The 72,089-nt window shown below is 43.3% G+C and overlaps 2 protein-coding genes and 1 pseudogene across 2 annotated transcripts in view; 1 reads left to right on the forward strand and 2 right to left on the reverse strand.

Moving 5' to 3' along the window:
- The first annotated feature begins 26,323 nt into the window (after positions 1-26,323).
- On the forward strand, positions 26,324-30,236 carry LOC121157592 (mammaglobin-A-like). Its single transcript, XM_040981879.1, has 3 exons — positions 26,324-26,415; positions 29,045-29,232; positions 30,198-30,236. The coding sequence occupies exons 1-3, from the start codon at positions 26,361-26,363 to the stop codon at positions 30,234-30,236; spliced, it is 282 nt and encodes a 93-aa protein (XP_040837813.1). The 5' UTR covers positions 26,324-26,360.
- A 25,078-nt stretch (positions 30,237-55,314) lies between these two features.
- Positions 55,315-56,061, reverse strand: LOC121157570 (annotated as a pseudogene).
- Positions 56,062-67,885: 11,824 nt separating this feature from the next.
- LOC121157651 (inner centromere protein) overlaps positions 67,886-72,089 on the reverse strand; it is a 23,569-nt gene continuing 19,365 nt past the window's right edge. The window contains exons 18-19 of the mRNA XM_040981976.1: positions 69,865-70,015; positions 67,886-69,148 (exon numbers count right to left, since the gene is read on the reverse strand). Coding sequence (XP_040837910.1) covers positions 68,934-69,148; positions 69,865-70,015 — 366 coding nt within the window. The 3' untranslated portion in view covers positions 67,886-68,933. The remainder of the gene's footprint in view (positions 69,149-69,864; positions 70,016-72,089) is intronic.

Consider the following 72,089-nt stretch of genomic DNA (forward strand, 5'->3'; position numbering starts at 1 on the left):
AAACCCCATCAGCAGCCTGAAATCCACTAGCAAGCATGTGGGAAGGGACTTTCACTGGAAGTTCGGGAGGTGAACCCAAACACAGAACTCTCCATCCTGCTGGTCGTTTTGATCTGACCAGGAGCAGAGACAGAGCAGCAGATCTCAGATGAGAAGTGCAAGAACAGGGTGGATTTCACAGCCCAGTCAACCCCCAGGAGCTGGATTGGGCACCATTTTGCGTATGGAGGCAAAGGCAAGGGAAAGAACTGAGCATAAGCTAAACTGGGAGTGAACTCATTTCTGACTCAGTGAACTGAATCAACATGGCATTCTACGGATTCCACCCAGGGCAGGTCTGCGTAGCCCTCGGATCTGATGGCCAGCAAATCAAGAACTGTAGTGGTGGTACAGCAGGCACCATTTTGCGCACCGTGGCAATAGTTTTAGGACTGCAGGACATAGTGAACTATACATGTGCTGAGCTCAGGAGGAACTCACTGAGATCAGCGAATTTCACTGGTCCCACAGGAAAATAATGCCAACTGTGGCATTGTACTGGTGAAAATAGGCCTGTGTGGCACTCAGACATAACATCCAACAGGTTCCGACAAGATCAGCACCACCAACAACCTAATTATATAGGACACCTAGTGTCTCTCTAATCCTGCGACCTGCTGCAACTGAAAGTGGGAGAAAGGTTGCAAAGACAATGGTGCAGTCTCAGCACGGTATCATAGGAGGTAGAGATTGGTGAGCCAGGAGCTGGGGCTGTGGAGACCACGGTGGATATCTGACATAAGAACCAAGACCTGGAACTCGCTGAAGGTTGTGGCACAAGTGGCTGCAAGCAAAATGTTGTGTACCAACTGCCATAATTAAAATCACATTGTAGACCTGTGGGTGACACAGCTTAGAAACCTGACCCAAGGAGAAGACTGCTAACCAGAAGTACAATGAGCAAGAGCAAAAGAAGAGACAAAGGCACAATGAATATTACTGAAAAACCCTTGCAAGGGAGCAAAAGCCTTTGCTAACCTCAGAGGTAACTGAGGAAGACATTGAGAAATGGGGGATACAGAATCCATAAGACTCATTTTGAAGATTCTGATCCACAAATGGAAACACATACCAGAGTTCAAAGAATTTAAGGAGGCAATAAAAGAAATCAAGGCTGATATGGCAGAAATTAAGAACACAGTAGAGCAAATTAAAAGTACAGTGGAGAGTCTCCAAAAGAGAATGAAGCAAGCAGAAGAAAGAATCTCAGAATTGGAAAATATTTCCTGTCACCAGGGGGAAGCAAACATAAAGCTGGAAGCAGAGCTGGATCAGGCCAAAAAAAGTATTCAAGAACTGAAAGACACTATTAAGAGGCCAAATATAAGAGTTATGGGAGTCCCAGAAAGTGCAGAAAGAGAAGCCGAGTTTGCAAATGTATTTAATGAAATAATCAAGGAAAATTTCCCTAATCTAGAGAAAGAATTGGGAAAACAAGATCCAGGAGGGGCACAGAACTCCCAACAGGTTTGATTAAAAGCTATCTTCACCAAGACACACTATCATCAAGCTCTCTTCAATTGAACATAAGGAAAAGATCCTTAAATGTGCATGTGAAAAACAATCAATTGACATATAAAGGAAGGCCAATTAAGCTCACAGGAGATCTCTCACAAGAAACTCTACAGGCAAGAAGAGAATGGAGTGACATATTCCAGATTCTAAAAGAAAAAAATTTTCAACCCAGGATAACATACCCATCAAAGCTTTCTTTCATCTTTGAAAATGAAATAAAATTCTTCCACAGTAAAGAAAATTTAAAAGAATTTGCCTCTTCCAAACCTGCCCTACAAATGATACTTAAGATGCTCTCTTGACAGAGAAGAGGAATAGTACCCAAAAAACCAAAGGCAAATATTAAGAACATCTCAGGAACATAACAAGAAAAGACTAAACCAGTGACCAACCCATTCCTAAAATGACAGGACCAAACTACCACCCATACATATTAACCCTGAAAGTAATTGGCTTAAGCTCAATCAAACATCATAGATTACTAGACTGGATTAAAACACAAAACCCATCTATTTGTTGTCTAGAAGAGACACATTTCACCAACAAAGATCAGTGTAAACTATATCTCATGAATTTTTGTGCTTTTGTCTTTTTAGTTTCATCTCTTCAAAACAGTTTATTCTGATTAAGCTTTTCAATGACTCATAGATCACTCAGTAGCATCATTTTCTGCATGAAGGTTCTTGAGTTTCTTTTTCATTTCTTCAGCTACATGTTAGTCATTTAGGAGCATGTTATTTAATTTCATGGAGTTGTTAATTTCTTTTCTCTTCCTGATGTTGATTTTGTTTTCTGGCTTTTCATTGAAGGGGATGTATAATAGCTGTGTAATGGAGACTGTCATATCTAGCAACATGTTATTTTACTTTATGGCATTGTAAATTTCCATTTTTCTTTCTGTTGTTGATTTGTGTTGTGACTTGTCATTTGAGGGGATGTACAGTAACTGTAAAAGGGAGACTAACACATCCAGATGTGAAGATACAGTGTAGTATGCATTTCTGCTTCCAGACAAAGATGGACTTACAATGAAAGTGTTTACTATATCTTGACAATAGGATGCTGAACTCTGCCACTGTCCATGCCCACAATGATGGACATATGACTTAGTATGAAGAAATATAAATAAGAGATGATATAGAGAACCTAGATGGGGGTTGGGGGAAAGTAGATAAAAGAAATCCCAAGAGCCTACTCAACTGTATCATAAATGATAATATTAATAAAGAAATAAATAAAGGAAAAAAAGAAAAAATAAATGTCTACAATAATGCCCCCTTATGTTTGTTACCTTTCAGGAGTTTCCTTTCCCTGAGTGTAGAGGCAGTGTGAATTGAGTAGTATAACTGATTGTTTAGGGTATTTGGTGCTCAACAGTGGGCAGTGATGAGATTTGGACTCACAGATGTGCCCTTAGATTCCTGAGGCAAATGCATAACCATGCCCTTCCCTCGACTCCTCCATTCAATCACATCTCCATTCCTTGCTGCTCTCATGAGCAGGGAATCTAGACATGAGCCTGAACTGTTTCTTTCAGAGATGATTTCACTGTCAGCAGTAATTGTCACCCAGTTATCATGTGAGGAGCTGTATCCATCAGAAAACACTACTACAAAACCCAGCAGTGTCTCAAAGTGCCACTATTTCTGCTAACTGAATGTTACAACGGAACCACCAAATCTGTTTTCGCATTGCCTTAGAACACCCGAGCTCCTCTTTCCTCAGAAAAGCATGTGTTCAACCTCCAGCTGAGCCTGTCTCTTCCCACATTGCAAATCTATCCTGCAACCAAACACAAATATCTAAATTTGTATTTTCACTGTTTTGATGTTTTTTCATTTATAGTAACAGGTCAAGGAAAGCAAAGAAAGCAGTGTCCTGAAGTTCAGAGACAGAAGGGGAAAGCAATGGATGACAGAAAACTCCATCCAGCTTGCTTGTGAACACTCAGGAGGTAATAACAACAGGGAAAACAACAAGCACTCAAATTTTTTAAAATAAAATTACATAAAATGAATGAGAGAGTTCAGAGAAATAAGTCAAATCCTAATTATCCATGAATCTAATATCTGCTGTGTGGATTAGTTGTAACATTGTTTTTTTGCCAAAAATCAGTTGAAGCATGGATTTGTCCAAAACAGAGTTATTTGCTAAGCTGTCAGAGTGAAAAAAACGTACATATGTAGGCATGTTCATATAATTTTCCAAAGTGTATCCTGCCAATATCCTTGTCTGGGACAAATGGGACTCCACCTAATGCCTCGTCCTCATGAACATGACCCAGTATCTGCTGGGTCTGGTGAAAATTGTGATGATCTTCATTCATTTGAATAAAAAAAATGTACTCTACACCAGCTGCAAATGCTTCCATTCAGGAGTGATGCTTTCTCCAATGGCCACATTTGTTCAGGAAATCTTATCATGGTCTTTCTTTGGGGGCATCTATCTTTTTTTGTGGCTTTAATTTGTATTTTCTTTTTTCTTAAATTGATTACATTGTATTATGTGACACAGTTTTATAGGTACTGGGTTCCCCCCAACCCCTCCCCAACTCTCCCCCCATGGTGGATTCCTCCCCCTTGTTGTGTGACCACAGTTCAAGTTCAGTTGAGATTCCTTTATTGCAAGCATATACCAAGCATAGAGTCCAGCATCTTATCGTCCAGATAAGTTCAATGGCTTCTTGGGGAGACTTTCTCTGGTCTGAAGATAGAGCCAACAGAGTAATATCCTGATCAATTAAAAGCCCCAACATAACATCAGCAACAATATATAATGTTATGGAATTAATTGACATAGTAAACAATATGTTAAAATTAAATGCAATTCTTAGGAACATCCTGTGACTACTTCAATGACATTTCAATAATTGAGGTGCAAAACAGTTTTAGCAGGGGTGTGCAGAGAATTATTCAATACCTTGGTGAGGAGTATTCAATCTTTGTGTCCTACCTAGTAAGGTATGTTTGAGTCCATGCTGACCAAGCTTTCCTTGTTGTTCTCTGCCTATCCTAATTTGTGTGTGTGTGTGTGTGTGTGTGTGTGTGTGTGTGTGTGTGTGTGTGTGTGTGTGTGTGTTTGGGGGGGGTGCTCTGGAGCGACCCTAATGGTCATTGCAGAGAGGGTGGGGACCCAAAGTTGGAACTTAGTAAGGACCAGAGAAAGCTTCTCTCCCTAGTTCCAAAGAAAGTTTACTATTCTTCTGATTCTGAGGACCACTCAGGGTTCCTGGCTGTTGTTCCGATGACCTTGGATCCTACGAGGAAGGGTTTGGGCTTCTTCCATCCTGTATGGTAGGTCCAAAGGGGAGGTGCAGGGGATGTCTTCTGAGTTCTTGGCCTCCAAAGGCATTCCAGTTCCCATGATCTCTTTGGCAGTTGGGATGTATTCCTTGGTGCCCGTACTGATAGTCAGTCCTTGGTGGGGATCCGGGAGTCTTCAGGGTTGGGATACAAGCCTCCTCCTGTCCTCCTGCTCCACTCCCCACCCCCCCGCCCCGCTCTGTGCATCTGACCTCCTGTTCAGAGGTTGTCAGTATCACTCTTGATTCCCCCTGTAAGTCTTTGTAGTTTTACTATTGTATAATGCTGTTTTGAATCTGTTGTCTATATATTACCTGATATGTTCCTGATAGGTTACACTGCATGGCTTACTCACACATTCAAAGGAGATGGAAGATTTCTTTGCTCTCCTGGGGGGCATCTATTTTAACTGGCCATGTACAAAAGTCATTGCAAACCAGAATTCGTGGAAATTTTAAAAATGTCCATATAACATGAAAATTTGTATTGTGGGTCCAACAATTTTCTTTTCCAAAATGTGACTTTGTCTCCGGTTTCCAGAAGAGCATAAGGTACAAGAGAAATCTGCTGTCCTTTTTACTGACTACATACTTAGAGAAAGCAATGGAGATGATCATGCCCAGAGGCACCACAAAATATTTGTTCAAGCATCAGGCATCGAGAGGCCTTACCTGGGCCACTGGTACAGGGTGGACACTCTATCAGGGTGCCTTTGCACACCAACATGTGTCCCCACTCCAGTGCAGGACATGTTACACTGCTCTCACTTGCACAGACCAGAGCATTTAATCCTCATGTCCCTTATGACCCTGGTAAAGTGATACATACCATGCCTCTGCTGACATGCCAGCCATGTTCTGCCTGTAAGGACCTTGACCCAATAAACTAGTGTGATATACCCAGAGTCACTGGTGAACCAGCTCTAAGAGACCTGCATCTCATTCATAAACACAGTTTTGCAAACTTTCTGACCAAGTCACTTGACAACCCACACCTTTCTTTCACATTGATCTCCCCTGATGGAAATACGCAAACACTGCACTACAACGCCAGGTGTCCTACCTCCAGAGACTGCTCTCAACTCTATATTTTCCTCTTATTCTATTCTCAGCGACCTCACATGTCATCTCTGATTCAGCCTTATGGTCTTGATTCCCTTAGCTGAACCATGTGGACAACAGCTTGGTTTCTATACAATCCCAGTTTTCTGCTTAAGCACTTTGCTCCCTATGGACTCCTACCCACCAACATCTGACTCCATCACTCTGAATTAACACATTTTATATATTCCTGACTCTGCATTTTGTCCCCCTTTCTTGTCCCTTGCATTTCCCATGATCCCATTTGCAGGGCCTTGTGGATGTGCATTGGCAACTGTCTTCTAGTATCTCTGGTGCCATGATTGGTGACCCTTGAAACACTATTCATGAACAAAACAACCATACACTTCCTACCTTCATACCTTCTATGATGTGATATCAGCATTGTTCAATAAATAATTGTGTAATTAACTTACTTTCAGGAGCAGATTTTGATGTTTCTCAAAAAATGTCGAGGTGATAATGACGAGGTCTATTCCTTTAAACTTGAAGTTTCAATAAAGACCGACATTTATGGACATACTATAGAGCAGTGGTTATCAAAACAGCCTGGTACTGGCACAAAGACAGAAAGGAAGATCAATGGAATAGAATAGAAGCACCAAAAGAGAACCCACACAAATACAGCCAATTAATCTTTGACAAAAAGACCAATGACAGTTCAAGCAAGTGGGAAGGCCTCTTTAGTAAATGTTGTTGGGACAACTGGCTGATAGCCTGTAGAAACAAAAAGATAGACCCACATCTATCACCATACACTAAGATCCAATCTACATGGATAAAAGACCTAAACCTACATCCAGAAACCTTCAAACTCTTGCAAGAAAATGTAGGAAATACCCTGCAAGACCTAGGAGTAGGTCCCGACTTTCTAAGAAGGACACCAAAAGCAATAGCAGTTGAGAACAGAATAAACAAATGGGACCTCATCAAACTAAGAAGCCTCTGTACAGCAAGGGAAACAATCAACAAAGTAAAAAAGCAACCCACAGAGTGGGAGAAGATCTTTGCACACTATATAGGTGATAGGGGGCTAATTTCCAGGATATACAAAGAACTTCAAAACAACCAAAAAACCAAAACAAACAAGCCACTCAAGAAATGGGCACGGGAAATGGGCAAACATTTCACAAAGGAACAAGTCCAAATGGCAAACAAACATATGAAAAAATGTTCCAGCTCCCTAGCAATAAGGGAAATCCAAATTAAAACATCGATGAGGTACCACCTAACACCAGTAAGATTGGCCCACATAAACAAGAACACCAACGACGCTTGCTGGCGAGGATGCGGGGAAAAGGGAACCCTACTCCACTGCTGGTGGAGCTGCAAATTGGTACAGCCTTTATGGAAATCAGTCTGGAGAACACTCAAACAACTCAAAATCTGCATACCATATGACCCAGCAATAGCACTCCTAGGAATATATCCAAAGCACCTGTTTTACGACAAACCAACATGCATCCCTATGTTCATTGCAGCACAATCAGTAATTGCAAAAACATGGAAGCAACCAAAATGCCCATCAGCAGAAGATTGGATAAGAAAGCTTTGGTTCATCTACTCCATGGAATACTACTCAGCTATTAAAAAAAACAAAATGCAGTTCTTTGTGGCTAAATGGGCACAACTGGAAACTATAATGCTAAGGGAAATGAGCGAATCCCAAAAGATTAGATACCACATGTTTGCCTTGATTTAACCTGTAATTTTTTGTTTGGTTGTTTGTTATTTTTTGAACCTGTCATTGATACTGTCTCAACCCAGATGTTTCGTAGAATGGAACTTGCATTATTTTTAACATATTTTTTACCCAATACTATGTCAATTAATTCCATAATGTTGTATATTGATACTGAGGCCTTGTTGGGGCTTTTAACTGACCGGATCTTTACTCTGTTAGACCTATCTTCAGACCAGAGAAGGTCTCCCCAAGAGGCCACTGAACTTATCTGGACAATAAGACGCTGAACTTTATGCTAGGCATGTGTTTGCAAGGAATGAATCTCAACTGAACTTGAACTATGGTTATGCAACAAGGTGGAGGAATCCACCATGGGGGGAGGGGTATGGGAGGGGTGGGGGGAATCCCCAGCGCCTATAAAACTGTACTACATAATACAATGTAAGCAACAATAAAAAAAAAAAAAAAGACCGACACTAAAACTAGACATCTGCGTGAGATGGTGGGCACTGACAACTCTCCTGGATGACTTTGGGGCCAGAGAGTCAGGAAGCAAATGACCTTTTACAATGACATGAACCCGGATCTCACTGAAGACCTGATCCTGAGAACTAGAGTTGGAAGGAGGGCCAGGGACACGTGCCTGCCCTTGGCTAGCTCACCTGGGCTTCTGCACCAAAACTTTGAGCATTATGCAACTTGCCAATTATGTCTGGGTAAATATTTGATCCATTTACAAAATGATGGTTCATTTGGATTGTTGTGTCTGTGCCTGAATGTATGAAGAGTCCAGTAGCACGTTGCTGACTCTGTTGTCCATGTGTCTCATGCAGGCCCATGCCAGGGTGCTCAAGACTCCTGTAGGGCATCACTTCTTCCTTCTCCTACACTACCCTTCATAGTCCAAGTCAGCTCTCATATTCTGAACTAAGCCAGGAACCTTCTTCAGGTCTCCCATGCTGGTACACCGTCCCAGGCTTTAGCCATCCCCCATTGCTTTCCCAGCCTATAACATGGAGCTAGAAGGAAATTGGTCAGCTTGGACACAAACTGGTGCTCATATTGGATAGCAGTCCTTAAAGACAGAAGATTAGCCAGTGGAACTACAGCACTGGTCCTGAATTTGCCTTTTTATATCTGACCTATTTGATGAAGCATGAAGATCTCCCATTCATCCATTTTGTTCCAAAGTGTCGGGAATTCATTCTTTCTTCTGGCTCAGTTATATTTTATTACTTACATTTACTGAATTTCCCTTGGTCATCAGTTAACGAACATCAAAATTGAATCCATATCTTGGCAATTGTTATTTTGGTAGCAATAAAGCATGGAAGTTCCAATATCTCTTGCATATACTTCCTCTGTTTCTTTTGGATATTCCTAGACATGGAATATCTGGATCATCAAAACTGTCATACAGATCAATGAACAGAGTAGAAACCCCAGACATAAAGCTGTGTACCCACAGCTAATGCACCTCGGCAGATGTACTTAGAACATTCCCTCGAGAAAGGACACTCTGTTTAATACGTTCTGTGTGGAAAAATGGATTTCTACAGGCAGAGGTATTTGGGGCAGGAATAATGTCCCTGCCTTACGTCATCTACAAAAACTAGCTCAAAATAGGTCCAGGATCTTTTGAAAAACTTAACCTTTCTTGTTGCATAACCATAGTTCAAGTTCAGTTGAGATTCATTGCTTGCAAACACATGCCTAGCATAAAGTTCAGCGTCTTATTGTCCAGATAAGTTCAGTGGCCTCTTGGGGAGACCTTCTATGGTCTGAAGATAGGTCTAACAGAGTAAAGATCCAGTCAGTTAAAAGCCCCAACAAGGCCTCAGTATCATTATACAACATTATGGAATTAATTGACATAGTATTGGGTAAACAATATGTTAAAAATAATGCAAGTTCCATTCTTCGAAACATCTGGGTTGAGACAGTATCAATGACAGGTTCAAAAAATAACAAACAACCAAACAAAAAATTACAGGTTAAATCAAGGCAAACATGTGGTATCTAATCTTTTGGGATTCGCTCATTTCCCTTAGCATTATAGTTTCCAGTTGTGCCCATTTAGCCACAAAGAACTGCATTTTGTTTAAAAAAAAAAAAGAAAGAAAAACTTAACCTTTCAACTATCTAGTGGAAAACAATTAAGGAAGCACTCCAAGTAATTGATACAGAAAATGGGATCCCTAACAGATCAGACTTACATGCCAAATAGACAAATAGGATTAAATGCACTGAAGAGGCATCTGCACAGCAAATAATCAAAATCAAAGAGACAACAGAGAGAATGAGAGCAACTTTTTTTGAGTACTTTAATTTTTTTTAATAGAATAGCTGTCAGAGCATTCTGATTCCCTCATGATTACCACTCCGATTAATCCTGAGATTTTACAGATATTCCGTCAGAGAACCCAAATTTACACTTTCTTATATATAACTATTTAAAATTTTTAATAGTGAATGGAGTATGAATCAAGTGAAATTTGGTGACATCAATTAGGAAACACTTTTATAACATTATTTGGAAACAAAATATATAATTTTATCTGAATTAATATCACCATAGCCTTATTAAACTTTGCAGTCACATTATATTGTTTCACAATTGATACAGGTACTAATAAAATTTTTTCGGTGCTATTAACTGTATACAAGTTTCCATTTGTCAATCAATGATTACATTTCCCTTACTTAGTGCACTATCCCGGGATTCATCCTCTTAGAAAAAGCAACTGTCATATGGAAACACAAGTTCAGCTGTATCTCTTATGCAAAGATATACAACTAGTTTAGAAGCACATCTATGAAAATAACTGAAGATTTGATGTTTTTTCTTGCTTTAATAATTATTTTAGATAGTATATATGGAGAAAAAGTTAATCAATATATCCCAACAGAATATTATGGTAAGAAATGTTCAACAATGTTGACGATCTATACTGCAGCTGCAGGTATAAGACATAGCTGCAGTACATCAGGAGGAGAAAAAAAATAATCACCTTATGTAAAGGCAAAGGAAGATGGAATACATAAAACTTAAAAATGACTTTGGCTCTTAAAGACCTTCTACTGACTCTGAAATGACCAGATTAAAAACAATAACAACAGATTAGAGCAGCAAGCCACAACTTCTCCGCCTTCAACATTTTGAAATAGGCAACAGTGTTTCCCACAATCCCCACCTCAGCTACCATCTTTCTGTTCTTCTGGCTTTTGGTCACAGCACAAGGCTTGCCGATTGCATAGGTTCAACTTTTCTCATGATGATCTCAACCTTTCTAGCAGTCACCATTATACAACTGCTTTAACTCTACCATAATCCACAATTTCACATTTTGATAAAATACCTTCACGTTTTCAAATACAGTGAGTCTGCTTGATGACACACTCTTTCCTTTTGCAAGTGAGTTTTCAGCATGTGCTGAAATGGTGGCTTCACCCCTGTCTAGAGCCAGTCATGTCTACACAGAGCAGCGTTTTTCTTATCGTCCCTTCTATGTGTTTGTCTGTGTGTGTTCCTCCTGTGCTAACACTGCATTAGAGTCAGGAACAACTCCAATATCCCATCCTTTCCAGAAAAACGATTATTATAGAATGATACGCAGATTCTTTTCTAGACTATGGACCCTGGTACAGACATATTTAAGCACCTTTTGTTTTCACTTGAGGTCACTATCTTAATTTTATTCCTCTCTTCTTTCTTTCTCCCATGACTCTCTGGTGATAGTTTATCAACTGCTTGTTTTAGGGAGGTGGCTATTTTTTAATTCCAAATTTATTATTCATCTGATATTTTTTTTATCTCTTTAGGAGCTTCAATGATGTGCTCCTGCAATTTCCTTTTGGAATCTGACAATTCTTTCCTATCTGTAATCTTGATTCCAGGCGTCACTGACCCAAGCGTAATGACCCTTTAAATTTCACTGACCTGATTCATGTCTTTTTTATCTTAGTCTAGCTAAGGATTTGTGCATTTGATCTTTTCAAAACATGCTTTTTCAGTTCTCATGATCATTGTCTTTTTCTTCTATTTCATTTTTCTCTGCCCAATCTTTGAAACATCCTACCTTGTGCTACTTTTCAGTATTACTTGTTCTTATTTTTGTAGATCCTAAATACATTCTCAATTGAGTCCTAAATTTAGATAATATTTTGGCTCTTTCTTCCTTGGTTATGTGGGCATGTATGAACATGAACTTGTCTGAGTACTGCTTTCCTTGGAGGCTGCAGTATTTGTATTGTGTGTTTTTATTCAACATGTTTCTAGAGATGTTCTAGTATTACTTTATTTTATCACTTCTGTAATTTTCGGTTTTTTAATAATTGATTTTATTTATAATGATGTGCACATAGTTAAGAGGGGTGCATGCCCATGTGAACCATTCACTAGGGTGGGAAGAGTTGAGAAATGGGGGAAATGATTGAGACAACTGCCTCCAATCTCCATCTCTCTTCGTGTATCTTAGGAAAGTGGAGAGATGACAGGAAAAGGTCACTCCCAGCAGCCCAAGCACATCAACACCTGCAAATAGCGGACAGCCACTTGATATCAACCCAGGGTCTCTGATGTGGAGCATGTTGCAAGGATACCGTTGAAGTGATCATGATAGTTGTGAGATGCTGTTGATTATGTTGCTGCAAGGTTGAGGAAATTCTTCCAACACGTATTTCCTGACCTAATTCATCTTGCAGTCTCCATTTGTCCTGATAGTTCCCCCATGCGGCCACTCCAAGATACAGATCTCACAGGTGCCAATAGCTGTTAGGCCTTTGCTGGCACAGTCTGTCCCCTGGTGTCAGCCATAGTATGTGTTGTTGAATGTGGAAGGCCGGCCTGCCTCACAGCCTATTCTTGGGTGTGCTTGGTGGTGCTACAGCTTGGACCTGCCCATCTTGTTTCCAACCCCAGTTCCAATAAGTGTTGGTGAGTTCTGTGGTTATGCTTAGCACAGCCTATCACTACCCACAGCCCCTGTGCAAATCAATGGCTATGGCAATTCCACAGTTTAAAGTCACAATCCCTCATAAAATCTGTTCCCAGACCCAGTTCTCTGACATGTCATGCCCAGTCTAACATGTTCCACACTCTGCCCTGACACTCACTGGTGTGTATTTGCTCAACCCCTACCAGGTAGCCCCATAGCCATGGCTTTATGTGCTTTGGTAAGAGGTAGTTGAAACGCAGTAGCCCAGCTCATTTGCACAGTGTATTGGTTTGACCTCAAAAGGTGTTTCTATTTCCATCCTCTAAACCACTTTTCTCAGACCCTTGTTTACCTGCAAGTGTAGTCACCTGTTTGGTGAAAGTCCCTCTGAATTTGATCCTTAAAAGTGACATGTTCCCTGAGAAGTCCTCCATCTCACACATCTCAAGATCCACTTCCTTGTTAATCCACAGCACTGAAGCCCACGAGCATGCAAATTCCAAGTCCGGTCGTCTGGTAGTATGCTGTGCCAACCATTGGTGCTGCTTCTGACCCAAGGACAAGCAGGCTCACACATGTGTCCCCCAAACCTGTCTGCTGTGTATTGGAAGTCTGATGCTCACATATCTTAAAGACTTATCTTTATTGACTTAGAAGGGCAAATTTTGAGAGGGAAAGAGAAACAAAAAAAACAATCTTCGACCCACTGGTTCACTCCACAATGGCTACGAGGCCCAAAACTGAGTTGATCCTAAGTCAGGACCAAAACTCCTTCTGGGTCTCCCATGAAGATGCAGGGTGCCAGGCAAGGACTTTAGCTAAGAGGCTACAGCACAGGGATCTCAAACGTGACTCTTTGAATGAAATGGACAAGTACTGTAGCATGTGGCTTGTTTTTTTATTTTCTAAGCACAAATTTGTCAGTAACCATATTCAAGATGCCTGACAGCTATGAGCTGCTTATCTCCCAGTAGTGTAGCTCTTGCCTAGGTACAATTCAACCTATGCAGTTGCCTACAGCTGGGGTCTAGCTTTTTCTACTAAGATTTTATTCAAGACAGTTAATTTGCATTTATTTTTTATTTTTCCAGCCTCCATTCTCTTACTGTTCCTAGATTGATTTCACCATCTGGAAAAGATACTCATCATTATTTCACCTGCTTTAATGTGATCTAACACTTCTCATGTGGCCTAACATGTGGTCACTGCTGAGGAACAGTCCTTATGTTGGTGAAGACTTTTGTCGTGCCATTCCTCAAAGCAATATCTGCATATGTCAGTCAAGTCCACTTAATCACAGTGCTGTTCAAGTTCACTGTTTCCCTACTGACCCTCTAACTGATCACACAAATACACAATCACACAAATACAAGACAAGTGAGATGCAGTAAAATCATTTATTCCAGCAAGACGTTGAAACCCCTACAGATTAAGGAAACTCAGGCGGTCCCTGAAAGATGGTGGGACACCAGATCACAAACTTGCTTGCATCTCATATGCCACATTTAGCCAAGACTTTTCCCTGAAAAGGAAAATGATGGAGAAAATGGAAGACCAGTTATATTGATCATGGGGACAGCAATGGAAATATTTTGACACACAGCAATTTGGAAGCAGGAAAAGGAAGAATGATCTGTGTGGGAAATGAGAGCACGGTCCTGATGCAGTTATAACAAACCATGCTTTTGGCAGCTGCCCCTGTAAGCTGAACTCTGAGGGAGTGGCTCAAGTCTCTTTGGAGATGGGAGGGTGAAGGGATGAACCAAGCAGCTGAGCAGAACTTTTCTGGGATAACCCCAATTCTGTGGAGTCCACATCACCTGTTACTATATTCAAAAATGCCCAGCCTCCCTGGGTGGAAATTCTGCCTTATGACACATGCACTTCTCTGCACTAAGACTCCAATTGCTATGAGCCTTTGATGTTGTACTTGATAAGCAAAACCAAAAGTGGAAGGGCAGGGAGATCTTTTGTCAACATTTGATTTCTCTATTAAGACATCTGTAAGTGTTCCAACTTCACGTGGCCAGCAAGAGCTGCTGCATTAGCCTCTGATCTCAGGCCATGATAAGCAAGACTCTTCAGTCAAGGGAAAGGAAAATGTATTCAAAGAGATCGACATGCTCTCCTGAGTGCTGAAGACAACTACTGCTGTACGCTACGAGACACATAGCTCCATTGACTTCCCCATTCTCTGTCCATATGTGAACTCTCCCGCCCCTGCAAGACTCTCCTTGAGAGACCACCATGATGACACACGGTGTTTGTAGAAGTCACCATTTGGAAGACCCTGGGGCATGAGGACAGCCTTGTTTTTCCCTTAATTGTCCCTGATTCTCTACCATGTTTTGCCTCTTTTGGGATGTAGAGGGCCATGTGGAATTCCAGGACAGTCCCCAGTGAAGCAAGGACATTCCCAAGTCCGGTCATCTGGTAGTATGCTGTGCCAACCATTGGTGCTGCTTCTGACCCAAGGACAAGCAGGCTCACACATGTGTCCCCCAAACCTGTCTGCTGTGTATTGGAAGTCTGATGCTCACATATCTTAAAGACTTATCTTTATTGACTTAGAAGGGCAAATTTAGAGAGAGAAAGAGAAACAAAACAATCTTCGACCCACTGGTTCACTCCACAATGGCTATGAGGCCCAAAACTGAGCTGATCCTAAGTCAGGACCAAAACTCCTTCTGGGTATTCCATGAAGATGCAGGGTGCCGGGCAAGGACTTTAGCTAAGAGGCTACAGCACAGGGATCTCAAACGTGACTCTGAATAAAATGGACAAGTACTATAGCATGTGGCTTCTTTTTTTATTTTCTAAGCACAAGTTTGTCAGTAACCATATTCAGGATACCTGACAGCTATGAGCTGCTTATCTCCCAGTAGTGTAGCTCTTGCCTAGGTACAATTCAACCTATGCAGTTGCCTAGAGCTGGGGTCTAGCTTTTTCTACTAAGATTTTATTCAAGACAGTTAATTTGCATTTATTTTTTATTTTTCCAGCCTCCATTCTCTTACTGTTCCTAGATTGATTTCACCATCTGGAAAAGATACTCATCATTATTTCACCTGCTTTAATGTGATCTAACACTTCTCATGTGGCCTAACATGTGGTCACTGCTCAGGAACAGTCCTTATGTTGGTGAAGACTTTTGTCGTGCCATTCCTCAAAGCAATGTCTGCATATGTCAGTCAAGTCCACTTAATCACAGTGCTGTTCAAGTTCATTGTTTCCCTACTGACCCTCTAACTGATCACACAAATACACAATCACACAAATACAAGACAAGTGAGATGCAGTAAAATCATTTATTCCAGCAAGACGTTGAAACCTCTACAGATTGAGTGAAACTCAGGTGGTCCCTGAAAGATGGTGGGACACCAGATCACAAACTTGCTTGCATCTCATATGCCACATTTAGCCAAGACTTTTCCCTGAAAAGGAAAACGATGGAGAAAATGGAAGACCAGTTATATTGATCATGGGGACAGCAATGGAAATATTTTGACACACAGCAATTTGGAAGCAGGAAAAGGAAGAATGATCTGTGTGGGAAATGAGAGCACGGTCCTGATGCAGTTATAACAAACCATGCTTTTGGCAGCTGCCCCTGTAAGCTGAACTCTGAGGGAGTGGCTCAAGTCTCTTTGGAGATGGGAGGGTGAAGGGATGAACCGAGCAGCTGAGCAGAACTTTTCTGGATTATCTCAAGACTGTGGATTCCACATCACCTGTTACTATATTCAAAAATGCCCAGCCTCCCTGGGTAGAAATTCTGCCTTATGACACATGCACTTCTCTGCACTAAGACTCCAATTGCTATGAGCCTTTGATGTTGTACTTGATAAGCAAAACCAAAAGTGGAAGGGCAGGGAGATCTTTTGTCAACATTTGATTTCTCTATTAAGACATCTGTAAGTGTTCCAACTTCACGTGGCCAGCAAGAGCTGCTGCATTAGCCTCTGATCTCAGCAATGATAAGCAAGACTCTTCAGTCAAGGGAAAGGAAAATGTATTCAAAGAGATCGACATGCTCTCCTGAGTGCTGAAGACAACTACTGCTGTACGCTACGAGACACATAGCTCCATTGACTTCCCCATTCTGTGTCCATATGTGAACTCCCCCGCCCCTGCAAGACTCTCCATGAGAGACCACCATGATGACACACGGTGTTTGTAGAAGTCACCATTTGGAAGACCCTGGAGCATGAGGGCAGCCTTGTTTTTCCCTTAATTGTTCCTGATTCTCTACCATGTTTTGCCTCTTTTGGGATGTAGAGGGCCATGTGGAATTCCAGGACAGTCCCCAGTGAAGCAAGGACATTCCCAAGATGTTGTGGACACGAGTCCAATTCAGCAAGTATTCATGTAGCATCCACCTGCTGAACTGGGCTTCCCAACAAGCAGTGAGCAGTCAGCCAGCTGCCCCACAACAAGTGCTGTGTGCTCCCATACAGCAGTAAGCTGACCTCATTTCTGGCTGTGAGAATGAGCAAAAACTCCCATTCACAGAGGCAAAAAAAAAAAATGATTACCAGGATTTTTGTAATGCGCAGTCTGTTGTCAAGGGCTATCTGGTCCGTGCATTTCTTCACTGTCAACTTTGCAGCAATAGCTTCCGTAGGAGCATCAAATTTGGCAAGCTTTAATTTGAATAAGGCCTCAGGACCCAGGAGGAAATTTGACATGTCATCAGAAACGGCCGGACAGACCAATGCATTGGCTGAAACAAGAGAGTAGAAATACAGGATATGTCACAAGTCCTTTTTCCCATGACTCCAAGGCCTCAGTAGACAGAATAACCACAGTCTGAGGTGTTCATGCTGTTATTGTGTTAAGAACAAAACACTGCTGTAGGCATCTCTTCTCCCTACACAGGGAGCACTCCCAGGGAAGCAGTTAAGTGTACCTTGACTATATAATAGTAGATTTTCTTCACTTCTCTGTACTACAATGATGACAAGATGCACTTAAGTAGCAGAAGGCTAAACTTGTAGCAAATATCAAAGGAGTAAACTACTGAAGAATATGGGGAAAAACAGTTGGAAGGGAAACTGAGCAGGAAGAACGGGCAGAATCAGGGGAACATTTCTACCTACAAAAATGTATCATGAAAAATGAGTTAAAAAGCAAGAGACTGTGCTTTGGGTCCTCCATGATGTCATGTCAGCATCACAAAGCCAATGGCACTTTTCTGATCACTCCTGTAGTTTTAAATATTTAAGTTTCACTCACTGCTCCTCCAAAGTTTTCTGGTTTGACAAAATTCAACTTCCTGAAACTTTTAAAAAATATCTAAATCTGTTGAGAAGAGTTTTCCAAATCAAAAATTAATTCAAATAAGGGATAGGGGTAGTATGAGCAGATTTGGAGTGCAAATCCGGACAAGAGCAAGTAAAATTGTTACAATGTTTATAGGTGAAAATTCTGATACTTGGGCATGGTACCATAGCATAGTGGCTAAAGTCCTCATCTTGCAAGTGTCCCTCATCCTTTATGGGTGCTGGTTCTAATGCAGGCGGCACTGCTTCCCATCTATCTCCCTGCTTGTGTCCTGGGAAAGCAGTAGAGGACGGCCTGAAGATTTGGGACCCTGCACCAGTGTGGGAGACCCGGAAGAAGTTCCTAGTTCCTGGCTTCATATTGGCTCATCTTCAGCCATTACGATCACATTGGGAATGAAACAATCGGTGGAAGAACTTCCTCTCTCTCTCCTCCTCTCTGTTTATCTGTCTGTCTAATAAAGATAAGTTAGTCTTTTTAAAAAGGAAGGGAAACAAAGAAAAAAGAAAGGAAAGGAAAGGAAAGGAAAGGAAAGGAAAGGAAAGGAAAGGAAAGGAAAGGAAAGGAAAGGAAAGGAAAGGAAAGGAAAGGAAAGGAAAGGAAAGGAAAGGAAAGGAAAGGAAAGGAAAGGAAAGGAAAGGGAAGGGAAGGTAAGAGAAGAGAAGAGAAAAGAAAAAAAAAAGAAAAGAAAAGAAAAACCAAAAAGCTAATTCAAGGAAATTTAACAATGCTTTTGGATATAGAATGGAGTTAAGAGATCAACATGATAGAAATAATCAGCTTTCCCACACACTAGAAGCTAATACAATAAAAGGTGATGGGCATCTTTTTGCTGGAGTGATGGCCTGCAGAATGTGGGACAGCAACCACATCTCACACCTGACCCATTGGGGAACTGCTGGAGGACCTGGACGAACCACTTTCTTATGGTCTTCCATGGATTGTACAACAACCTTTTCCGAGGAAGTAGCCTTACCACAATGTGACAGGATATCTAGTCAGACAATAGGAAATTAGGGGCTCAATTGACAAAGTCTCTGAAAACCATCTGAAACTACAAACCCTGCCTTGCTCACTACAGCCAGCTCCTTCCCATAACATCCAACTAAACACTACTGAAAAGAACAATCTCAAGATGAAGCATTAGGCACAGGTGGAAGAGCTGGTCAGTAGCAGAGACTAGGTTCACATGCAGCCTTCCCATGAGATTTCACTCCTTCAGAAACACAGACTGAAATCAAGCCAGGATGTGCCAGACAGAATTCCTAACATTTGCCTGCCATGATTCTTCACCAAATTTCCCATGTACAAGGAAACTGATGCAAAAGAACTTGGGGCTTTGTGGTGGCTACTGCAATAAACTAAACTAAACTGAGTGTTTGGATTTTGGTCCATTCCAGAGCACAACAAACCCAAACAGGTTTGCCCGGATTCAGAGAAGGGTACTCACCAAGGGCTGGATTAGATTCCTCACTAATGATACTCACCCTCATAACAGCAAAGGGCCAGAGTGACCAGCAGGAAAATGATGGGCAGCCTCATGGTGGCTTAGTTGGCTGTGAGTGCTCAGACTCAAGGCTGTGAGAGATGGAGACTCTACTGCAGCTCCCTGGGAAGCCTCCAGGACCCAGGGCTATTTGTACCCAGAGAGCTTTATGGATCCTACCCATGTGACAGGTGGCAGGTTCCAGCTCACAGGCCTGGCTTCCAGTCTTCCTTGTCATGGTTGGGCTGATCTTATCCATCACGGTCAAGATCCACAAATGTTTGCATAATCACAGAGGAGTGGCCCTGCATCAACTTGCCCCTGTCCTGTGGAGGAGCATGAGCGTATTGGAGTCTCTTTGATTTTGAGCTTGGGATGAGTATATTTTTGTTGTTGTGTTCACCACAGAGGCACAGTGGATAGTCCCAGTCAGAGAACAAGGTGAGGGAACAGAAGATATGCTTCCCCTTTGACACAACAGATATTAAGATCCAATATTGACCTCTCTGACTGTCAGCAATGAATATGAGTTTGGGTTGTGGATTGATCACATCTGAACAAAACTGACCAACACATTAACCTTATCATTTGCTATTCTGTAAAATGAAAAACTTTTCTCCCCTGCTCCTGCCAACACTAATGGCACAGACTGCTTCTGTCTCTCAGTGAAGTTGTCACCGCTTGCCTGATTCAAATTTCCTGTCCACTAAGAACATCTTCCTGTAGCAACAGCCATTCACATATCATGTGATGGCTAACCAGCTCTCTCTCTCTCCCCAGCAAGTATGGCAGGTGTCACAAGCCAGAGGAGCAACAGAGAAGGTGAGAGTCCAGTTGTTTATGGGCTCATGATGGGAAGTGATGGGAATGAGGGAACTGATGAGACCACGACTTCTGCTTCCAACTTAGTCTTACTCCCTGGGTCCATTTATTCTTCACAGACAGCAAAGATGCCCCATGCTAATGCACTACACTCTCCACCTGCCATTGTAGTGTTAACCTTTCATGTTTTGTGTGGATTGGAACCATTTTACATCATTAGGCATTATCTGTTTAGTCAGAGGCTATTATAGAGGTTCCAGAGTTGTGGAAGAATAAGGTAAGCCACCATCTGCAATTCAGGATCTGAGTTGGGCATCTGTACAAGACCCATTGCTCCATTTGCAACTCCTTAGCTCCCTGACAATGGCCTGGGGAGGCAGTGGAGGATGGCCGGATTGCTTGTTGTATCTGCATCAACATGGAAGGCCTGGAAGAAGCTCCAGGCTCCTAGATTTTCAATTGTTGCATTTCCAAATCAGTGCAAGCATTTGGGGCAGAAGCAAGTTGCAATCTCTACTCCTCTCATTGTCTCTGTCTCTCCCTTTGTCTGTGTAGCCCTGACTTTCAAAGAAGCCAATATTTATATAAAACCATGCATGTGAGGAATTACATATTCCTGAGGAGAATTGCCAATTCTTGGTGGAAATCCTAGGAGCTTGAAGAAAAGATTCTCCATTTTCCAATGTGTGAATACTTTTATTCAGCAGGTGCAGTGTTGTCCAGTCACCTGTACCCTTTACAACTTTGTGGTGATTGTGTTGAGCAGTATAACTGAGTTCCACATGAAAAGGCCTTTGCTAATGAAGGAGACTTTCTAAGTTGTGCCATCAGTGGCACTTTGGCAGGGTGTAAGAGTGTCCAGGTAAATGGCACTGGTAGGTCTCACGTTGGTCAAAGAGAGCAGGAGTTCTTGGGAGCTGCTCTGCCTTCTTCATCAAGAAGTGGAAGGTGCACTGAAGCTCACAGAGACCTCAATTCACATCCATGTTCATAGGCTCTTGTATCTCAGGACTAAGGCATGATTTACCCAGTTTGATCACCTAATACTAGTTCTTATCTAATAGAATTGGTAGTTGATTAACTGTGTATGTTTACTGGATTTTTAGTTTATTTTTCTCATTCCTTTTTAATAATGATTCTACACTAAAAACACCAAATGCTGGTGAACAGCAAAATTTGCCATTCATTGCCAGTGGAAATGGAAGACAGAACACCCACTTTGCAATAGTGGCAGTTTCTTACACAAGTAAATATGCTCTCACCACACATCCATCAATCATGTTCCTTACTATTTGCTCAATTTGAGGTGAAAACGTGTGTCCACACAAACCTGTACGTGGATGCTTGCTATCACGTCAGTCATGACTGCCAAAACTAGGAACTCAATAAGGTGTCCTCCAGGAGTGCATTGGGTAAGCAAAGGGCATTTCAGTCAAGTTCATGTTATTTGTTACCAACAATGTTGCTCTATCGAGCCGTGAAAACATGTGGAAGAAGCACAAATGTATATTTCTAAGGAAAAAATCCAATTGATACCAGACCCGTCTTTGTCTCTTTCTAGCTGTAAATCTGCCAACTTCCAAGGTTTTAGTGGAGAAGCCCAGGTGAGCTAGCCAAGGGCAGGCACGTGTCCCTGGCCCTCCTTCCAAATCTAGTGCTCAGGATCAGGTCTTCAGTGAGATCCGGGTTCATGTCATGGTAAAAGGTCATTTGCTTCCTGACTCTGGCCCCAAAGCCATCCAGGAGAGTTGTCAGTGCCCACCATCTCACGCAGATGTCTAGTTTTAGTCTCAGGTTAGATGTCGGTCTTTAGTGAAACTTCAAGTTTAAAGGAATAGACCTCGTCATTATCACCTCGACATTCTTTGAGAAACACCAAAATCTGCTCCTGAAAGTTAATTACACAATTATTTATTGAACAATGCTGATATTACATCATAGAAGGTAAGAAGGTTACAGTTGTGTCTTCCATGAATAGTGTTTCAGGGGTCACCAATCATGGCACCAGAGATACTAGAAGACAGTTGCCAATGCACATGCACAAGGCCCTGCAAATGGGATCATGGGAAATGCAAGGGACAAGAAAGGGGGACAAAATGCAGAGTCAGGAATATATAAGATGTGTTAATTCAGAGTGATGGAGTCAGATGTTGGTGGGTGGGAGTCCATAGGGAGCAAAGTGCTTAAGCAGAAAACTGGGATTGTATAGAAACCAAGCTGTTGCCCACGTGGTTCAGCTAAGGGAATCAAGGCTATAAGGCTGAATCAGAGATGACACGTGAGGTCACTGAGAATGGAGTAAAAGGTAAATAGAGATTTGTGAGTAGGGGATCCACAGGGGCTCAGGTCACCTGTCCCATCCCTGGGACCTATCTGTAAAGTGGGTGCTGGGCTTTTGATCCCCAGTCGTGTGAGATCCAGCAAGGCTTGGGTCACCTTCCTTGGGTCGTTGGAACATGTCCTACTCAATGGAAAAGGCATAGCGGTGGACACAGGCCCTGTTGTAAAAGGAGAATACGGCAGCTCAGTTGGTGCTATAGCAGAAGAAAAGAACTAAGTGGACAACTACTCCAACTTTGAAAGCAAAATATCCAAACAACTTCGACAGACCCTCAGAATATGTACACATTGAGATTCTGGGTTGAGATGAGGTGGCACTTCCTCATCCCTGAGTATTGGGAAATGTGGGAAGTCAAGTGTAGTTTCCCCCTTTTGCCTCTTCCCTATCCTCAGAATCAACAAGAAGAAACAGCAAAGTTGCAAGCAATGAGTACACTCCATTTTCCCTAAACCCCGTCCCCCCAGACACTCACCTCACAGTCAGGCCCCAGGATCTGGGCCAGGCAACCCACCCCACCGGTTCTTCCTCCCTGGGGATTTGTAATAAAATGTAAATGTTGCTTATATAGTTCTTTTACTGCATTTCTTCGGGAATAAACAAGTAAAAATGTTCCATGTAGACACAATTATTCTTTCAAAGAATTTTTTGACCAGTTAAAGGAAGCTCCTGTTATAAGAAATCACTTGGTGATTTGAACATCAGGCATCAGACTGCCAGCCAAGAGGTCTTCCCAAGCATGAACCATCCCAAGTTTTCTGTTCTGTGTAAGACACACTGTATCTCAATTAAAGCTTTGCAAAACATCAAACAGACCAGATTTACCACCAGAAGTATGAATTGGATTTCTAGCAACCCCAATAAGTAGAACTAGTTTTACAAAAGTAAGTGAGACAGGTCCCGGAGCGGTGTCGCAGTGGTTAAGGTCCTCGCCTTGCACGGCCGGGATCCCATATGGGCGCTGGTTCTATCCCGGCTGCCCCGCTTCCCTTCCAGCTCCATGCCTGTGGCCCGGGAAAGCAGTCGAGGACGGCCCAAGGCTTTGGGACCCTGCACCCACGTGGGAGACCCAGAAGAGGCTCCTGGCTTTGGATCAGCATAGCATCGGCCGTTGAACTCACTTGGGGAGTGAATCATCAGATGGAAGATCTTCCTCTCTGTCTCTCCTCTCTCTGTTTATCCGGCTTTCCAATAAAAAAAATAATAAAAATAAATCTTAAAAAAAAATAAGTGAGACAAAAAAAGAAATATGAGATATGCTATTCCTAAATATACATGCTAAGACATATACTTGTGGTTAAAATAAATTAAACCCTTGAAGATCATCTAAGCATGCAAATATCTCCTTTTCCACTGTTTTTTGCAAATGCATGAGTCCCTGAGGAAAGGTGGCTTTTGCACAATGCTACTATTTCATTTTCTTCATGGCAATGCCAAAAATCCAGGACTTGAGGCCTATGCAAATGCACTATGACGACATTTTATTTTCCTCTAAATTATACCCTCATATATCATAATATTTTTAATCTACACATACTTCCTGCAATGCTTTCTGCAAGCAGGTGGCCAGGAAGGAGGACAGCAGACTTACTGATCTTCATCTGTAGACCAAAGACAAAGTCACACTTTGGGAATGGAAAATGTTGGACCAACAATAGAAACATGTTGCATTTTGGTGACTTCTTTTTATTTCCAGAATTACTGGTTTGCAATGACTCTTGTGTGGGTCAAGTGACTGCCAACTGATGCCCCCAAGGAAAGACTGTGACTAGATTTCCTGAACAAATGTGGCCATTGGAGATACCATAGCTCCTTGAATGCAGGCATTTGCAGCAGATGTAGAATTTTTTTTTCCAAGTGAACTAGGAGCATCAGAATTTTCACTGGACCCAGCAGATATTGGTGCACATCCATGAGGGTTGGAGCACCAGGAAGAGCCCCATTTGTTGCAGACAAGGACATTGGCTGGGAGTGTTTTGGAATTAGCATCAAAGGGATGAAAAACTGCTTAAACAAACTCACATATATACGTGTGTTTCTGTCTGACAGCTGAGTAAATAATTGTGTTCTTGGCACCCTAGGCTTCCACTGCGTGATGGAACAAAAAAGTTACAATTAATCCAGACAGCAAATAACATATTCATGGATAATTAAGATCTGACTCACTTCCCTGGCTCTCTCATTTTATGTCAATTTTTAAAATACCTGAGTCAGCACTTTTTCCCCCCCATTCTTATTATCCTCTCAGGGTTCCAAACTAAGCCGGTCTGAGTTTGCTATCATCCATTGCTTTCTCTGTCCTTCTGAACCACAATTGCCTTCCTTGACAGTATGATTCCAAATCAAGAAATAATCAATATGGCTGAAATAAAGCTTCTATAGTTGTATTTGGTTGCAGAATGAATGGATTTGCAAAATGGGAAAAGACAGGTTCAGCTAGAGACTGAACACATGCTTGCATTTTCTATGGCAATAAGAAAGCGAGTACTTCCAGTCCAGTGTATTTGAAGGTGGTGCCTTTGACTGAGACCTGCCTCACACCATTCAAGGTGCTTGTAAATATTGTGATTTCATTGTAATATCCTGGTCAGGTGACAAAGAGGCCACTCTGATGTTTCAAGTTACTATTGGGTTTTGCAGTAGATTTATCTGATGGGTTCAGCTTCTGAGATGAAACCTGGGTGGCAATTCTTCCTGCCAGTGAAATCTCTAAGATTCAGAAAATCTTGAAAACAGTTCTTTTTGTGAAAATGTGATATATGATTTTGATTTTTGTGTTGTCATCAATATTTTCTCTCTGCACACCACTTAGTTTTTGCCCTCCAGATCTGTCCCTGGATATTGCCACCTATCCATTTACAGACCTGCCGTTTACTGTCAGGTTGTTCATTCCTTTTTTTACTGCCAAGGGAGGGCCACAAGTCAAGGATCTGGGCGAACTTGTGCCTGCATAACAGAAGCATGGGGCCTAGTGCTTTGGCAAGGCTCTCTGTTCATGAGAGCAACAAGGAATAGAGATCGGATTGAATGGACTTATCCAGGAGAGTGCATGACCAGACATTGCCTCCAGAATCTAAGGTGCACAATCTATGGGAGTCCAAACTAATCAATGCCATATACTTTAAACAATCAGTTACTCTTCTCACTTCACACTGCCTCTACAATCAGTGTAAGGAAATCCCTGAAAAGATAATAAACATGAAAGAAACATTAATGTAGAAATTTATGAGAGTGAATTTAAAGTTAATTCTAAAACAAAACCAAACCCTAAGCTTTATTGAGGTTTGTTGTTAACAACGTTTCCCCAAACTAAAAGCAGTTTACTGGAATTGTTCGCAGGCTTGACAGGTCTGCCTATCAATGTAGATCGTGGTATTTCATTAGACCTACTTAAAAAACAACACAGTGCACAGAAAGTAAACGTGTATGCTCTTAACAACCTTGAAGATGGAGAACAAGAGGAACAAGAACAGGAGGTGGTAGAGGAGGTGGCCAAAGTACTAATAAACTTCAAGGATGACAACACAGCTCACAGTGCAGAGTTTGCACCATATTTTGCAAGCATATTCCATGTAACATTTTTGAAGTTTTATGGTTGTGTGCCACACCGATGCTGGGTCCAAAAATCTGTCTCCTTATTTTCTGTGATGGATCACAAGTTGTCTTGGTTGCTGTCCACTGTTGATTCTTGATGCAATGCTGCCAGCTGGATCCTGTGACACATTTCCTCATTCATGGGATGGATTAGGGTATCTATCTGGGGAATAAATACAGCCACTGTGAATCGCCACTCTCACAGTGAATTTCTCCATCTCGCTCACTTACCAGTGCACAGCCAAACACAGCTGCTCAACATGAAGCTGGTCGTGGTCCTCATGCTGGCTGCCCTCCCTCTTTACTGCTATGCAGGTGAGTTCTGTGCACGGACGATTGCCTTGGGAATAGTCACTGGCACCAGGCCTACTGAAGATGACTTCCACATCTCTAATCCCCAGGAGGCTTTGCTAGATGCTTAGCATTTATTCCAGACTCTCAGAGATGCTTCTCTCTTTGCATTGTTTTGCATTCTAGGTTCACGTGGTGTTTGATTTTAAAGCAGGGTGGCTACTAAGTTCACAACTTCTGTGATAACCAGGGTGGATTTCAAGGGGAGACAATTGGGATTCTATATTTCAGTCGGTAGAGGAGAGAGAAGAATAAAGATCTTTCTTCCATATCAGATGGGTTTTCTGTAGGGTGCAATGATGAGACTCCCTACTGTGGAGCAAATCAGAAACCTTGGAGAGAAGGCAGAGGCCAGCGTGGGAGATGGGATCAGGCCTTTGTATTCCTTTAGAGGCATTTTATACCTTGATTATCCTTGTCTTCCTGTTGTATCTATAATTTCTGATTTACGGAGTAGGATTCATTGTAATAGCTTATGGTAAAGTAGAAAAGCAGATTATTCATGCAGTTGTGGCGTTGGTTTGTTCTAAGGGGAGTCAGAAGTGCAGGCTCTGAGTAACAGGTTTTGCTTGTTCAATGTGAGCTGTGTCCATGAGTGACATATTGGACTGATGTGCTGCAGTTTGTGGAAACAAAAGATCCATAGTTATTTTGGGTGTGTGTCTCTGAGTTGAGTGTCAGCAGTCAGTGTCAGTCTCTGTCGTGAACATGAGAGACAGGGCCTTGGTGGCCAGGAAGTCCAGGTGGCTGTCCTTCTCCTTCTGGCAAGTCTGAGTGATTTAAGGGCTGGTGGAACCAGTGATGCTGTTCTCGGGATATAGGGTAAGGATGGACCATTCTTCAGTCCCTGCTAGCAGTGTGCACCTGGTGCGGTGGCTTCTAATACCCACATTTCTCCTTCTAACGACTCGGAGATGAGTAGTGAAACCTATCCCAACCCTACCCATGGCTATACCCAAAAGTGGATTCCAGTGCCACTACTAAAGTTAGAATGGATTGTTACAGAAGTCCTCATATTCCTGCTGATTTTTAATGAACTGCTGCGTGTGTTGACCCCTAGTAACTAAGTTGCGTTCCTCAAGCTCACATTGAATGCATGAGCAAAAGTGGAATGCAGGAACCCCAAAACTCCCATAGTTATAGGATGAATCGTATATGTCACAGATTGCCCTGACCTGACTCTGATGATGATAGTAGAACAGAGGTGTGCTGTCCGATGTTGTGCTGATAATTGTGGTGTTCTGAGAGAGTAGTGGAAGGGCAGGAAGCCATGTATATTTTTGCCTTCTCTTATGATTATTTTTGTAATCACATTGCTTTATGTGACACAGTTTCATAGGTTCTTGGATTCTCAGAAGCCCTCCTAGTACCATCCCCATTCCTCATGGTGGATTCCTCCACCTTGTTGCAGCACTACAGTTCAAATTCAGTCAAGATTCTTTCATTGCAAGCATATACCAAGCACAGAGTCCATCATCTTATTGTCCCGATAAATTCAATGGTTTCTTGGGGAGACCATCTCTGGTCTGAAGACAGAGATGGAAAAATATCATCCTGATCAATTGAAAGCCAGAGCATAACATCAAGAAGATTTTACAGCATTATGGAATTATTTGACAGTGCATTGAGTAACCAATAGTTTTAAAAAATGCAAGTTCTTAACTTCATTCTGTGACTACTTCATTGACATTTCGATTTTTACTTTATCAAGAATGGGCTTCTATACTCCTTAAAAGGGCTATAAAGTACTATTCAGCTGTCTCTTGTGTATTTTCATTTTAGTATTTAGCAGTTTATAGCGTTGAAACATAATTCTGCTGACCTTGGCAGATTTTAGGAGAGTCTAAACTGGCTTAAAACTCTAACAAGGCATATGTCAACAGTGGAGGTGCAGAACAGTTTTAGGAGGGGTGTGCAGAGCAAGCTTCAATACCATAGTGAGGAGTAACTAATGTTTGTGTCCTACCAAGTGTGATCCAGCTTGACTTTTTTTAGACCCAATTCAGTTCCCCAGACTAAAGAAAAAGTCAATGGCTGATCATGGAATTTCTCTCAGCTAAAACTGTGAGCAACATGGTGCTCATCATTTGTTCCTACATTGATATGGTATTGGGCCATCTTACAGCTGGCACTGGATGTGCCATGTTGATGGCTTCCATGGTTTCTTCTCTGTTCTTGACCATCATAACTTCACATGGTGTTTCTCTTTTAACTTCCTTGCTGAACTTTTCCATTCATCAAGTGCAACACTGGAAATGAGTCCTCTATCCCACAGCAGCTCAAGGTAGTGTGGCTATCCCTCTTGGATTTCTTCGACGACATCTCATTTCTTGAGATTCCTAATTGAATGAGTTTGCATGGGATTTTGTTCTGTGTGGAGCTGTGATGGAGAAGAAACAGACAAGCTTGGTGTAAAAGGTGCCCAGGGTCCAAGTTTATTCTCCCAACGCTGAGAACTCTAGAACAGAGCCTTTAAGTTTTCCAGATCCTTGTCTCTGGGTTGGATGTGAGAAAATGATGAACATTGCAGCCATTCCCACCAAATGAATTCTTGTCTCTGAGAACAAGCCTGTTTTCTCCTGATGCCTTGCAGGTTCTGGCTGCCAATTGCTGGAAGATTTGGTGGGAAAGACACTTGATTCCTCTGTGTCTACAGATGACTACAGAGAAGTTCTGAAAGATTACATCAATACACCACTGGACGAACTAGCCGTAAATGAACTCAAAGAGTGTTTTCTCAGCCAGTCCAATGAGACACTGGCCAATTTTGGGGTGATGATGGTAAGCTGGTTTCTTCTTGTTGGCTTTCAAGTCAATTTCTTGGCAAGAATAGGCGAAAAGCTTCTTCCTGATAAAGGCAGTCACTCTAAGCTTCATGTAATTAAACGATGTAGTGAGTCTACTGTCTCTGTCCTCAAGTGATCTTCAAGGTCCCAAGGCTGATTTGTCCTTATGGGAATCCTAGGTGAATAACACAGGCAAAAGGTAGAAATGCTCAGAAAATGGTATCTGCTCCTGGGTTCTACAAAACACATAGGCTGATGCACACACCAGGTGATGAGCACTCAGCTGACTGGAAACACACAGGACCACACACAAACACACACACACACTCACACACACTCACACACACTCACACACACACAGATGCATTTGAGCATTAGCCTGGTAATATTACTGGCAGTCTTGTTTGGGAGGTAATGTATAAGTAGCATTATCTCTTTGATATCAATGAACAATCCCTGATGTTAGAACTTTTCAGGAGATAATCTGAGTCTGCTTACAACACTTGGATGTTTTCAATAGTTGAAAAATGTAGAAAAAGTAAGTAGAAAAACCTTGATTGTGAATATTTCACTTTGAAAAGCGTTGAGACTCTTTTTTGTTTATTATCTTGTGGGTGATGACTCCCTTTTGAAATAAAACATGAAGGTTTTGTTATTAGTATCTTCTAGGTTCTGGTTTTGTAGATTGAAGTGTTCCCCTTCCACCTTCCTTTCTCTCTCCCCATGTCCCACCTTCCTCCTTACTTTCTCCTTTTTCACAAAAGTATACCATGTAATAATGGTTACAAGTTTAACATTCTGATATCTGAGTTTTCATGTCATTGTAGGTGTAAGCAAATGTATAAAATGTAGTATGTCATTGTCAAGGTATAGGAAACTGATACAGTGGGAGTCCTCATTTGTTCAGGGGTAGTGATATGTATGACAATGTCTAAGCACCATCTCTGTTTTATTTTCCAGGAGTCCATTTACAATAGTTACTTGTGTAAGCTGTTTTAATTTCCTGCAAGATCGCTGACCCAGAGAACAACACACTGTGTTTGGAAAATGCTGATGCTATGACTTACGCTTGTGATTTCTTTTCCTATTGTGCCTGTTCACCTAGAAACTGCAAGACAATTGTTGAAACCTCAAGTGCATTTTGATTTCAATAAACTGCAGAAAGCTTAGGTTGTTGTTGTTTTTCATGACAGTGTAAAATTGGAGGCTACTGGAGTTCACAAATCTCACACAGTTGTGGAGACATGCCCTTGAGCCCATGAGTAGTCGCTGAAGGACACAGAAGTGCAGGAGTGGAGGCTATGCCAAGCAGCCTCTCTCTCACAGTGGGTCTCTAAGGGCTGGGTGCTCTCTAGAACTTTGCTTCTCTTTTGTGCATGCCATCATCATCACATATGTGACCATCTGAAGCCTTCAGCCTTACTGGTTCTAAAGTTGGATGTGTGCAGAACTGCGTGGCCACCACAGTCTCTAAGCCCATTCAATCTCTCCATAATGACCCATAGTTCGTGAAAAGGAGAGAATTGTGGAAGGGTTCCCTGGTACTCATCTTGCTCTTTCTCTTTGTCAGCTTAGTTTCTGAAACACTGAGTCAGAAGGCAAGGCAAGGGCAGTGTGGGAGATTAGAGTAAGGTGTGTGCAGAAGAAACACATGCTTCTGGCTGCAGTGCCAGCACAGGCAAATGGGCTTAGGCAAACACTGAATCACACAGCAGGAGAAGTTGTGTCTGAATAGCACCAGTGCTCAAAGATGAAGGGAAGAATGTGGGAATGTTTGGTGTAATGGAGGTTTTAAAAATGTAATAACCCTGAAGAGTCAAGAATCCTGATGCAGTGAAACTGATGTTTCCAAGGGTCCTAAAAGAGAGGGACGTGAGCAGTCTGATTGAGCCCCAGAGGAAAAGACCCATGGGGAACACTGTGGGAAATGCTGCAGTCCCGCCAGGACTGAGAAAAATGTGCTCGGCAGTAAAATATCGTGAAATATTGGGATCAGCCACCTGAGAATGGCAAAGGGGGATCCCTGGACTGCAGAGACTCAAGCGAAACTTCGGTGAGTTGCTAACAAGGTGATAAAACGCCCTTAGCAAGACGCAAAATCAGGCAAGTGAAAAAGGGAAGCGAGCCATGGAGAATTGTTAAAGCAGGGAATTGCTTGCCCTTAGCAGTAGGTGAAACTGGGCAAGTGGTCAAGAGGTGATCCTGGGTGAAACGCAAACAAAGAGATACTTGCCCCCTAGAAGGAGGCAAAAAGGAGCTAATGAAATCAGGCTAGTGCATTTCAATGTGTCACTAGCATAGGGAAGGGCACATCCTTAGCAGAAAGAACTTGAAAAACAAAATGATGAAAGGTGCCTGAACTGTTGGCTCGGATCTAAACAGTCTTGGAACTGGGCAGACCAGCCAGAGGTAAAAAAAAAAAAAAAAAAAAAAAGAAAGAAATCAAGGTCAGCAAGACCTCAGGTCACACACTAGGTGGCCACAGAGGTCAAGGGAGTGAAACAGGCAAGACCTTATATCACATAGACATGTGTCAAAGTCACAGCAAAATAAATGAGTCAGAGAAAGAAGCCTGTGCCACCCTAAAAACTCACCAAAAGGCTTGGTCAATTGCAGAGATGACAGATGAAGAAATTGAAGACATACCACACAAGGCGTTCAGAAAAATAACTAGGAAACTCTTCAGAGACAATGAAAAATGATGGGAGGAACTTAAGGAATTCAAAAACCACATGAACACAGAAACAAAATTAGTCAAAAAGGAGATCTTTGACTTGAAGCACAGAGTTGAGAGCTTATCCAACAGAATTATTGTAGCAGAAGATAGGATATCCGAGTTGGAAGATTCCCATAATGAAAGGAGGCAGATCATTAACCAACTGGAGACACAACTGCACAAGGCATCCAAGGCAATCCAAGAAATGAATGACACCATGAAGAAATCAAACATCAGAATTATGGGGCTCCCAGAAGGAGTAGAAAGAGAAACAGGCATACAACCGGTGCACAACAAAATTATACAGGAGAACTTCCAAAACGCCTGGAACATGAACCTAGTCCAAATCCAGGAAGGCCAGAAAATGCCCCACAATATTGACCCAAAAACAGCTTCTCCCAGACACATGGCAATCAAGCTCCCCTCCAACAAACACAAAGAAAGAATCCTGAGGCTAGCACGAAGCAAAGACAAGCTTACATTTAGAGGCAGGTCCAACAGAATCATCACTGACTTCTCAGAACAGATGCTCAGGCAAGAAGGGAATGGAATAAAATCGTTCAAATACTGAAACAGAACAACAGTCAACCAAGAATATTGTACCCAGCAAAGATCTCATTTGTATTTGAGAATGAAATTAAATACTTCCACAGCAAAGAGAAATTAGAAGAATATGCCAGCAGAAAACCAGCTCTACAAAATCTCCTCAGAAATGTGCTACTCCCAGAGACAAAGCAAAAACCACAAGCAAGGATGGAAGGGGGAAGACCACCACATTAAAGCTCATGCTAGGAAAGACACTCATATACTAACAACCTCAAAGACACACACACATATCAGGACAAAATTGTAATCTCTCAATATTAACCCTTAACACAAATGGCCTTAATTCATCATTCAAAACAGACTGAATTAACAAACAGGACCCAAATATCACTTGCCTACAAGAGATGCATCTAACCAGAAAAGACGCTAAGAAACTGAAAGTGAAGGGATGGAAAAAGATATTTCACACCAATGGACGAGAAAATAAGGCTGATGTAGCAATCCTAATTTCAGACAATATAGACTTCAACGTGACAAGCATCAAAAAGGACAGGGAAGGGCAATATATATTGTGGAAAGGCAAGATCCATCAGGAAAAAATTATCATTCTTAACATTTATGCTCCAAGTCCAGATGCACACAGCTATGTGAAACAATTACTTATAGACTTAAAGGGAGATATAGATGAACATACGATAATCCCGGGAGATCTGAATACTCCATTAACACCAATAGATAGATCAATGAGATAAAAGCTCAAGAGAGAGGCTACAGAGCTCACACAAACAATAGAACAACTGGACTGGTAGATATCTATAGAATATTCATCCAAAGGCTGCAGAATATACATTTTTTTCAGTAATACATGGCAGCTGCTCCTGGATAGATCACGTGATAGAACACAAAGCATGTCTAACTTCAAAAATTTTGGAGTCATACCATGTTATCGGGGTCTCCTATCCCATGGAAGAAATTACCCAACACTTGAGAGAGTCTCCGAGGCGCTTTATTCAGACCTTCTGTTAAAACCGTTATGTCCGTTAATTCCGTTACACTCAAGCCCCAATCCGCCAAGCCCCCAGCTGATACGTCAGTCCTGTCCAATCAGCTTAAAGATCACCAAGGCATACTAATCAGGGCAAAGGGCCAATCACAGGGCAGGAAATGGTCAGTGTCTCCAACAGCTCCCCCTTCTTCTTTATTAAGCAAGGGACCATGCCTGTCTTAGGTTGGTGAAGCCGTATTGAATATTTACCTGTCTCTGGCTATCAGTCCAGCATGCCTAGCCAGACTTCTGGGGGTTCTCTGTTGTGAAGGGCAAGCACAGCTTGCACTAGCAGCCACTGTTACTGCTGCTGGTGCTGTGCTTGAAGATGAAGCATCCACAGACCCCAAAGAATGATAATTAATAAGATAAGGCCCAGGCCTACTATACTGACCCATTGGAATGCAAAGGAAAGATCCTTTAGTATCCAATTTGTCCATTGCTTTACTGTGGCAATCTCTACTTTGGTGCTATTTATGGCTATAATTTGGCATCTTAGTTCCTAAGTCAAATTATCAAATCGTGTGGACCAGCTTCCATTAGAGGATAGCATAGCAGATAACTCTCTGGACAAATTCAATGCTCGGGAACCATTGGTGACAATAGAGGGAGTGACACACTTTCCAGTAGACTAAGCACAAAGCAGGTCCCCATATGATGGAGCAATTGTTCCACTGCCTCCTGCAAAAGATCCACTCTCTGATTAACAAGTAAAATGCCTCTTTTAAACTGTATGATGAATAAGAACCTGAAGATCACTTTCTTCCACCTGAACGGGCATGGGAATAAGTTGTGGAAAGTTGTGTGCAAAATACCCAGACATTCCAAGACTGAGCAGAAACTGATTGAACAGGGTTACCATATGTATAGTTATACCCCACAAAGGCAGAATTTGAACAGGTAGGAAATAAATTGGTCACAGCAAGACCAGGTGCTACTCTTCTGGGAGTCACAGTACTTTCACAGCCAGTCCATTCTGGGGGCCATTTCCAAGGCCCTAGACAGCGAATGAACATCAGGCTGGTCAGCATCCACCATGTCCACAGGTTCATCTTGCTCTGGCTTTCTTATCACTCGCATCAAATATTGTGGCACCCACACTGGTCCATCAGAATCCTGCGGAAAAACACAAACCGCTCCTCGCATCCGTCGTAAGACAGGATGTGGGCCCACCCATTGTTTTGTTAAAACATCCTTCCACATCACCCAATCTTTGTAGGGGCCTGCGCCAATAGCATGGCATTTGGCAGCAGAATGGCCATCCAAATCCAAAATTAAAAAAATTAAAAATATAAGTAACTAAAGCCAATTGATGTTTAGGACTATTGGAATATAGGGTGGCTCCTACTTCCCCTTTTTGTTTTATTAATAATGCTTTGAGAGTTGCATGGGCACGCTCTACCACAGCCTGGCCCATGGGATTATATGAGATACAAGTGTTTAATCGCAAATTCAGAACAAAACTTATCAAATGCTTTGGCAATACAGGTAGGTTCATTATTAATCTTATAACATTGGGGGATGCCTCAGGCTGCAAAAGCCTGAAGGCAATGAGATACAAAATGTTAAACCTTTTCCCCTGTATGGCCTGGGGCATAAAGAACCCCAGAGCAGGTATCAATAGAGACATGAACAAAAGAAAGGCGGCCAAAACTGGGAACATGGGTAACATCCATCTGCCATATATGATTAGGCATAAGACCACCGGGATTAACCCCAAAGCAAGGCTGGGATAAAAAGGGGACACAATTTTGTCATTGTCTAATAATAGAAAAATATGGTCGGATCCAATTAATATGCCCCAATACCTGCTGGAAATCATTAAGGTCTTTAAACCATCCATTCTGATTTTTTTTTTCATCTCCATAAAACTTTCTCACCTTCCTGTATAAGTTCTCTGAATTTATCAGTGCCATCTGCCAGGCAAGACTTAATTGATGTCCAGAACCTGACCATTCCTGGAAGAAGGGTCTCCTGCCGTTCTGCCCTAGCTAAGTCACTGCCTAAGTGCTCCCATTGTGGCAGGATCAAAAGGCTGTCCTCCAGAAACCATGGGGCAATCCTCTGCAGAGTTTGCAAAAACGACAGTATTGTCAGCAGTTTCTGCAATAAAGGCTGCATGTGCACTGAAGAAGTTAAATTGCCCATATTTCTAACACCTCTGATCATTGCTAACCTGCAAATGTGACTGATCATTAAATCGCGAAATTGACTGATTGTTAACCGCGAACTTGAATGGGCGCTAGACCGCGAACCTGAATGGGCGGTAAGCCACAAACCAGAATGGGCAGTAAATCGTGAACCTGAATGGTCGCTAGAATGCGAACTTGATGTGAACGTCCACGCCTACTGCGGCTTCCTGAGCAAAAAGCTCAGTTGTAACCTAATTCCCGCTATAAGCGGCTCCCTGAGCAATCTGCTCAGCTTACCTTCCTGGTATTCACCAGCTGACTTCTGTCCGAGTCACAGCGCCAGTTATCGGGGTTTCCCGGCCCGTGGAAGAAATTATCTGACACTTGAGAGAGTCTCCGAGGTGCTTTATTCAGACCTTCTGTTAAAACCGTTATGTCCGTTAATTCCGTTACACTCAAGCCCCAACCCGCCAAGCCTCCAGCTGATATGTCAGTCCTATCCAATCAGCTTAAAGATCACCAAGGCATACCAATCGGGGCAAAGGGCCAACCACAGGGCAGGAAATTGTCAGTGCCCCCAACACCGTGTACCTTCTTAGACCACCATGGAATGAAACTGGAAATCAGCAATTCAAAATGCCCCAGGAATATGTAAACTCTTGGAGGTTGAACAATATGCTATTAAACAAGCAATGGGTTAGAGATGAAATCAAGGATGAGATAAAAAAAATTTATGGCAACCAATGAAAACTCAGATACAACAGTCAAAATCTTGTGGGACCCTGCCAAAGCAGTGTTACATGGTAAGCTTATTGCAATTAGTGCTCATGTCAAGGCACAAGAAAGCAATCAAATACAGGAATTAAACACACACCTCCAAAAATGGGAAGAACAACAGCAAAATGACCCCACAAACAAGAGGAAACAAGAAATTATCAAAACAAGAGAACAACTAAATCAAATAGAAATCAAAAAGACTATACACAAACTCAATGAATCAAAAAGCTGGTTTCTTGAGAAGATAAATAAAATAGACACCCCACTGGCCCAATTAACAAAGAGAAAGCAAGAATGAGCGGCATCAAAGATGACACAGGCAACATAACGACAGACACTGCAACCATTAAGAAAATAATCAGAAATTATTACAAAGAACTGTACTCCAACAAATCAGATAACCACTTGGAAATGGAAAGGTTCCTAGACTCCCACCACTTACCAAAACTCACCTCAGAAGCAACAGAAGACCTGAATAAACCCATAGCAAAGCAGAGATAGAGTCAGTGATTAAAGGACTCCCAACAAAGAAAAGCCCAGGCCCAGGTGGCTTTACCACAGAATTCTACAAAACATTCCAAGCAGAGCTAGCCCCAATCCTCTACAAATTCTTCGAAACAATAGAAATGAAAGCAACCCTTCCAAACTCATTCTACGAAGCCAATATCACTTTAATCCCAAAGCCTGATAGAGTATTAACAGAGAAGGAGAACTACAGACCAATCTCCCTGATGAACATCGATGCCAAGATTCTCAATAAAATCCTAGCCAATAGAATTCAAAAAACATCAGACAGATCATTCATCCAGACCAAGTAGGATTCATCTAGGGAATACAGGGATGGTTCAACATGCGGAAATCCATAAATGTGATACACCACATCCAAAAACTGAAGAACGGAATCCACCTAATAGTATCAATAGATGCAGAAAAAGTCTTCGACAAAATCCAACATCACTTTATGTTAAATACCCTAACCAGAGTAGGCATAGATGGAACAATCCACAACATAATCAAAGCAATATATGAAAAACCCAACAACAGCATCATACTAAATGGAGGAAAACTGGATCCCTTTCCACTGAGATCTGGAACAAGACAAGGGTCTTGTTTTTAATGCAGTCTACTAATCTATGACATTTGATTGAGCTTATGCCATTTACATTCAGGGTTAATATGAATGGCTGGTAATTTGGTTCTCTTATTTAGCAATGGGGTGTTCATTGATTTAGTCTTCTGCTGTCATTATCCTAAGATGTTTTTCTTGTTCGCATTTGGTTTTTGTTGGTGCTATTCCTCTTCTCTGTTAAGAGACCATCTTGAAGTATCATTTGTGGGGTAGGTCTAGAAGAGATATATTCTTTTAATTTTTCTTGACTATGGAAGAATTTTATTTCATTTTCAGAGACAAAAGAAAGCTTTGCTGAGTATGTTATGCTGAATCAACAATTTTTTGCCTTTAGAATTTGGAATATGTTGCTCCATTCTCTTCTTGCCTGTAGAGTTTCCTGTGAGACATCGCCTGTGGCTTTAATTGGCATTCCTTTATGTCAGTTGATTTTTTTTTCACGAGGACATATAAGGATCTTTTCCTTATGTTTGATTGAAGAGAGCTTGATGATCATGTGTCATGGTGAAGATCACTTTTGGTCAACCCTACTGGGAGTTCTGTGTCCCTCCTGAATGTTGTTTCCCAATTCTTTCTCCCGATTAGGAAAATTTTCCCTTATTATTTCAGTAAATACATTTGTAAACCTAGCTTTTCTTTCTGCACCTTCTGGGACTCCCATAACTCCTATATTTGGCCTTTTCATAGTGTTTTTCAATTCTTGAGTACTCCTTTTAGCCTAATCCAGCTCTGTTTTCCAGCGTTTTGTTTGCTTCCCTCTGGTGACAGGAAATATTTCCCAATTCTGAGAATCTTTTTTTTTTGCCTCCTTCATTCTATTTCGACACTCTCCACTGTACTTTTAATTAGCTCCACTGTATTCTTCATTTCCAATTTATCAGCTTTCATTTTATCCATTTCCAGTGTGACATGTTCCTTAAATTTTTGCAATGCCTGCTTTATGTTCTTCTCGTTGTTTATAAAAAGCTTTATAACAAGTGTTTTGAATTCTGTAAGTCCCATTTTCTCGATGTCTTCCTCTGTGAACTCTGAGGTTTGGCAATGGGTTTTGCTCCTTTGCAGGGGAGTAATAATTATGTGCCTCTGTCTCTTCTTTTGCTCTTGTTCATTGTACTTCTGGTTATCAGATTCTTCTCCATGGAACAGCTTTCTACGCTGTGTCACCCACAGGTCTACAGTTTGATTTTACTTATTGCAGTTCCAGGTCTGGGTTCTTATGTTAGATTTCCACCATGGTCTCTGTAGCCCCAACTCCTGGCTCACTCTCCATGTCCTGTGATACTGTGCTGAGGCTGAGCCATTGTATGTACAACCTTTCTCCCATTTCTGGTTGGAGTAGATCCCAGGATTAGGGAGACAACAAATGTCCTATATAGCTAGGTTGTTGGTGAGGGTGATCTTGCAGGAACCTGTTGACTGTTAGGTCTGAGGGCCACACAGACCTTCTTTGACTGGTTGAATGCCATAGTGAGTACTATTTTCCTGTGGGACCAGTGCAATGCACTGAGCTCAGTGAATTCAGCACATGCACAGTTCACTGTTGTCTCTGAAGTCTTAAATTCTTTGCCACTTTGTAAACAATGGTGCCTGATGTGCCACTACTAGAGTTCTTAATATGCTGGCCATCAAGTCTGAGGGCTATCCAGACTTGTCTTGGGTGGAACCTGTAGGATGCCTTGTTACAGTTCACTGAGTTAGAAATGAGTTCACTCCCAGCTCTGTGCATACACAGTCCTTCCCCATAGCTCTTGCTCCTTAAATGAAATGGTGCCAGATTCAGCTCTAGGAGGTGGACTAGACTATGAAATCCACCCTGGACCTGCACTGCCCATCTGGAACCTTCTGCTCTGTCTGTGCTACTGGTCAAATCAAACAGATCAGCAGGATGGGCAGTTCTTTGTCTGGCTTCACCTCTGGAGCTCCCAGTAAATGTCCCTTCCTACCTGGTTGCCAGTGGAGTTCAGATCACCATTTGGTGAATGCCACTGGATTATCAGTCACTGCAACACCACACTGTTGTTTTTGCTGCTTTCCTGTGTCTGTCAGTCTCCAGGCACTCCCCTGCTGTTGTTTTGTCCTCTCCTATTTCCTGGAATGTGCTCTCTCTGCTTCACACTGGCTAATATTTATCCATCTGTTAAACGTGTCCTTACCCTATCCATACATTTTTTCTTGCAGCCTAAGCTGACAATGCCATGTAAATGGGTCACTGCAAAATGCAGCAGTTCAAGTTTTTGCCAATCAAAATAAGAAACAAACCACTATGATCTCACTTCTATTAACTTTTCATGGTTTACAGCAAAGTATTTTTGCTTCTGTGTTTGAGAGTTAGAAAATCTTCTTTATTTTCATAACATACAGGAGCAACAAGTTATACTATCGAGTAAAAGTAAAAACTGGGACTCTTGAATTAGCCCAAAGTGGCCTTTAATAATTTTGACTGTGCCAAAACTGTACCACTGCCATCTATTGCAATAAAATCCATCTGCTATCATCTGCAAATGTTGATATAACAGTCTCTGTATGGGAATCTGTTGTTACACAAATACAATGATGTGTTCAATGGTTTGGAAGGTTCAACCTCTATGTTGACTTTCCTTTCCTTTCTTTCTTCTTGTACAATTGTTCCACAGTTAACAAGCAGGCTATTTTGAGGCACTTTGTTGTAAGGTTTGAGCTTTTGCTGTACAGGTGTAATGTTTTCCAGGAATGAAATGTGATTTTCTCCTGAGTTAATGTTTGCTGCAGCTCCAAACTCTTTGGTCTTTGGGAGGAATGATCACAATGCTATCATGCTGGTGCCATTGCAGCAGACCAGCTCCAATCTCTCTCTCTCTCTCTCTCTCTCTCTCTTTCTCTCTCTCTCTCTCTCTCTCTCTCTCTCTCTGTAAGAATTAATTACTTTTAGAAACTGAGATTTACAAAGAGAAGGAGCGACAGAGAAAAGGATCTTCCATCTGCTGGTTCATTCCCAATTAGCCACAATAGCTGAAATTCCAGCTGAAAGTAGCCAGGAGTCAGAAACTTACTCTGGATCTCCAATGCAGGTGCAGAGTCCTTAGGCTTTGGGCCGTCCTCCCCTTTCCTCTCAGGACACAGTGAGGGAGTTGGATGGGAAGTGGAGCTGCCAGAACATGAACAGGTGCCCATATGGGATCCCAGTGGATGCAAGAAAGATCTTTAGCCCTTAAGCTATCATGCAGGTCTGGATACTAATTCTTTTAGCAGCCAGGACTTGAGCCTGTGCTCTTCTGGGATGCTAGTGCCACAGATTTTGGATTGGTCCAGTGTGCCACTAGGTCAGCCACTGGCTTTCTTTATTAAAAAATGGAGGAAAAAATTCTGACAGATTAGTCAGTGTTTCCATATCATGAATGTATTATGAATTGTCTGCATTGTTCGTGACACATCATCTTTTCATCATTTAGCTGGAGCATAATTTGCCAAGAATAAAGTGACCCAGGGAGTGGGCAGAGATTGGAAGGGTATGTAGTTAAGTGTCTGTTTTCACACAGTTTGCCACTGGTGGCATTAGTCATTCTAAAACCAAGTGGAGAAATTTGACAAAGAAATAAAAAGAACTACCCTTACCTGGAATTTATTGTTCCTGCTCTAGTCCCTATGAACCTGCCCCATTCCTGCTGGATCAGAGGCATCTTCAGAGTTTCCTTCTTTCTTGTGACAAGTGCTGTGTAGCAAGCACATTTATCCATCTTTAAAAGGTTGTGTTGGGGCTCGACCATATCATATGAAGTTAAGCCTCCACTTGCAGTGCCAGCATCCCTATAGGCACCAAGTTGTGTCCTGTCTACTCAGTTTCCAATGCAGCTCCCTGATAATGGCCTGGAAGATCAATGGAGGATGGTCCAAGTCCTTAGGGCCCTGAGTTCATGTGGGAAACCCAGGGGACGTTCATAGCTCCTAACGTCAGATCCTTGTGGGGTCCTTGGAGAGTTGAGAAGCCAGTGGAAGATGACTCTGCCTGTCTCTCATTCTTTCTAATTCTGCATTTCAAATAAAAAGAAATCTTTCTTAAGTAATTCTGGCACTGGCTAGATGCTATCTAAATGCCAGCTTAGGTGTTTTTATTTCACTTTAATACAATAAATTCCTGTATAATTAATGGAGTAATTCTTTTTTAAATAAGTTCTTTTCTTCCTTTCTTTTCAATTTTTATTTTTCATAACACAGTTCCATAGGCTCAGGAGTTTTCCCATCCACCCTCACTAGTCCCCTGCCCCACCACTGTTGTTCCCTGCACTGTTGCAATACTCTAGTCCTTCAGCGAAAGTCTCATGTCCATCATTCTGCTATTTAAGTGTATCATGATATTGTAGGCATAGACTATGATAGAAAGTTCAGCATCCTACTGTGAAGAAATATTTAACAGTTTTATTGGGGTCCATCTTTTATTTAGGAATAGAGAGGCATATTGCAAAATATCTTCACTTCTTGGCATACTAGTCTCCATTATACAGTTCTTCTATATGAAGACATGTACATATATGTTTACCTATATAAGTATTGATCTTGCTTATTTCATGAAGGTTGTCTTGTATTGGAGAGAACATATATTTTTCCTTTTGGGATTAGACAAAATATTTCTATGTCATTAATAGAAATATTAAAACAAACCTTAAATAGTCACTACTACCACTAAAGCCCACTGAAATCTACTTCTACCTCACATTTTTTCGCTTTTCATTGTTTTCATTGTTAATGTGTATAAAATGAGTATATTTCACATTTTTCATGAGACAGATGTAGAAGTTCTACCCTACCCCTTTTACCTCCCCATTTCTTGCTTTATTACTTTTTCCCAATTGATTCCAATAGTGCATTCATCCATGTCACAGTAGCAAGCTCGATATTCCCATATATCAAAGTATGACATAGAGAAAAAATGTAAGGGGAAAAATGATTACATATAATAAAATTAAAGTAGAAATAAAATGAAAATTCTGCTATTACTCCTGAGTATAGACACTTGCTGTATACCTTGACTGATTCCCAGCATGCTAACCTCACAAAACAGAGATTACACAGTGTCTCTTTTAAATGCAATGGTGAATGGCAAAAAAGAGTCACAACGCCATGAACAAATAAACCAATGCTTCCCTACAAAGAATAAAAAAAAAAAAAAAACACAGAAATCCAACTATATTGATCTCTGAAATAGCTTATGAAGACTTTGAGAGACTACCGGATAAACAATTTCAAATTATAGAAAGCTTTTTCAGAAAAAAAAAAAATAGAACCATCAATGAGACAAAGGAGGACAACAAAGAAAAATTGGGCTGTGACCTCCATGGAATATTCCTGTGCAAGGTGCCCCAATTCACCCGGCAGTAGCAGTTGACTTCACTGGTCTTGCTGCAGCTGATGGCTACGGGGCCAGTTTCACCACACCTATAGCTCTTCACCTTGGGGTAATTCTTGGTGCTCATCAGCATGGCCACAGTCACGAGCCAGGTGTTGTAGCAGTTGCAGCAGCACTGCTTCTGCTCTCTCTTGGGCCCTTTGCAGTCCTTGGTAACGTGGCCACCTCTACCACAGTTATAGCAGGCATCCTCCTGAAGATCACATTCCTTGGCAAGATGTCCAGATTCACCACAGTGGTAAGAGATGTCTCTATCTGAGGAAAGACCGCCTCTGCCATGGCTTCTCATTGGTGGTTGTATCACTTTCTCTGAATCCTCTTCATTGAGTAAAGGTTCCTCCCGGCCCAGTGAGCATTACTTGCCATGCAAAAAGAGGAAAGATGAAAACTATTGTCTGCACATAACTACAAAAGAAGTTTATGTTTAGTTTGGTACAGGTGTTGTGTACATTGCTTTGTTAAGGAGCCCCCTTTCTGGGTCACCTGTGATAGGGATTGATGAATGAGATGAGTGCAGTCCGACCAGTACACCCCCTGCTGGGCTTGCCACGTGGGAGGTAACCAGTTCTGGAAGTGTCTATGAATCCATAAATAACATTAATTTTAAAAACAATGATGGCTTTGCATTGTCTGACCTCAGTAACTATTAAATAACATCAAGTAACATCTGTATCAGGCCATCATAGAACACACAGTTGAGTGGGAATAAATAAAATAAAGGCAAAAATGCATGTTGGTGGCTATGCACGAGAAATCAAGATAAAAGACTAAACAAACAACTGCATCACACGGTTGATGGTGGACAGGGAGCGAGTGATGACATGGGTATAGAACACATGTTTCCAAAGGATAATCCTGAAGCCCAGAGTAAACATCGATACTCAGGTTGGCATGACTTGGAGCTGCTCAGGGTTGTAGAGAAATGCATAAACAACAGAAATCAAGATTTTTTTGGTATACTACATCACTTAGACAACTAACTGTTGTAATCAGGTTTTAAAATTCATATAGAAAAAGCAACTGAAGTCCTAGAAAATAGAAATGCAATGTTAAACTATTCCTTTAGCTGGAGGAAAAAAGGAGAAAATACATATTTTATACTTATTTCTATATGCAAAACTTGTTAAAACAGCAAAAAACAGATTCTAGGTATCAAGATTTTTAAGAAGCACAATACAGAAGTGATGAAAGCATTGAAACAGAGTCAAGTTTCGCTTACTAAATGGCCACAACAGCCAGAGCTGAGCTGACCCAAAACCAGGAGCCAGGAGCCAGGAGCCAGAGCTTTTTCCGACTCTCCCACATGTGTGCAGGATCTCAAGGCATTGAGCGATACTCTACTGCTTTCCGAGGCCACAGCAGGGAACAGGGCAAGAACTGGGATCGTGAGTTTTACACGTCTTACAATCTATGTCTTTACTGGGCCTCTCCACATGGTGACAGTTGGTGAGGAGGTTTATAGTTGTATAGAGAAGTGAAGGCCTGAAATCTGCCACGTGGTCAAGCCGCATGGGCATCACAGCTAAACTATGTGAGCACAAGAAGCAAAAAGGGAGGTATCACTTGGTATCTGATTTCTACTTTTCAATATTTATTTATCTATTTGAAAAGCAAAGTGATAGAAAGAGCCATGTACAGACAGAGAAATCATCATTCCTAAGGCATATGCCTAACAATAGGAATGGCATAGGCAGGAGTGGGCCAAAGCCAAGGACCTAGAACTCCATCCTGGTCTCCCATGTGGATACAGGGACCGAGAAACTTGGACCATCTTCCACAGGTTTCCCAGGTGCATTATCAGAGAGCTGGAGGAGAAGATGAGCAGGTGGAACACCAATTAGCATTTAGACAGAGGATGCTGTGGTAGCTCAGGGTGGCTTAATCAACTGTGCCACAATGATGGCCCCTACTTTCTATTTTAATATTTTAGTGTGTATATCACAAACTAGTTTGGGAACTGTCAGCTACATTGGCAGGCATCATTCGTGTCTATTATTCCATTCTCAGCAAGAAATAGAAGTGAAGGGAGAGTTACGACAACTTCCATTCCTGGCAACATTCACCCTAGTTCCTTAGTCCTTGAGAAGTACTTTGATTCAGACATCATTCCTACTTCCCCAAGATGTGACATTCACCTAAGGCACATGCATGTGTTAGAAGCACAGCAGAATGGTGCCTTTCTGCCCACACAGGTGGCACTCTCTGCTCTTCTTCCTTCCACAGCCATGCCTGCCCCTTCTGCCCAGTATTCATGGGCCAGATCGAGGAAGCACAAACGGTAGGCCACAGGGAGCATGTGACATAAAAATGGTGATGGCAAGACAACTGTTTGCATGACCCAGTATCAGAGCTTGCTGCCTCAGAGACTCAGAGCAGGTCACCTGTGTGATGGTGGCAAGAAGGGAGGAAAACCCACTGACTGAAACTCGGCACAATGGGCTTCCATTTATTGCACACATTGTTAACCTAACCATGAGAGGCCGTGGGCAGTGAGACTGAGAACAGTGGAACTCTGCCTCTGCCATCAAGGGCCAACACTGCAGAGGGATGCCTCTCAAGGAACTGCTTATACCTGTGGTGTGCAGGCTCAAGGACTGCAGCAGAAGATGGTGCATGGGGCCAGCAGGGTCCCTACATGAATATACATGCTGTGGCTCCACACAGAAATGCTGTGTAGGTGAGAGGATTTTAATCCCACTAGGAAAGGAGTGAGGTGGCCACAAAATGTATAATCTGACCAGGGGCAGAAAGCCACAGAAATATTAAATATAGGAGGCTTCGGCAAAGAATGCTTTACACAAAAGCATGTGTACAAATTGTAGTTAAAAGTAAGTATGTTCTGGTGCAAAAATTACTTTCATTTGCAGGCAACTGAGTGTGTCTTTAAGAAGTTTGTGCAAGGCTCGTGCATGGAATTATTCACCAAATTACACTTATATTTTAATTTAGAAAACAAGATTTTTTTTAATTGGAAGGCAGAGTTATAGAAAGAGAGGAGAGAGACACAGAGACACAGAGATAGAGAGAAATCTCCCGTCTGATAGTTCCCTCCCCAAGAGACCACAGGACCTGAGCTGGACTAGGATGAATCGAGAGCCTGGAGCTTCTCTGAGATTCCCTATGTGGCTGCAGGGGCAAGAGCACTTGATTCATCCTGCATTGTTTATCGTAGGTGCATTACCTCTGAGCAGAATCACAGTGGATCAGCTAGCATAGGAACTGGTACCATTTGGAATGCCAGGATTGTAAGAGGTGGCTTAACATATGGCACTGCAATGCAAGGTCCAAACTGCTGCAGTAATACATTACTACCACATTTCTATTTCAATAATTTATGCATCTTCAATGAAAAAATATGAAAAAAGTGAAAAAAAGGTGAATCCAGGACAAGTTTCAAATGTTAAATTCCTCTTCAACTATAGGCTCTACAACCACACAAACAATCAATACTTAAAAGCATTTTTCTTTTTTTAAGGCTTATATTATTTTTATTGCTAAGTCATACATCCAGACAGGTTAGAGCAAGAGAGGTAGATCCTCTATCCGATGATTCACTTTCCAAGGATTTGCAATGGCGGGAGCTCTGCCCATACGAAGGCAGGGGCCCAAAGTCTCCTCCAGGACTCCCATGTGGGTCCAGGGTCCCAAGGCTTTGGGCCTTTCTGAACTGTTTCCCAGGCCACAAGCTTGGAGATGGATGGTGAGGGGAGCTGCTGGGATTACAACTGGCACCCATATGGGATCTCAACACATTCAAGGGGAGGACTTTAGCCACTAGGCCACACCACCAGCTGAGCATATTTCTTTAATATAAGCATCTTTAATTCTTCTAGCTAAAGATTTTCAAAGTGACTAAAACAGTCACATTTTCTATGCTCCAAAGAAATTGCAAAGACAGGCTAGCCTTTGAGATCATGGTAACTATATTTATTGCCATGGCAGTTTCAGCTCTTACTCCCATCACTTGTATTAATATTTAAATATTTATCACCCCTTTCCAAGAGGGTATGCTACATGTCTGGGCCAGATACTGATGCAATGGTGAAGTAGCCAATAAGGTGTCCAGAAATGGACTGGGTTTAATTGTGCTCCTGTGTGTAAATTGTCAAAGGCCTACTCACCAAGACATTACCAGTAACATTAACTCTCAAGCTCATAATGGTTGCAAAACCATCTCACAGGAGCAAGAAACAATGCCTCAATAGATTACAGAATTGTTAGTGGGGTGCTTGAGTGTCCATACAAACAGTGGGTGAAATTGCATTAAGGTTGTCAAGAGACATCCTCTGGGCGCAGCCAAACAGCTGGACGCTCCCCTGGGCCCTGCCAAACAGGGGAGCTTTCTCTTCACATCTTCGCGTCATCCACACATACTGCATGGACCCCAGCAGAAGGCAGGTACCTAAATGCTCACTCTGACCCCTCTGCCTGATGGACAGTCAACCATGCACGCTTTCGTTGTGCATCAGCCAAGTCTGACCAAACCCCAAGCCCCTTCCACCACCTCCTGCTCCTTCAGTTCTTTCCACCACCAGCTTACAACCGAGTTGAACATTTCTGCATTTAAGTGCAGAAAGACAAACTGGATTTACAAATATATTTAATGCAGTAATAAAGGAAATTTTCCCAATCTAGAGAAAGAATTGGGAAACAAGGTCTAGGAGGGGCACAGAACTCCCAACAGACTTGATCAAAAGCAATCCTAACCAAGACACATGATCATCAAGCTCTCTTCAATTGAACAAAAGGAAAAGATCCTTAAATGTGCACGTAAAAAAAATCAGTTGACCTATAATGGAATGCCAGTTAAACTCACAGGAGATCTCTCACAGGAAACTCTACAGGCCAGAAGAGAATGGAGTGACATATTCCAGATTCTAAAAGCAAAAAAAAAATTGTCTGCCTAAGATAACGTATCCAGCAAAGCTTTCCTTTGTCTTTGAAAATGAAATAAAATTCTTCCACAGTCAAGAAAAGTTAAAAGAATTTGCCTCTTTCAAACCTGCGCTACAAATGATACTTCAAGATATCCTCTTGACAGAAAAGAGGAATAGCACCAACCAAAACCAAAGGCAAATGGGAAGAACATCGCAGTAAAATGATAACAGAAAGTTAAACCAATGAGCAACCCATTCCTAAAATAAGAGAACCAAAGTACCACCCATACATATTAACCCTGAATGTAAATGGATTAAGCTAAATCAAATGTCATAGATTAGTAGACTCATTAAAAAACAAAACCGATTTATTATCTAGAAGACACAGAATTCAAAAACAAAATCAGCTGAAACTATATCACATGGGTTTTGATGTTTTCTGTTATTTTCATCTCTTCAAAACACGTTCTTCTGATTAAATTCTCCAGTGACTCAAAGATCATACAGTAGCATCATTTTCTTCAAGAAGGTTGTTGATTTTCATTTCTTCACCTACACATTAGTCATTTAGGAGCTTGTCATTTAACTTTATGGTGTTGTTAATTTCTTTTCTCTTCCTGATGTTGATTTTGTTTTCTGGCTTTTCATTGAATGGGATATATATTAGCTGTGCAATGGAGACTGTCATATCTAGTAACATGTTATTCAGCTTCATGACATTGTAAATTTCTATTTTTCTTGCTATTATTGACTTTCTGTTACAACTTTTCATTTGAGGGGATGTACATTAGCTATGAAATGGAGACTAACATATCCAGATGTGAGGATACAATGTAGTATGTATTTCTACTTCCAGACAAAGATGGCCTTACAATGAAACTGTTTACTATATCTTGACAATAGGATGCTGGACACTCTGCCACTGTCCATGTCTATCAGGGGTCTCCCGTCCCGCGGAAGAAATCACCCAATAGTTGAGAGAGTCTCCAAGGCACTTTATTCTGATCTTCCATTAAAAACCGTTATGTCCGTTAATTCCGTTACGCTGAAACCCCTCCCCTGCCAAGCCCACCGCTTATCTGTCAAACCTGTCCAATCAGCTTAAAGATAACCAAGGCAGACCAATCAGGGCAAATGGCCAATCACAGGGCAGGACACTGTCAGTGCCCCCAACACATGTCTGCAACAATGGACATACAACTGCGTATGAAGAACAATTTAGTAATGATAAACAGGACCTAGACAAGGGATGGTGGCAGGCAATTGGAGCTGGGATAAGGGAAATGCCAGGAACCAATGAATAATCATCATAAAGTGATAATAAATATTTTGGCTGCTTCCATGTTTTTGCAATTACTGATTGTGCTGCTATGAACATAGGGGTGCATGTAGGTTTCTCGTGTAACAGGTGTTTTGGATATATTCCTAGGAGTGCTATTGCTGGATCATATGGTATGCAGATTTTCAGCTGTTTGAGTGTTCTCCATACTGATTTCCATAGAGGCTGTACCAACCAGCATCCCCATCAGCATTGGAGTAGGGTTCCCTTTTCCCCACATCCTCTCCAGCAAGTGTTGATGGTGGTTTTTTTGTATGTGGGCCATACTTACTGGTGCTAGGTGGTACCTCGTCGATGTCTTAATTTGGATTTCCCTTATTGCCAAGAAACTGGAGCATTTTTTTCATATGTGTTTGTTTCCCATTTGGGTTTGTTCCTTTGTGAAATGCGTGCCCATTCCCGTGCCCATTTCTTGAGTGGCTTGTTTGTTTTATTGTTTTGGTCTTCTGGAGTTATTTGTATATTCTGGAGATTAGCCCTCTATCACCTATGTAGTGCGCAAAGATCTTCTCCCATTCTGTTGGTTGCTTTTTTACTTTGTTGATTGCTTTCCTTGCTGTACAGAAGCTTATTAGTTTGATGAGGTTCCATTTATTTATCTTGGACTTGATTGCTATTGCTTTTGGTGTTCTAGTTAGAAAGTCAGGGCCTAAACCTAAGTCCTGCAGGGTGTTTCCCACATTTTTTTCCAAAAGTTTGAAGGTTTCTGAATGTAGGTTTAGGTATTTTATCCATTTAGATTTGATCTTAGTGTATGGTGAAAGATGTAGCTCTATCTTTTTGTTTCTGCAGGCTATCAACCAGTTGTCCCAACAGCGTTTACTGAAGAGACCTTCCCACTTACCTTGATTGTCATTTGTCTTTTTGTCAAACATTATTTGGCTGTAATTGCATTGCTGTGGTTCATCTACTCCATGGAATACTACTCAGCTATTAAAAAAAAAAATTGCAGTTCTTTGTGGCCAAATGGGCCCAACTGGAAACCATAATGCTAAGGGAAATGAGCCAATCTCAAAAGGTTAGATAGCACATGTTTGCCTTAAGTTAACCTGTAATTTTTTTTTAATCTGTAATTAATACTGTCTCAACCCATGAGTTTTGAAAAATTCAACTTGCGTTATTTTTAACACTTGTTTCCTCAATACTATGTCAATTAATTCCATAACATTGTATATTGTTGCTGATGTTATGTTGGGGCTTTTAATTGATTGGGATTTTATTCTGTTGGCTGTATCTTCAGACCAGAGATGGTCTCCACAAGAAGCAGTTGAACTTAATTGGACAATAAGATGCTGCACTCTATGCTGGGTATATGCTTGCAATGAAGGAATCTCAACTAAACTTGAATTGTGGTTACACAACAAGATGGAGGAATCCACCATGGAGGAAGGGTTATGGGAGGGGTGGGGGGAATCCCAGTATGTATAAAACTGTATCACATAACACAATGTTATTAACAATAAATAAATAAATAAATAAATAATAAGCAATAATAATTAAAATAAAAACATATAATAAAATGAAAAGAAACTGACCTTATAAAAGCCATTTTCACACATGCGTTACAGTCCCTATATACTTAAAGCAGCCCTCTCAGAGAGATGCCAACCTCCCTGGGAAAAGAGTGATGACCACATCTGAGCAGGACAGGCTCTGCTACACAAATCTGGAGAATTCGTCACAGTCACTCAGCTGTAGTTTGTTGGTATAAAACCCAATCTATGAGGCAGTAGACTATGAGCCCTGAAGCTGACTGTCATACCCATTTATTTCAGAAAGAGGATTCTTGACCATTCTCCAAAGCAGGAATGTCCTGGGTGTGGTTGGGCTGTCCACTGTGCAACTGGTGACAAATCATGATATGTGTGACAGAAAAGAATAGTCAGGATCAATATATTCACTGAGAGATTAGCAGGGGCCAGATCTGGGAATATCACACACACACACACACACACACACACACACACACACACACGTGCACGCGATTCAGTCATCTAACACTCAAATTCAGGCACTCTTGCCACACCTTTGGCAGATGAAGAAGCTAGGACAAAAATCTTGAGTAATGTTTACAAGGTCCAAGACTCCACAAAAGTAGATTTGAAGCCAGTGGATTTCTGACTCTATTCCTGCTCCTTTTGGGTGGAGGAAAAGGTTGCACCAAAGTCTCTCCACCACCATTCTGTGTAGTACAAGTGAGAAGCACTGTTGCTCTCCACTGGGACCCACCAAGCACTGCCAACAAGCCACTGATGAAACAGCTCATGAAAATTACCTCCTCCTCCTGGCAGAGATCCTTGTGGTTGATGCTCAGTCCTCCTGGACAACATCATCATTACAAGACATTTATAGAGCACAGGAATCTTGCCCTGTACTATACATTCTGTTGGCTGAATCTTCAGAGAGGGAGACCAGCAAATGTGTATTTTCTAACTCCTCAAATGATTTTATTGTGCAGCCAAGACTGGAGTATTCTTCCCAGTGCTGTGACTTCTTTCTAACACATGTCCACATGGCCCGGTAACTTCATAAGGTAGAGGATTCTGTCTTGTGACACAGGGTTTGTCAAGTCCAAGGTGGAGTAGGAGGTGGGCAGTGTATTTCTCTAGCAGAGGGTGTTGTTACTCTCAATCAGGATGAAAATTATCTTTATCATAAAGGTTTGAGATGCGGACTTTGGCCTCAGGTGAACAGGGAGCAGTGAGCATTCATGCTACCTTAGGCTTTTCACCCCATTGCTTCTTGCGTGGAGCACAGAAACACAATGACTCTGAACATCTCTGTTGTTCACCTGATCCTGACACAAAAGGCACTTGTAGGGTAAAAGTGAGTGTCATTAGTTATCATATACTAGGTGGAAAGTTATTTCTGCAGAAAGATTGTCTTAATGTACACAAAAGTGAAATAGTTCCATATTGACTGTTGTAGCCTTTGACTGATCAGGTCACGGAGTGAGTCCAGGAAGAGAAGAGGTGACCAAGTTGTTTCTAATCCCATTGACGTATTCTAAATGAAGAAATGTTCAACCACTACTTTCAAAGAAATCCAGGGGAGGGAGGTTTGAGGATCCATCAAAGCCTTGGCCATCCTAAGTGAGGCCTCTTCTTCAGAAAAGAGTGAGGATGAAGGAGATGAGGAGAAGGTTTTCTTAAAGTGGGAAATTAGGGACATTAAAAGAAAATTAAAGGCAGGAATAGGTGAACGTTCCTGTGGCAAATTATCCAGTTCATGGCCACCACCATATACCCCTGATTTTGTGATCCCTACCGCTCCTCCTGAGGAGGAAGCAATGGGTCCTCTGCCCAATAATTACCCCCATAAGACCATGGAGTGATAGCCCCACCAATCAGCCGGTGGGCGGGGCTTGATGCTTCCCCATAATAGAGGTCCCAGTTTGAGGAGGTCCCCCTCGCCGGGAGCATCAGCCTCTTTAATTTAAAGAACTTAAAAATGTAAGGCAGGCTGTTAAAGATTATGGCACTCAGGCGCCCTTTACTCTTGAACTCATAAAATTCTTTTTGAGTTTGAATCTTACTGCTAGTGATTGGATACAATTGTGCCGCTCCACTCTTGATGGTGGAGACTTTCTCCTATGGAAAGGGGACTTTCGAGACAGGTGCAGATTTTTTGCTGAGCAGAATGCAGCTGGGGGACATGCACATTGAAGCCTTGAAATGCTTACTGGCACTGGACCTTTTGAGGGCATCCAACAACAAATTAATTATGATCTAGTTTATGCACAGGTAGCAAATGCAGCCCTTGGGGCCTGGAAGGTCTTACCTAATGCTAATACAGGAGACCAGCTTTCCAAGGTCTTGCAAGGCCCTACAGAAGCTTTTCCAGAATTTGTGGACTGTATTATGCAGGTTGCTACCAAGATCTTTGATAACGTGGAACCAGCTATGCCAGTAATTAAGCACGTAGCCTTTGAGAATGCTAGTAAATATTGCCAGGATGCCCTCCAGTCCCACAGAGATAAGTCCCTACATGATTATGTTAAAATTTGCGACATATTGATTCCACCCATATCCTTGGGCAAGTAATAGCAGCAGCTATTCAACACCCTCAGCCCCACCCTAGGGCGCGTCCTAAAGCCTGTTTCGGATGCGGACAGCCTGGACATTTTAAAAAACAGTGCCCTAAAATTCCCCGACAAGGAAGATCACCCCCGCAATCCTTGCCGGCCCCAGATCTTTGTCCAAGATGCCATAAAGGCTGTCATTGCAGCAGTGACTGCAGGTCCAGATATGATGCCCAGGGCAATCCCTTGTCAAGAAATGGGGCCAGGGCCCCCCCACCTCAGGTGTATGGAGCCCAGCAGACACCTGTAGCTTCTGGAACAGCGCCAACTCCTTTCAGAGTCCCTCTCCCATGGCAAGGAACACCAACATTTCAACTCTCCTCAGAGCAACACCAGGTAGCCCAGGACTGGACCTCTGTGCCGCCTCCAGAGAGGTATTGATCCCGCTCCTGGGGCCCCAGCGGATAAAAACGGGAGTCAGGGGCCCCTTGCCTAACAATATCTTGGGTCTGATCCTAGGAAGAAGCAGTGTTACTATGCATGGAACCAGAGTACTCCCAGGAGTGACAGATGAGGATGCCCCCACAGTAATAGAAGTCATGGCAGAATCAGCCAAAGGCACTATCATCATTCCACCAGGAACTAGATTTGCCCAGCTGATCTTGATCCCCAAGGTTCCAACCAACAACCCCATTTATAAAAGAGATAGACAAGGAGGGCTTGGCAATTCCTGCCCCTTGGAGTGTTGGGTCTCCAACAAGCAAACCCGACCCACCTTGCAGTTAGAGATAGAAGGGAGAAAATTCACAGGATTACTTGATACTGGGGCCAATAGCACAGTTATATCCCAGGCACTGTGGCCAAGCTCCTGGCCGTTAGAGGCCACCCCAACCTTCTCCAAGGAATAGGAACCTCTCAGCCACAGAAAAGCACCAGGCGGTTAAGGTGGAAGGATCAAGAGGGGCATTCAGGGGTTTTCCAGCCGTATGTTTTACCACATATTCCTATCAACCTGTGGGGATGAGATGTGTTGAGTGCCATGAATGTTGTATTGACCTCTAAGCCTGTGCCAAATATGCTTAATAGACAAGGATACTTTCCTGGAAAAGGTTTTGCCAGATATCTTCAAGGTGAGCAGCCTCGTCAGCTAGTGGAACCCATTAAAATAACATGGAAAACAGATGAACTAGTTTGGGTTGAACAATGGCCCATTTCAAGCAAAAAATTAGAGGCTGCAATTGAATTGGTAAAGGAACAGCTTGAGGCTGGACATATTGTTCCATCCACCTCTCCCTGGAACACCCCAATTTTTGTTATAAAAATGATAACTGGAGAATTTTGCAAGATTTACGTGCAGAAAATGCCATCATGGCCCCTATGGGGGCCACGCAACCTGGTTTGCCACCTCCTGTGGGAATACCAAAAGATTGACATATGCTTCTGTTGGATTTAAAAGACTGCTTTTTCTCCACTCCCTTGCACCCGGAAGATGCTCCACGTTTTGCCTTTACCTTACCATCTATTAATCTAAAAGCCCCTTCCCAGCATTTCCATTGGGTCATAATCCCTCAGGGAATGATGAACAGCCCTACCACTTGTCACATCTATGTGGATAAGATCTTAAAAAGAATTAGATCACAATTTCCAAATATTTATTTAATCCATTATATGGATGGTCTTCTCATCACGGCTGAAACCTGTTCCATTCTATCCTCAGCAGCACAATGCATTTATCAGGCTTTAGCCACAGCCAGGTTGATTGTTGCCCCAGATAAAATTCAGACAGATTTTCCTTGTCAGTATTTAGGCCATCAACTTTTGCCAACTGGTGTCACCCCTCAGAATTTGACCATCAAATTAAGTGATGTGAAGACCTTGAATGATCTGCAGTTTGTTGGGTGATATTAATTGGATCCAACCAATTTTGCATATTTCCACTGGGCAACTCAAGCCCCTTTTTGATATTCTTAAAGGTGATCCAGATCCTTCCTCACCCAGACAATTGTCCAAAGAAGGCAGGGAATGTCTGCGGTTAGTCCAACATGCCGTTCATAATGTTCATGTTATCTATGTGAATTACAAGGCACCAATACAGTTGTTGGTCTTTCCTTCCAATCACACAACTACAGCAGTGTTTTGGAATACTGGGCCTATATATTGGGTCCACTCCCCAGAATCTTCAGTATTAAAGTCAGCTGATTCAGTGAAAATAAGACCATTCTCTTTGTCCCTAAAGATCAACAGTTTCACAACAGTCTCTGCTACTTTCTGAACATAGGATTGTTTTTTTTCCCCATTCTTGAACAGACAAAAGGCACAGCTGACTGGGCTCCTCTGCTGTGTTTCATAAGTAGCTCCACAGTGAATTTGTGCAGGACTTCTCTTGTGTTTCCCTGGAGTGTGCCAAAACTGCACCACTGCCATCTACTGCAATGAACTCCTTCTGCTATCATCTGCAAGTGTTGATGTAAGGGTCTCTGTGTGGAATTAATTGTTACACAAATGCAATGATGTGTTTAATAGTTTGGAAGGTTTCAACCTCTATGTTGACCTTCCTTGTCTTGCCTTGCCTTGCCTTTCTTCTGTTATAATTGTTCCACAGTAAACAAGCAGGCCATTTGGAGGTACTTTGTTGTAAAGTTTGAGCTTTTGCTGTACAGATGTAATATTTCCCAGGTCTGAAATGTGATTTTCTCCTGAGTTAATGTTAGCTGCAGCTCCAAACTCTTTGGTCTTTGGGAGGAATGATCACAGTGCTATCATGCTGGTGCCATTGTCAAAAGCTGCCTGCAAGCTCTTAATGAGCTTCTTGATCTTCTAGCTCTCCAGACTCCTGTTGACAGCACTGGGGTCATCAGCCATCTTCTGTCCTCTTCCTCCCTAAGGGCCTAGTCCTGGTGGCAGCTTCTCTGACATAGGAGATCATAGCTAGATATATTTTATTGTTGAGTTTTATTTGCCTTTTTCATTGATTTTGGAAGCTAATCCTTTCTTAGTTTCTTATTTGCATATCTTTTATGCCATTCTGTTGGACACACATGGGTGCTTGACTGGGAACAGGCCAGACTGGTCCAAGATACAACACCCAGATGTGCACCCACAAACTGGAGGCAGGGTGGACCAGGTTGCAACATTCCCCAACACACATAACAGCTGAGACTGGGTAGTGGATTATCCTGGATATGGACCTAGCACTCACTCGCACATGTGAGATCTGGGTCTGGCAGTGGGTCTGTTGAGAAAACCTGAGGAACATTCCTACTGGGCTGTAGCTCCCAGTGGTGAGCACATGAGTAAGAGGGCTGAGTGTGGGCCAAGCTGTACAAGGCTGCTCTACTTGTCAGCAGGTGTGTGGGTTGGCTCAGGGTGCAGACTAAGCAGAGACAAGCCAAACCATAGCACACTGGCATATGCAAGAGCCAAGATAGGGTGTTGGGCATGCCAAGCTAGGCTATTACACTCATCAGTTCACATGAAAGCAAGGGCTTGTGGGAATGCTGGGCAGGAGTAGGCTATAGCACCCACCAGTAAGAGTTGGAGTTAGGTATGGGCCATACCAAGCCAGCCTGCAGCATCTAAAGGCAAAGACCAAGCCTTGGGGTTAAGCCATGCCAGACTAGGTCAGATAAACCACTGGCACGTGCAAGATCTGTGCTGGGAGTGGGCCTGGTAGGGGAATTAAGGGGCCACTAGGCTGTGATTCCCACTAGTAAGCACAGAAGCCAGGAATGGGGGCAGACCAAGATGAACATGGCTACATCTCTCAGCACGTATGTGGGCTAGGTCTCAGGGTATGCCAGAGTGTGTTAAACTCCAGGAGCTACTGGCACTCGCCAGAGACAGTGTGGATGAGATGGGCTGAGGTAACTCACAGAACTCACTGATCCATATGAGAAGCAGGTCTGGGGGTGGGTCAGGCAGGGATGGACTGTAGCACCCACTTGGAGAGAGTCTGAACAAGTGTGGACTGGACTGGCATGACCACAGTACCCATCAGTGAATGTCGGGACTGGAGGTGGGCCAAGTCAGGCACAGCCAAACACCCACTGGTGTGCACAAGATCTGTAACTGGTGGCTGGTTTGATAGGGGAACATGGGTAATCTCCCTATTAAGATGCAGCCCCAGCTGGTGAGTGCAAGAATCAAGGCTGGGGACAGTCCAGGCCATGCATAGCCACAGTACCGATCAGTATCTGGGCCAATCAGCAACACCTGCTGGCAGGTGAGGGTCAGGTTGGTGTTCAAGCCAGGCCAGCTTGGGACACAACACCCACTTATTGACATGAGGGCTAGAACTAGTTAGCCAGGCTGATCTAGGCTGTAGCACCACCCAGCATGGGCTAGTACTAGGGGCAGGCTCAGTACCTGTGAGTGCTGAGGCAAGATGAGCCATGCCAAAGTAGACCACAACATCCACTAGCACATGTAAGACCTCAGGCCAGAATCGAGCCTGTTGAGGGTGCCATGGGGGCCCAGCCCCTTAGTGGGCTACTGCTCCTACTGGTGAGTGTGAGAGCTGGGACTATGGGCAGACAGCGCCAGGCAGGGCTGCAACAATCATTAGTCTGCATACTAGCTAGGTTTGCGAGAGGGCCAGTCTAGGCCAGGTCACTGGTGCAGGAAGAGCCAATGTAATTCCTACTGTCCAGGCTTTTCCACAGCAACTGCTGGCAAGTGCCAGGACAGGTTTCAAGTTGTGTCAGACCGAACTGTAATTCCCCCCTGAAAATTTGGAAGATCTGGGACTAGGAACAGTCTAGTAGGGAAACAGTGGGCACTCCTCTGCTGGGCTGCAGCTCCCACTGGTGTGCATGAGAGCCAGGGTTGGGGGTGGAGTGGGGTGAACCAGGCTTGACAAGGCAGCAGCACTCATGTGGACTAAGTCACGAGGTGGGATAGGCTGAGCTAAGCTGCAACACCCATAGATATATATAAGAGCCCAATTTGGAGGCAGTGTGGGCCAGGCTAGCACATGCAGGAACCAAGCCTGGGAGTGACCCTGATGGGGGTTATTATGGATAGCTAAGCAGCCAACTAGGTTGCAGTTCCTGCTGGTGTGTATAAAGGCCAGATTTGTGGTGAGCTGGACTGGCCTAGGCTGCAGCACCTATCAGGTTGCACAGGATATATGCCTGGGGATGAAACTGACCTGACAACTACAATCACCAATGTATGCATAGCCTGATGCAGGTGACACACAGAATTGGACCCTGTACTGGCTGGCATATGTAAGAGTCAGGAGTGGGGTCACCCCAGGTGAGGTTTCTTGAGGAACTCTCCAACTAGACCATTGAATTCAAAACTCCAGCCATCAGAAAGATCATAGGATTTGTGATCCCACCCTGGAATTCATGTGTTGAGACTGGGCCTCCTCAATTGCTGTTGCCTATTCAGTGAATGACAGGCCCAGGTACATATGCAGGACATGATGGCCAGCTCTTTTGGGCCTGCAGAAAACGTCAAATGCCATATCAAAAGATGCAACACAGAACAGGTCATACAACTGTCCAGGCTGAGCTTTAGCAGAAAACGTCTGGGTGAGTGGATGCACTGGGGTAAACTCTGTCAGCCAATGGACCTTGCAAGGATTTTTCTCACCTTGGAGTAATGGAGCCAACAGTGTCTCAAAACTGTCAAAACCCACTTAAGCAAATGCCCTTGGAACATTCCTCTCCACATTGGGGTTTCTAAGATAACATCAAGTGGGCATCCCAGGGTACTGATGTAGTTTCACAGCTAGGAGCCCCCACACACACACACCAGATACAGGGGAAATGGAAGGAAAGGAGTATTGGAAGCATTAGTTCCACCCACCTTCCCCCATGTCTCAGCCCTCTCCACCCTCAACAGTGGTCCTCGTGGGTATGTATCCTTGTCAACCTCGTAAACACATTTGTAAAAATAAAAATAAAAACAATCGACTTTTGGGTCATCCTCACTCCCTCCTTCCTTGTTTCCCCTCTCAATTCCTGCCAGGGCTGCCTTCCACACAGCACAACTTCTTCTCTCTGTTGCCTTTGCCCAAAGGGCCAACCCTGACTTGGGTATCTGCTCAGCTTTTGGCCAGCCTCACCCTCTTATCTCCTGCTTCATGAGTGTGGAATCTGAGAAGAGAGCCCTTACAACTATCTGAGAGTAATACAGAGCTTTCTTTGGTCAAGAAACATGCTTTTCATGGAGGGAAACAGCCCAGAAGAGGTCATGGAAAGTGTCCCACTGGCATACATTTGGCATGGGTCGGGGGCAGACCAGGCTGAATCAGTTCACATCATCCACTGGCAAATCTGAACACCAGAACAGTGTGGTTCATCGACCCAGGTTCGGTCATGACAAAAGCAGTGCACAACACAGAACGCCAAGGTGAGGTTACCTGTGCCAGTTGTGACCGCAGCACCCAACCAGCACACGTGAGAATCAGGAATGAAGAGGGAAGAGCCAGCAGGGGAGTAAGGGGTGGTTCCCTTGCTGAACAGCTACTCCCACTGGAGAGCAGCATGAGCTGGGATGGGGGCAGACAAGACTAGGCAGGGCTACAACAGCTGTGTGCCTCATGTGGACCAGATCAGGGAAAAATCAGGCTGGGCTAATTATTCCTTCTGGTGCAATCTACAATTAGAGTGGGTGAGGGTTGTTTGGGCTTAGCCACAGCATCAGTTGGCAGAAGCTGGCACCGGGGACTAGTTCTGTCAAGTCAAACCACAGAACTTTCTGGAGAGTGCAAAATCTGGGAGTGGGAGAGGCCTGGGAGGGAAATAGTAGGCTCCTCCCTCTTGGGTTACCACCCCCCACAGGAGGGCACAAAAACTAGGACAGGGCCTGAAGTAGCTAAACAGACACCCAACAGCATCCATGAAGGCGGGATAGTTGAGCTGGTTAAATGGAACAAAGTTTTAATACCCATTGGCATGTATGAGAGCCGAACGGGATGTGGGACAGACTGGACTAGTCTGCCACACATACTGGAAAACCAGGGTAGGGGGCAGGCCTGGTGAGGGTTTTTGTGAGTCACTCCAACTAGGCTGCAGCTCTCACTGGTTTATGTGAGGGCCAAGTATGTGCTGGGCAGAACTATGCTGGATTGCAACACCCATTGGTTCCAGTGGAAGACAGGGATGGAAATAGAACCAACCCAACAATTGTAACCACCAGATGATCAGGGCAATGGACTGTGCCAGGCCCTGTGCTTGCTAGTACTTACAAGAATCTGGTCTGGGAACACCTCAAAGTTTCTTTGGGTATCTCACCAATCCAACTGCCAGATTCAGAACCTCAACCAAGAAAAGACAGAATAAGTCAATCAACCACCTCAGTTATATGTTGGCAGCGAAATACTGGACAAACGGAGACTCTATGATGGACTATGTCAATCAGTGGATTCTTCAACGACCTCATCGTGCTTGGAGTGGTGAGAGTGGCAGCAATTCAGAACTGTTGTACTATCAAAACCACTTGAGCAAGACCCTCAGAGCATGCGCCAGGTCAGGGACCTGGGGTGGGTGGGATACTGGGTGGGGCTTCTCCCTTAAAATCCCTTTACATCAGATATATTAAGGAAACAATACAGCGGGGGGCGGGGGGAGAGAAGAAATGTGCTTTTAACAACTGGTGCACTTTAAACATAGCCTTCAGAAGTGGGGCGGAAGGGCTCCCTCTGGTGATCCATGAGGATGGGAAGTGTTCAACATCTGTATGAAATGATGCCACCTTGTGGTTCACACGTTACACAACACTTACGAAAAAAAGCACACATTCCCCAACTCCTAGGCTAGGTTCCATTCAATAAAAGTGTAAAAAAGATGCATTTGTGTACCCAACAGTTACCCTTCTGCCGGGTAGCAGATATATAAATGCACAAGTGATCTTCAAAAGTTCACGGAAAATGTAAATTGCGGAAAACTGTGTGAATCTAAATTTTAATGACCTTATTAATAATTGTAGAAAGTTCTGGGGCACATTGTGGTGTTTCAGTCTGTGGGTAAAATATGTACTGATCAGATCTGGACTAACACCATTTCCTCCTCCCTGACACCACGTTGTGCCTTGTAGCTTCTCTTCTGTTGCTCACAGAATAGACAATAGGTTATGGGGAGCCCTGTTCACTCCTGTGCTGTCACACAGGAACTTAATCGAGATGACCCTGATTGGCCACCTGTTCTCCAGCCTCCCACCACCTCCTCCTTTCCCTCCCAGCCCCTGATATCTGCTTGACCATATTCACGTTGAGCTTTGGTTTTTGTTTTGTTTTCACATATGAAGAACATGTAGCACTTCTCTTTCTATGTCTAGCTTCTTTCCCTTAAGAATACATTCCAGTTCCACCCATTTTACTACAGATAATAGATTCCGTTCCTTCTAGAAATTGAGTGTACATATGACACACATTCTTTACCCATTCACCTGCTGATGGGTACCTTGACTGACCCCATAGCTTACCTATCATGAACAGTGGTGGTGCAGGCGGCTCTTTGCTAAAATGCCATATCTGTTGGTTACATGCCCAGAAGTGGGATCATTGGATCATAGGGCAATCCTATTTAGATTTTTAAGGAATCTTCACATCCTTTTCCTTGTACATCCCCATCACCGTTGTAAGAGTCTCCTCTTGCTGATATCCTCACCATTTACTTTGTTTTCCTAATAACATTCTTTTAAAAGAAAAGAATTACTTGTTTTTACCTGTAAAGGGAGATTTACAGAGAGAAGAGGAAAAGAGAGGAGCCGACTTCCATCTGCTGGTTCACTCCCAAATGGCCACAACAGCCAGTTGAGTGATCCAAAGCCAGGAGCCTCTCCTGGATTTCCCTGTGGGTTCAAAGATCCAAGGACCAGGGACATCCCCCACTGTTTCCCCAGGCCACAAGCAGGAAACTGGATTGGAAGTGGAGAACTTGACACATGAACCAACACTCACATGGAATGGTGGCACTTGCAGTTGGAGAATCAGACTGTTGAGCCACCATACCCACCCCATTAATAACATTCTAAAGGGAGAGTTGATATTTCATTGGGACTTTGATTTTCATGGACAGCTAATGATATTATTTTCTCATATCTATATATATTGGCCATTTGTATTTCTTCAGCTTAAATTCTTGTATCAAAATAAATTTCTTTTATTTCATTTTTCCCATGACGTTTTTAAAGTACCTTTGTATAATTTACATATCACAAGTAAAGGCCTGGCTAGAGATGTTCTTAAGGAACCATGGGAGTCTGGCAAAGGACCACCTTAACTACACAGGACCTTGAAAACCTTTCGGAGTAAGGAATGAACAGAAAATACCTGTGCTAGAACAGCAGTCAAGCTTCAGCTAACCACATAGCTCGATATGACATAGATTCCAGTGACACTGCATGTTGGTGTCCTGATGGAATACATTCCTGGGTGGCAGACCAAAGCTGCAACCAGATGAATCATTCATGGCAAAACCGTTTCCAGTTCTGCAGGGAGAAGGCCCAGCCCACAGAACCTACACAGTGTAAGTGTGTTATGTACACGTGTGAGTGTGGTAAGTTATTAGACATGGTAATGGCTATCCATGATTTATGTGTTCTGGGCACCCCAAGACAAAGGAGGAGTATGTTGAGTTCTAGCTACCCCTTGAAGGACCAGTCTTACGACTTCATGCATGCTGGTAGCTGTGCTGCAAAGCAGGTGGCTCAGCGGAGGCCATGCAGCATGCTGTAGAATGGAAATCCTAAGAGGTCTTGCCTTTGGCCACTCGGAAGTCATCAAGCATGCATGAGAGTTGAGGACCAGCGGCTTACTCACTAGCCACAAAGACAATATCTGAGAGCAGTCTTTGAGAATCAGCGGCTGCCAGAGATTTACCAAGAAAAAATATTTAAAAGTTTAAGTTCTCTCCCTCCAGAGGAGCAAAAAAAAGTATGCTGTGTTCCTCCGAGTCCTGCTGATCCCATATTTGTGCCCTCTTCCCACCTACACAAACACAACTGGATGACTCCCTCTCGATTGGACAAGGAACAGGCCAGGGCCAAGTCTAACATGTGCAGATGCCAGGCTTAGGGATGAAGACTTCAACGGGCCAGCGGGTGGAGGCTCCCCAGTCATGAAGGACAGTCACATTCCTCTCAGCTTTAGGAGGCAGGAGTTGGGAGGCAGAAGAAAGACAAGGAGAAAATACCAAGAATGGTTGAAAGAATGTTACCATTCCTGACCCTGATATTAGAGCAATGTCATACTCATCAAAACACAAAGTCAGCATTACATCTTTTCAATGACCCCCACAGGAAGGATTGACTTTAATACAGCAAGTTGTTCATTCCTACTGGTAGATTTCCTTTTATAGCACATACTTTTTAAGTTATCTCTAAGAAGTCTGCCAGACACTAAAAATGTCCTATTTCTTTTGAGACTTCCTATACTTTTAGCTTTATAGTTAGTCTTAAGAAACAACAAATTGGGCCCAGTGGTGTGGCCTAGCAGCTAAAGTCCTCGCCTTGAACGTGCCAGGATCCCATATGGCTGCTCGTTCTAATCCCGGCAGCTCCACTTCCCATCCAGCTCCCTGCTTGTGGCCTGGGAAAGCAGTCGAGGACGGACCAAAGCTTTGGGACCCTGCACCCGTGTGGGAGACCCAGAAGAGGTTCCTGGATCCTGGCTTCAGATCGGCATAGCATCGGCTGTTGCTGTCACTTGGGGAGTAAATAATCAGATGGAAGATCTTCCTCTCTGTCTTTCCTCCTCTCTGTATATCTGACTTTCCAATAAACAAATAAATCTTTTTTTAAAAAAGATACAACAAACAAAATCTGATGTATACCTAAGGAACACTGGGAGATAGTTTTAAACCTTTATTCCATGGATCCAGGACAGTATGGGAGGGGGCAAATATGCTCCTCCCACTGAGCTGCCAAATATGTGGTTTATCCCTGGACTCCAATTCCAGGAACTGGGGCTGGCATAGTGCCATAACAAGCTAACCCTCTACCTTCAGCATCAGCATCCCTTATGGATGCCAGGTCAGGCTTCGTGGCTCCACTTCCAATCCAGTACCCTGCTTATGGCCTGGGAAAGCAATGAAGCTTGGCCCAAGTCCTTGGGGCCGCTGCACCCACGTGGAAGACCTGGAAGAATTTCCTGGCTCCCAGCTTCAGAGCGGCTCAGCTCTGGTCTTTGTGGCCATTTGGGAGTGAACCAGCAGATGGAAGATCATATTCTCTCTCACTCGCTCTCCCTTTCAAATAAACCTCTGTGTAAAAATTCTGTAGATTTTATGGTGATACCATACCTTCCTATCACTGTGGCTTCGAAATCAATCTTAAAGTTACATAATATAACCTCTACACATTTATTTATTCAAATTGTATGGTCTACTACAGCTTGTTTAAATACAGATTTTATAATCAGATTTTGTATAACCACCTTACATACACATACAAACCGCCAGAAAGCCTATTTGTATTTGGCTAAGAGTGAGTTAAACCTTTTGAATGAAGACTGACAGGTTAAAAATATTGTATCCAGGACATGACATATATTCCATTTAAATCTTCACACATCTTTCTCAACAATGTTCCGTGGTTTTCCCCCACACAGGTCTTTCAGATCTTCTGTCAAATTTATCACTAACATTTTCACTGTTTTGAATAGTATTGTTATAGTTTAGCTTATAAACTCATATGGAAAATATGTCAAGTGTTGTATATATATGTCTTGTATCTTGCAACCATGCTAAGCTGATTCATTACTCCTAAGAGCTTTCTGGAAGACCACCATCAGTTTCTCTACAAATGACATACGAGTTTTAATTCTCTCCCAAGGCCTTACCTCGAAGCTGGTAGTGGCGGAAATGCAGCCAGCAGTCACCAGGAGGCATCTGAGTGAGATTCCTATACAAGTGTTTTATCAAACTGAACACATTTCCTTTAATCCCTTATTCACTTCAGACTTCCAACATGATTTGTCAGTATTGAATTGTGAGACTCTCGCCTCAATTAACCATACTATTTTCTTGCAGTTAACATGGTGAATTATACTACTTAGCTTTCAAATGGTACATATATCTAGCACTCTTTGGATAAACCTCATTTGATGAAGACATATTATCCTCTTCTTGTAAGGATAATTTAAGACTGGGTCAGCTGAAGCATTTGCTGACAGACACGAGGGGCAAACGTCTGGCTTAGGCATCAGAAATGCTGACCTCTTTTCAACTTCAGCTGGCTGCCAGAGCTGTAGACACAGTATCATTTCTTCACTTTTGCGGTAACATTTACCAATACAGCCATCTATGTTTATCTTATAGCTCTGTGACTCAAAAATTCAGTCTATTTCATTGACAGGGCTGCTGAGGCCTTCCGATTTTTACTTGAATGACCTGAGATAATCTGTATCTTCCAGGGAACTTGTGTGTTCATCTCATCTAATTTGCCATCTAACAGCCTGACCTCTGGAAAACCGGCACTTGATGTCACCTCTCCTGTTCCTGAGAGCAGGAACCTTGCGCTCCATCTGGTGGAGGCCTGCAAGTCTTCCCGCACTCTCCAGCGACCCAGATCTGCTGCAGGAACCCTCATCCATCTCTTCCCAGCACCACTGCCTTCCGCTCTTTGCATTCCCCTGACTTGTCTTGTACTTTTCCCAGTTTACTCTCCAAGTTTCTGAAGTGGAAGCTAAAACCACAAATATGAGACTTTTTGTTTCTAACATAGGTATTTAGTGCTATAAATCTCCCACTGTGTCCTGTCTGAGTCACACCAGAACTACATTGACACAAAAAGTCAATGGTTTTCCACATACCGACAATAACTTAAAAAAATAAAAAAGAAAAACATCTGAAAGTACTCCTAAATTTTTTAAAAAAAGATTTATTTATTTTTATTGGAAAGGCAGATATACAGAGAGGAGGAGAGACAGAGAGGAAGGTCTTCCATCCAGTGGTTCACTCCCCAAACGGACACAACAGCCAGAGCTGAGCCAATCCAAAGCCAGGAGCCTCCAACGGGTATCCCACACGGGTGCAGGATCCCAAGGCTTTGGGCTGTCCTCGACTGTTTTCCCAGGCCACAGGCAGAGAACTGGACGGGAAGCGGAGCAGCCAGGATTAGAACTGGTGCCTATATGGGATCCCGGGGCGTTCAAGGCGAGGACTTAAACCACCACGTTATCACACCAGGCCCAGTACTTCCAAATTAACAACACAGGATCTGTGTGAGGAAACTGTAAAATGCTGATGAAAGAAACTCGATATATAAATGACACCTTGTGTTCAAGATTACAAGGCTCCCAGTCACGAAAACTGAATTCTTCTTAAACTTGCCTATGGATTTAACGCAATTCCAAAGTCCCAGCAGAACTCCTCTATAAACTGATTTCACAATTTATATGGAAAGGTAAAACAGACAGAATAGCTGAAATAATTTTGGAAAGGAAACATGAAGCTGGAGGAAGTGTACTCCAGATTTTCAGACTTACCCATGCGGCCTGGACAAAAGAGACAAAGATGAATGGAAGGGAGTAAGAGGTGATGCGACAGGCCGACAGCAACACAGGGAAGCAGCTGGAATCCAGTACAGACAGGACAGCCTTTCAACAAACAGTGCTGGGGCAACCTAGACACTTACATACACACAGACACCAACACAGACTACACACCTCACGCTTTGAAACCAGCTAGCCAAAGCAGATCAAAACGCAACATGTCACAAGTACAATAACAAGACAGAACCCCTTGGGAGGTGGGCTGTGGGCCGTGATTTCTTAGTCATGACTCCAAGACAAGCACAATCCCTAAAAGAACACAATAAATTAAACGTTGTCAAATTAAATAAAAGCCGAAGTCAGGGAGAGACGTGACAAAGCACAAATGCAACAAGTGTATTTATAATACATAAAGCTTCATCAACAGCAGACAGAGGGAAAACAACCCTCTTGAACAGACTCTAGATCAAAGACACACAGATGGCCAATAAATACATGGGAAGACATCCTCCCTCCCCAGCCACGGGGAAAGGCACATTAAAACCACGATGAGCTCTCACTGTACACCTGCTAGAACAGCTGACAAGGCCCAGGCTGCTGCAGAGGGCAATCCCTTCTGCTGAGCAGTAACCTTTTCTTCAACACCCCGCATCAATATGCGTATAAAACCCGTGATATTTGGATCCTGTGATCTCAGACAAAAAAAAAAAACATGATTTTCCAGTTTACACAATACAGTTTTCCAGTCAGAACATATGAAATGGATCTAAATCGGGGAACAGATATATGTGTTCGAACCAATCACAGGACACTTCTCTGCACGGACGGTGCTAGGAACGTGATTTGGCTGCAAAGTCATGCAGAGGTTTAAACCCATCTCAGACCGACGGTGCCAGAGGCTAAAGGGGCTGCAGGCAGCGCCTCTGGGGAGTGACTGATGGGGGCAGCGGTTGGGGTGGGGTCCCCAGGACAGAATTATGGTGGTTTTGTAGACCTGTCGACAGAGGAGCGAGTTCCACGTCTTCCTGCCTGCTGTGTGATCCCCTCCCTGCACTACCTCACCATCTACCGCCAAGGGGGCTGTCCAATCGTGGACCAGGAACCTCCAAAACCCATCTGAATACACCTTCTTCCTTCCAAAACAGCTTTTCTCAGGGATTTTGATGAAAAGCTACCTAAAACACAATCTTCCCAACCCCATTTGCATGCATTCACTATTTTCTTTCTCTTTTTTTTTTTTTAAAAGCATTGGGTGCTTAGCCTTTATTTTGTCCTAAATTCTGTCCAGGTTCAGATCCCAAATGTTAAGTTTCCAGGCTACACGGCCTCAGCTGCATGACTCCACTGCAATCAAAGCAGGGCAATTGGGGGCAATAGATAGAACAGGGATTTCTAATACAAATGCGTTCCAAAGAGCTTCCACAGCTGGATGCAGCCTGCTTTGGCCCGGGGACTCTGACTTGCTGACCCCTCTTGCACAGGCTGGCCAGCTGACCAATCATTTAGAACGCAGCAGGCAGCTGGCAGGCAGGACCAGGGCCAGCCTTGATCGGCAAGAAGCGTTGTTAACAGCTACCTGCCTTGCTTGGAAATACCTCACTGCTTACAAGCACTGGTCCCAAGATGGCTTTGACGGACATGTCCCCTCTTCTCCAAGCACGGCCCATGCCTCAGCAATGCACAGGCTGTGTCAGGTTCATTGGCCACCCAGCAAGCCTGGCTCCTGAGAACTGACACAGCTGTAGAGACCCGACTCTCCCAATGGACACACTCGCCCTTACAGACTAGGAGCACCCAGGAAGACAGGAAGCACCTTCACCTGTCCCATGGAGAAAGGATTTGGCGTGTTTCTCGGAGTATCCAGCACCAGGATGACCCACCTGGTCAGTTACCTCCGCGGGGGGATCAAGATCTTGACGCCCGCCACCTGAGTGGCCCACAGCTGCAGGCGTGGTGCTGAGGTCCCAGGCTTGAGGATACCCACGGAAAACTTGAAGGAATACACTTTATTAATCTAGCTCTCACACACTAGAGACAAAAACTCAGCAAACTATAACATCCTATTTACAGAGTGCCGCCTGTGGGTGAGCGTGGGGCTAGGCTTGGTTCTTCCCCACCCACCCACCACATCCATCCTCCCAACGGGCCTGGGGCCACCTTGCACCTGCAACATAATCACCAGGCAGACAGAGGATGTCTACATAAAAAGGCCCTCAGCCTGGCAGACAAACCTAGTGAGAGACAGACAGACAGACGCGAGCGGAGCCTGACAAGGAGGCCACAGCCTGCCTCAGTGCTTCTTGAGGCTGTAGGCCAGGCTGCCAGGGACCCTGGGGCCCTTCAGGGGTGGGGAGTTCCAGACAGCAGAACTGGTGCGCTTGTGGTAGCGAGGCTTGCTCTTCTTGAAGATGTCCTCCAAGTCCAGGGGGAGAATGACTCCAAAGAGTTCCAGAAGGTTCGGAGGGTGGTAGTACTGGTGGACGATGGCCTGGCTGAGCTGGGTACCTGCAGGGACAAGTGGAGGTCTGGGTCACAGGAGGTCTTGGCCTCTCCAAGACCATCCTGTGTCCTGCCCTGCTACCCACACTGCCTTGACATCCTCTTAACCCCACATCCCTCAACCTGCACCAACTCAGCCTCCTCTTCCAGCGCCCTCCCCCACTCACTCCCGCCAAGCACTGGGGATGCTGCTGGTTCCCATCCTTGCTGCTGGCCTCCTGCACTCACATCGCAAGATCTCCCACATGCTCGGCTCCTCTCTCTACACCACAGCCTGGGACACGGGGGCTTCACTCTAACCCAGAAAGGGAGACAATGCAGAAACCACGCGTGTCCTCATTCTGCCTATACTGCTGCCACTCTCGGCTGTTCCCACACCCGGTGTACTGGGACAAGTCTCACAACCCCTGCTGGGCTAGATTCTAAGGAGGGACCTCGGGTCCAGGAGAGAACGTCCAGCAGCCCTGTCACTCAGGCAGCAGCTATTTAATGCCTGCTGAGGACAGAGGAGTCCAGTGCACAGGTATGGTCTGTGGGGGCCACACCCTGCCCTGCCGGCACGCTCAAAGCCGAAAGCAAGCTCACCAGACCAAGGGGGGCTCCCAGCCCACATCACAACAGTCTCCTGCCACCTGCAGTGCCCAAGCCACCATTTCCAGATCCCTACTAAAAAGTAAAGGCAGCCAAGGCCCTGCCTCCCGGGGAGCTCTGGCCCTGCTTACCTCGGGCCCAGTTGGGAATGGGCTTCCGGGGATGCGCCTCGTCATCGGTGGAGTCGTCGCTGTTGAGGTCCATCCCATAGTTATCTGGGTTGATCTTGGGGGGAGCCCTGTGCCCCTGTGGAGTCATCTGATACGAGGTACAGACTGGAGACTGGAACAAAATCGACACGGCTGTCAGCTCCTCCATGAATTCCCGCAGCACTCACCGCCACGGGGTACTGGGACTCCTCCCCTCATGTCACAGCAGAAACTAGACAGTTCAGAGTCAGTGTTGTGGCACAGCAAGTTAAGCTGTCTCCTCCAGTGCCATCACTCCAAATGGGCACTGGTTCAAGTCCCAGCTCTCTGTTACTGAGTCCAGGAAAGCAGCAGAAGACAGACAGCTCCCTGGGCCCGTGTCACCTACATGGGAGGCTCAGAAGAAGCTCCTAGTTCCTTGTTTCAGCCTGGCACAACTCTAGCTATCACGGCCCATTTGAGGAGTGAACCAGTGGATGGAAGATCTCTCTCCACTTCTCATTTTATAACTACCTTTCAAATTTAAAAAAAATTTTAAGGAAGGACAGGACAAGAAAGGGAGGGAGGAGGGAGGAAAAATGGATGGAATAAAGGGATGAAAAGAAATTAGAAGGCTCAGGTATCACTTTCTCACTATAAAAAAAAAAATCACAGAACACATAGTAGCCAGTTGCTTTCTTTTCCATGTTAACATCAGGAACAAGCTTTGTTCCAGGTCAGCAGAGAAACTTCCTCTGAAACAGCTCCAGGAAACACAACACCCAGCAGATGTGCGCACTGAGCCAACTCCCAAGTTTGCACGGCTCAGCGATCTTGCAAGGGAAGTCTCTGCCTGGCTTCAGTCTCATTTGTTAACTGCACTGAACCAAAACAGAACAAGACGTGCCAGCCACATCCCAGTAAACTGGAACACAGCAGTCAAATCAGGCATCCATGTGCTGAAAAGGCATCTACAGTGTACGGAAGGAAAAAGACAAGCCACCAAAGGCATATTTGCGCCGTGTGTGCGTATGTGTGTGTGTGTGTGTGTGTGTCCACGTGAGTGTATGAGTGATCTGTGCTGTGCTGTGTGTGAGAGTTCATGTGAGTGTATGAGTGGTCTGTGCCATGTGTGAGAGTCCATGTGAATGTATGAATGGTATGTGCCGTGTGTGTGTGTGTGTGTGTGTGTGTGTGTGTGTGTGAGTCCACGTGAGTGTATGAGTGGTCTGTACCATGTGTTAGAGTCCATGAGTATATTGGTCAACCAGGCAAACATCTAGACACACGCAAGCAGGCTAGGTAGGAAACACCGAGGGTACTTACCCAGCACTCTTGTTTTAAGATTAAGTTATTTGAAAGGTAAAGTTACAGAGAGGGGGAGAGAGCTTCCATCTGCTGGTACACTCCTCAGATAGCCAAAATGGCCAGGACTGAGGCAGGCTAACCATGAGCCCAGAGATTCTTTTGGGTCTCCCCCATGAGTACAGGGACCCGAGCACTCAGGCCACTCCACTGCATTCCCAGACACATTAGCAGGGAAGTGGAACAGACCAGTCTCAAACCAACATCTGCATGGGATGCCAGTGTCACAGAAGCAGCTTAGCCTGTTAGACCACAATTCCAGCCCACTTTCCAGCTTTTTATACTCTTTTAGTCTGGGTTGTTTTTTTTAATAACAAATTCTACTTTCAGAATATGAAGAAATACACATATCAAAAATATGTACAATGGGTCCAGCACGATAGCCTACAGGCTAAATCCTTGCCTTGCATGCACCAGGTTCCCATATGGGTGCTCGTTCTAATCCCGGCAGCTCCACTTCCCTTCTAGCTCCCTGCTTGTGTCCCAGGAAAGCAATGGAGGATGGTCCAAAGCTTTGGGACTCTGCATCCGTAGGGGAGACTGGGAGAAAGCTCCTGGCTCCTGGCTTCGGGTCAGCTCAGCTCCGGCCATTGCAGCCACTTGCGGAGTGAACCAGTAGACCGAAGATCTTTCTCTCTGCATCTCCTTTTCTATGTATATCTGCCTTTCCAATTAAAAAAATACAAAAGTATAAAATATATATAAAGTATAAAAAAGTATAAAGTAGATACACATAAAAACTACAAAACTAAAAATGTTAAAATAGTATATATTATTTAAAAAACCCAACAGTGCAGTAATCTTTGCCTTTCTTACAGTTGGCGCCTGTAGCTACTGGGGGCTAACAAGTCTAGAGGGGCCTG

The sequence above is a fragment of the Ochotona curzoniae genome, unplaced genomic scaffold (assembly GCF_017591425.1).
Source record: "Ochotona curzoniae isolate NIBS_2020 unplaced genomic scaffold, NIBS_Ocur_1.0 contig_3527, whole genome shotgun sequence".
In the NCBI taxonomy this organism is placed as follows: Eukaryota; Metazoa; Chordata; class Mammalia; order Lagomorpha; family Ochotonidae; genus Ochotona; species Ochotona curzoniae.

Coding starts and splice junctions, on each gene's coding strand:
- LOC121157592 (XM_040981879.1), top strand. CDS start 26,361: ATGAAGCTGGTCGTGGTCCTCATGCTGGCTGCCCTCCCTCTTTACTGC. Junction 26,416..29,044: donor CCCTCTTTACTGCTATGCAG/GTGAGTTCTGTG, acceptor GATGCCTTGCAG/GTTCTGGCTGCCAATTGCTG. Junction 29,233..30,197: donor CCAATTTTGGGGTGATGATG/GTAAGCTGGTTT, acceptor TTTATTTTCCAG/GAGTCCATTTACAATAGTTA.